At 36.7% G+C, this 72089-nt stretch overlaps 1 long non-coding RNA gene and 1 pseudogene across 2 annotated transcripts; one reads left to right on the top strand and one right to left on the bottom strand.

The window, feature by feature from the left end:
* Positions 1-15608: 15608 nt before the first annotated feature.
* On the top strand, positions 15609-17486 carry LOC105171271 (berberine bridge enzyme-like 8 pseudogene; annotated as a pseudogene).
* A 23472-nt stretch (positions 17487-40958) lies between these two features.
* On the bottom strand, positions 40959-42846 carry LOC148786907 (uncharacterized). Of its 2 annotated transcripts, XR_016067519.1 has the most exons (3): positions 42660-42814; positions 42079-42142; positions 40959-41194 (listed from the first exon to the last, which is right to left on the bottom strand). It is a non-coding gene; the product is annotated as an uncharacterized LOC148786907 (long non-coding RNA). The 2 variants fall into 2 exon arrangements; XR_016067518.1 differs by having other exon boundaries at positions 40959-42142; positions 42660-42846.
* Positions 42847-72089: the final 29243 nt, after the last annotated feature.

Below are 72089 nucleotides of genomic sequence, written 5' to 3'. Positions count from 1 at the left end.
CTATAGATGAATGCAAAAATCATATAATGTACGCAATAGCTACACCTCAAATGCTCAAATTATATTTTAGTTTATCTTACTAGAAAATATAAGTTTACATGGAAATAGTGATTTAATTGACTCTTATTTGTCGTTTGACCTGTTATACTCTTTAAAATAATATATTTAATTAATTTCATTTGTGATGTAATCTATTGTAATATGACAAGTAATCTAACTAGTTCTCATTTATATTTTGCTAGAAAAGTTTCTAAATGCATTAATCCTTTCAATTCTTGTGAATTTTTTTAGTTATTTTTTATTATATCATAAGTGAAGTCATAATATAGAAAAAGATTAATATGAGTAAATAAGTACGAGCAAAATGCTTCTTTAGTCCTATAAAAATAAGGATATAATTTAATTTGGTACGACAATTATATATAGCAGGTGTGATTTTTTGTCCCATTAAACTCATAATCATGTGCTTTTTATTCCAAAAAATCATGTAACTTGTGGTTTTGGTACTAAGAACGAGTTATAATTAATTTAGAAAATAAAAAATCCCAAAATCACAATTTCTAGGAGTAGAAAGACATGATTTTGAATTTTATGGGACTAAAAACGTCACCTATCAAGTTGTAGTACCCAAAAAATTTCACCCTTATTTTATGGGACTAAAAAAATACTTTGCCCTAATAAGTACAATATAAAAAGTAATTTATGAGAATAATTCTGAATAATATGAAAAGTAGATAATCGGAGTAAATAATGAATATAAAAAGTAATTTATAAGGATTAAAAATAAATTATTTTACATAATTATCTTTAGGAATAATATTAGTATAAGATTAATTTAGGGAAACCATAAAATGAAAGAAACTTTTTAGGACCAATTCATACTCTTATAGATAATATAATATAATGATATAACATAGATATAGAATAGAATATGGATAGAAGATCAATTTGTTCAATATATATATTTACTCCAATTTGTTGAATTAATAATTATAAGAGTAAAATTTCGCTCTTTCTTACTTATTCATCTCTTCAGCTCTTGGTTGTATTAGTTTATCTTGTCGTGTCACTATAAAAAAAAGGGAAAAGATAAAATTGGTCCTTTAAGTTTTCGTACGATTAATTTTAGTCCTCTAAGTTTGCGTATTTTCAATTTAATCCGATAAATTTCAAAATGGCTTAAATCGGGACCACAGACAGATGTTTGGATATTTTTACCCTTAAACAGTTTTAAAAAAGCTATTTTAGTCCATTTACATCAAAATTCTATTTTTCACCCATGCTCGCCTAGAATGTTATTAGAGCCTAGGTTTATTGAAGAAATATATGATTATATTATATTTTGATATTATTTATCCACTAATGGAGGAGACTCTTTGAGAGAAAATGGAACCGAACGAAAGTTCGAGTTACTCTGAAAATAGGGAATATTTTCAAATTCTGGAAATAAAGAGAAGAGAATTTCTTATGAAAATTCTTGACAAGTGTTACAACGGTCCCAAGAGGATTGATCCAAAACTTCTCACGCTAGATGTGGAAAAAGAATGGCTGAGAAAGTTTGGAGTCCGACAAGTGTTATCAGGGAATGCAGTGCGGCGTCTACACTCAACTGAAGTCCATGGTAGAATCCCAACCAGGAGAAGTGGAACGGGTAAATTCCTACATAATTTTAGTTCAAAAAATTATGACTGAATGGAAGGAACTCGAGCTGGATACATCAAAGATCTCCCAAGATCTGAGAGAGATACAAAAGACGGTTCAAGACTATGGACATAGGTTAATACATATACCTATGAAAATAGAATCTTTGACCCAAAAGGTGGACGAGGTCCTTAAAATCCTTTCAGATCTATACAAGGGTCTTACAAATCGGAAGGCAGAAATTACAGATCTGAAGAGAAATCAACGAGAGAGCTCTGAGACATCTAGATCCAAACAGGAGCGAATCAGGGACGCCCTTGGAATAGTACCTCTTCTACACCAGAAGGGGAAGGCCACGGAGATTCCAAAGCCGAAGTCAAGAGAAGATCTGATTATTGCTTCTATTAGATCTATAAAATAATGGAAGTAACAAGAGCGGATCTATCAGATCTACAAGAATTGGTGGAATCCTTTTTCCAACTTGGGATCGTGGATTTAATCAATATCCAAACAAATGAGATCACTCCAACACTACCACCGTCGGAGGGAAGTACATGCTCTAATGATCCTCCACAGGATCAACCGATGAGAGAAAGTACGGATTTCCATACTAATGCCACTCCAACATTTGTGGGAACTAGGCTAAAGGAAAATCCAGGAAGAAATCCAAAAAGAGTGCTGGAGAATACACCTTGGGCAAGGACCATGCTCCAGCCCTTACATCCATATGGTGCTATACTGAACCTGGATATTATACATACCGAGAAATTGATAGACGAATGGGTTGCAGCAATCAAGATAGCAGCAACTATCCTAGAGCTGGATAAAGAAAACTTCATAAAATTTGTGGAGTTGAGTTTGGAGGGATCTGTGAAGATCGGATGGGATAATACCCTAGATGATACCAAAGCCAGCATCCTTGCCGGACACTCGAAAGGCGCGATAGCAGACCGACTAGGAAGGCTTACCAAGATACACTTCATCAGAGATGGATACTTCAAAGGAAGCAGGGTAGAAAAGGCTAGAGAATATGCACAGACTCTCTTCAGCCTTGAACTTAGAAGTATTTGCGCAGTAGATGAATATATCTATTGGTTTCGCAAGTATTTCTTCTACAGTGGAGTAGCAACGGAAGTAGCAGCTCCAATGTTTTTCGCAAATATATGCAATCCATGGAGGGAAATGTTAATCCAGTCATACAAAGTACCTGAAGGACAACTAGATTCAGTGGCGCGCAAAATGTCTTTCCTTAAAGACAAACCGAAGGATTGGTGTTATCAAGCATCCATCCACAAGAATATGAAAAGACTGAGAGGTAAAGTTAAACGAACCCCTCTCTGTTGTGATAACAATAATTTTCTAGCTATTATAGGAGAATCAAGTGAGCCAAGGAAAAGGAGAAAGCAGAATAGTGACTCCTACCCTAGGAGTTCCAGAATAACCTTTTTCCGGCGGAGATCATGGTGGTCCAAATCCAAGGACAGAACATACAAATCTGGACAGAGAACAGGACCAACAAGGGCTTCATCCCAAGGATTCAGACGAACAGATGCAAGATCCACTGAAAGAACCCCTACAAGAAGCACTTTCAGACGAGCCCATACACGAGCCAATGAAAGTTTCAAAGACTGCAATTGCTGGAGTTGCGGAGCAAAAGGACATATATCTCCCGATTGCCCGCAGAAATGTGGTGAATTGAGAAAATTTGAAGCCACGGGTGATATCCTAGATGCAGTTTACTATGGCGATTTGGTACCCATTTACCAATTCGAAGATCTTCCTTTAGACGAAAGCGTCTATGAAGAGGAAATAGAGACTAATTGGGATGGATCTTCAACCGAGTCAGAGTAATTACAACGAGCGAGTAGGCTTCAAACTTCCGAAAGCCTATCAGGATTCTTTTCCAAAATGACGGTGTCAAACAAAACCATGGAGAGAATCATGCGAAAAGATTCCAACCTTAGCCCATACAATGCATTTATGATTGGAGGAATTGGGAAAGTCCTGAACCAGATAGGACCAAACCAAAGGAAGCATCGCATAATCTACAAAGTAAGTTTAGGTGAGTTTGTTATAACTATGGAACTTACTGGTAATGTGATGGTGATGCAATTAATTCCTAAAGAAAAAATTCTTGAAGAATTAAGTAAGCTTAGAGAAGAAGTAGCTGTTACTATGAAATGGATCCACATAGAAACTATTTGAAGTAGTAATAGAAGCAAATTTTAAGGAAGGAATTGATTCAGAAATACATTTATCGATAATGGATAGAAGAATCAATAACTTAAGAGATGGCAGTCTTGGAACAATGATAGGAAATTTGTATGCAGGAAAATTGATGTTTGACATTCATCCTAGGATTGCATACAACCTAGTAGACCAAGATTTTAGTAGAGCCTTAACCCTTCATCAAGATTTCAAAAGAAAAGATCTAATGAAAGAAGGTAATAGACCATATTATATAACCTATAGAATTGCATATGCCCTTTCCAATACCCATCATTCAGATTTGCTTCTTAGAAAAGAGTGTATTGAGAATCCTAGAATTTTCAAGGAGTTCGCAAAGGTAATGACACCAAATCCTATTAGGATACCTAGAATAGGTGGTGTTGATACTATTATAAAAGATCACCCAGTCTTAGATCGGACACTTACCTCTAGGACTGAGTTTAGTAGTCAGATGTTCTTTTCAAAAGATAGGATTATAGGCTACAAAGAAAAGGAGAAAGAGTTATTAAAAGCTTTGACTCCTCAAGAGATTAGGGTAGATAACGTAAAACTTAGATGCCCTGAAGGATGGAAAGAAATATAAGTTATATTTCACATCACAAAAAAAGAAAATTATTTCCCTTGTGATGACTTATATCATTTGCAGCAACTTGTTGTTGGAAAATATGAGGGCATGCTAGAAATAGCAGGCCATGAAATTTTAGTTGCAGGACGAGAAAATGAGAGTATGACTTCGGGGTTAAGTTTCTTCGAAAATCATAAACTATACATAAACTTCATGGGGAAGAAAAGGTAACGGAATGGAATTCAGTCTTTGATGGTGTTACTGTAATGATTGAATGACGAGTCCCTTTTCCATATACATATCTGTTGGTATGTTGTATGATCAATATAAGACAGAGTATTTTGCAGCTTATATTGATTCAGGATCAGGAATGTGCACGGCAAAACTTGGAGTTTTCCCTAAGGAAGCAAGGGAACCCTTACTCGTTATTGCAGGAAGGGATTTTTCACAAAAAATCCTGATACTTAATAAAGGAATACGAGAAGCCAAAATCATGATTGGAGGAGCATTTGGATCACCCTGGTTTAGGGTAAAAACACCTCCTATATACTTTCATGATACAGGTGCCGATATCTTGCTAAGTAACACTTTCATTCAAACATTTGCAAGATATATGCAGGATAATCAGAGGAATCTATTAATCTTTACTACCAACTGTGGTTAGTGAGATACAGGTGTTGCGAAGAGAGAAGGCATGTAACAGGATAATGCCGATAAATTTTCGCAGCAAACGTGGTGATTTTGATGCCAGATTAACTGATCCATAAATGCAGGATAAGAGAAAATTTGATAAGATCATTTTGTCTTTCAGGTAGCAGGGATTCATAGACAGCGATAGCTTATATAAGGAATCCGAGGAGAAAATTCTGAACCTTAAAGAAGCACTACTAGAAATGAAATCGCTAGATATCAGCGAAGAGAGCAGGCTTTCTCTTGAAAATGTTAAGAGGCTTATTCAGAGGAACTTTAATGAAAGTTCTCTGGCTTGGTGGGATAGGAACAAGATCGAAGCTACTCTGAAGGTCAAAGATGAGTGCAAATACGAGTATGTTCGATACAAACCTATCCAGATGAACATGGAGATTAAGAAGGATATGCAGATGATAATCAAATAGCATATCAATCTTGGACTCATTGAACCTGGAGTCTCTACCTACAATAGCCCTGGATTTCTGGTAAGAAACCATGGTGAGATTAAGAGAGGTAAACCCAGGAGGTTATTAACTATCAAGGTATTAATAAGATATTAGAATTTGATGGTTATTACATTTCTAGTAGAGAACACTTAATTGATTGCATTAAAGGAGAAAAAGTGTTTTCTAAATTCGATTGCAAATTTGGTTTCTATCAGATTAAGATGGAGAATGAATCAAAGAAATTTACTGCATTCTCCACAGCGCAGGGACAATATATCTGGAATGTGCTTCCAATGGGTTTAGCTAACGCACCCCAGATATTCCAAAGAGAAATGGATAATCTTTTTAAAGATTACATCGAATTCATGTTTGTCTATATTGACGACATATTAATTACATCAAAAAATATGAAGGAACATATTAAACATCTTGAAATATTTTCTGATATATGCCATAGGGAAGATTTAGTACTTTCTGAAAAGAAAGCTATTATTGCATTCAATAAGATTGAATTTCTAGGAATCCTTATTGACGAAACAAGAGTTGAGTTGCAGGACCATATTGTGGAGAAAATCCGTAATTTCCCTGATGTTCTCAAAGACAAGAAGCAATTGCAAAGCTTCTTGGGAGTTGTTAAATACTGCAGGAATTTTCATTAAGGATCTTGCAAAATACAGAAAGGATTTTCGACCACTTTTGAAAGAAACAGAGAGTTCAAAGTGGAAATGGGAAGAAATCCACACCAAAAGGGTTCGTGAGCTGAAACAAGTTTGCAGTAACCTTCCAAAGCTTGCTATACCGCAAGATGGGGATGAATTGGTAGTCTACACAGACGCCAATGATTACAGATGGGCGGCAGTGCTCACGAAGAAGACAACTACAGGGGAAGAACCCTGTAGATATATCAGAGGGTTGCTCTCAAAACAACAGGCCAAAGTTCGGCACATAAACGAGAAAGAATTCTTTGTGGTTTAGAAGGCTTTCAAAAAATGGACTTTCTTTTTACTTGCTGAAGGATTCACTTTAAAAGTTGATAATACTAATGTCAAAGCTGTCTTAAAGAATAAATTAGTATCAAAAATAGAGAAAGCTCGTATTATCAGATGGCAAGCAGAATGCCAATATTATTGTTACAATATTGTCGTTATAAAATCTCATGAAATCATTATTGCAGATTCTCATAAGAGATGGAGGCGTCTGAAGCAAACTCCATCATGTTGAGACTTAGGAACCTTCGGGAAAACCTCGAGCAGCTTCACAAAAAGTTCGGACAGCTAGCAGTTAATGCCCAAGTTGCCAGACAAATTCAAAGAGCCGATCTAGACATTGTCCAGGTTGCAATAAGGAGTTCCTTATTAGCATCCACTTCGCTATGGAATGACTTACAAGAACCAATTCGGAAGGCGTCACCTTTGGGGATGATTCACGAGTTGAGGGAGCATGACCCAAAACATATCTTTAGAGTACAGGGCTTTAGCCTCGTAGCATTGGATTCAAGTACCGATTGCACAAGATCATTAGCAGACTCTGGTGAAACGACAACAATTGAGTTTCAGGAAGTGCAAACTCCTGTTGATTCAAGTCAACCCAGTACCTCCAGGGTTAAAGAGGGATAGATTAGCCTTAGGCCAATGACAGACACCTCTAAGGTTAATACTAATGAGTTAATATCTTCTTCTGCTTGGCAGGAATACCAGCGTATGTGAGAAAAATTAATTTTCCGCAAAGGAGTAAACCCAGGCAAGATCATTATCTAAACGTCCAAAAACTATAACAGAGTTTGGATGTTAGAAGGGTCTAAACCAGAAGATGTCCGAGAATGGTATGATTTTGGAGCTCTTGCTTCATTCATACTATGTCACCGAGTTTTCCGAAAATCTCAAAACTTTCAGAGTGGATTAGTGGGGCAGTCTTTGATTCATGGCAAAACAACCCCCACTTAAAGAGAGGTGACATTTTGGAGATAAAATTCGTTTCAGTAACTCCATAAACTGCAGGAAAGGGGTCTCATTCATCATTCCATTTCATGAAGCTGTAGAGGCCATATATGGTAGCTTTCAATAAAATCAAAGTTGCCTCAGGCGAAGCTCCCCCGGTCTGTCTCACGGAGATGGACAAAGTCAAGTATCCGTCCAAATTTTTCTCAAACAAAGTGAATGGATCGTTCCTATTAAATTTCATGACAGGAAAAAGCATTGAGTTCGCAGAAAGCTTATTCGAGAAAAAGAGGATGTTAATTTGGGAAAATAAGCTGCCAACGACCGAATCCACAAGAATGAAGACATGCAACATGTTGCATGTTGGGCAATGGGATAACCATTTGTGCCCTTGTTGCGAGAATCAAGAAAAGCCCATGTTCGGAACAAAGATACGGGTCACAAAAAACAAAGCCGAACCGGACCAAGACAAGGGAAAGAGAAAAATTTTTACCAAAAGAAGTAAAAATTAAACGATGTAAAAATTCGAGAGGATAAGACTGTCAGCAGAAAACAACAAAAGCCAACAGTCAGCAAAGCAGCCAGCTGAAAATCATGTGACCGACAAACCATTATGACCGACAGCTGGAAATCACAAGGCGATGAAAAACGCAATGACGTCATCACAAAACAAGTTTGGAGTCCGAATTTCAAGTCCGCAGACGCCTATAAATAAAGATGCAATGAAGCAAAAGGGGGACATCAGAAAACTTCTCCTACTCTTCAAAGCATTAAAGTTCTATGTATTCTTCGAGCTTATGTAGTATTTTGAATTTTCAGTTTATGGGGGTTTCACCAATAACTCAACTCCTCAACACCATGAGAGGCTAAACCAGTTGTCTCCTCTAAACGGAGGAATAATATTTATATAATATTCTCTATATATTTTTTTAATAAAAGTTAGGCTTATGTTCAACCTGTTTATCCAAAATTCCATTAATTCCCTATATTGGAGTTCCTTTTACGCCCTAAGGTAGGAAATGAAATAGGGCTGTGCTGTTTTGTTACTGAAGGAGCCAAGATCCTGCAAACCATCTTCTGCGGTAGTGTGGTTGGAAGAAGCCCGTAAAAATTGGAATACCCGAAAACAGAGCGGTCAAAGCAAGATATGAATTTATGGGATCTTAATTTATTTTGGAAGCATGTTGGGCCATTTTAAGAGCATGAAAATGGATTATCTAGCTATTTCCTTTGAAAGGGCAAAATGGTCATAAAATAGGCTGAAGGACCTGATTTACACCAAATTGAAAGATAAAGGACTAAATCTAATATTGACAAAGTTAGAGGACCAAAATTAATCTGTGACAATGATAAAGGACTAAAGTTTTCTTTATCCCTATAAAATAATGCAATATTTAACTATAGTTAATTGTATCAATTTAAAATAAAATAGTCCTAGTAGTAAATAATCATTGACCATGATCATGCAATGATTGTTGTTTCTTCTATTTGCGAGGGTGGCTAAAATATTTGTCATGATACATACTTTTACCATGACTTTTAGTCATGGCAAATAACTAAGAAAACATAAACATGTTGAATATCTGACTCTTCTCTAGAGAAAAGCTATTATAAACTTCTTAAAGTAAGTTTTAGGATAAATTAAAACCACCTCTCTTGATATTGACATAATTACAAATATCTTCTTATTATTTGAAAAATTATAAATATCTCCTGATTTTAACGTCCGTCTAACAACAAGCCTATTCAATTATGATGTAAGATGAAGAGAAAAAAAAAATGTGATAAGAAAGAAAAGGGTCTGTGAAAAGAAAGAAACATGGGTGAGGTGACAGAGACAAAATATATTTTTAATTATAAGTTAATAAATAGGGGTAATTATTTTACTCCCCTCACCTATTGTCATTTTACACAAACCACCCTTGTCTTTTTGAAAATTGCAGAAACCACTCCTGACAGCCTTTAGAACTCCAAATTACCCCTGTTGACTTGGTCAAACTTTAATTTTCTCAATGACAGAAATGCCCTCAGGGGTGTTTTTTAATTACTAAAAGGTAGAAGGGGGGTGTCAAAGTAATGTTTATAGGGATGAATAATATGACTCCATATAGTTTTTTTTATTATTTATACTAATTTTTTAATTTAAATTTAAATTCTTTTATTATCTATTTTATGTTGAATCTGTATATAAAATTACACCTCTTAATGACTAAAATATTAAATTATTTAATTAATATTGATAGGCGCCCAAAAAGAAATTGGCCCAAAATAAAGTATCAAACCCAGGAGAAGGTTCATCAGCCCATGAAGAAGGCAGCCCGTTCGAATCATTACGCCCAGCCCAAAAAAGGGACTTCCTACGATCCCACTAGCCCATCGAAGAGGTCCATCTAGCTCAGCCCAAAGGGCCCCCTCCCTGCACCAAAGCCTAGTCGAAGAAGGAACCGAACCTTGTCATAGTTGACCCTAATAAAGAGCCCACTTTAGAGGCCACCAAAGTTAATCGATAGGGAGGTAGGTGCCCTCAGGGTAAGGGACTCTACCTCCTGAAGGACTCCTCACCAGATAGTAGAGTGTAGGAAGAAAGAGACCCCCTGCATTCGGAGACTTGATGCCCAAGCTACGGATAAGGAGGATCCTTATCTACAGGATTCCACCTTTCTTGCTAAAGTAGACGGATTCCCCTAGGCAGGACTCCTATTGTCGGGGAACTCTTCCTCTATAAGTAGAGGGGGTACCCTTCAAAAGCCCCCTCTGGCTGATAAATTCAAGAACTTTGTCTCTTGCTGCTATCCTATCATTCTAAAATAGTGCTCTTGCCTATTAAATTCTCATCTTTAACATAATTTCCCATTGTTATTCATTTTTATTTTTATGTGCTCTTAAATTCAGAACTAAGTTAAGCATCGGAGTGCTAACTCTTTGTTTTGTAGGTCCTTCTCAGGACTCTTTATTCCAGTGACCTAGATCCATCTCAAAGACCCAGTAACTCTGGATTCGTGCTAAAATCGCACGCATCAGATATATTAATAAAATTTAGTTACACGCTTATAAATTTAAAATAAAAAATTATCACACTTGTATAAATTATTTGAAGTACTTGAAATTAAATATTTATTTTTTATTTTTGTTTACAACTAAATGTTATTAAAATTTATAAGTTATACATATATGTATATATGTGTATACAATATAAATACATATATAATTGGACATATTAATATGTAGATGTTAATATATTTATATATTTATACATACATATTTTTATGACGAACGATGGCGAAGGAAGATGAAAGGCTAGGTACAAGTGGGACAATGTCGTAGGCCACAATAGGGAGGTGGAAACAAGGGCACAGGCAATAATTGAGAGTGGGTAAGGCGATAGGAGTGGATAGTACAAATAGTATAAATAACATTAATTATTTCATTTATCCAGTATTTCAAGTCAATATTGACGTAGAAAATCTATAATTTAATTACAAGGATCAGTGTAGGAGATTAGACTGATTGTCATCTAATTTCATTACAATTAAGCACAGAAAATTGATGAATTGTCCTCTCATCTGGTTGAAGAGTTTCGTTAACCAAAAACATGCGGTAACATCAATTAATGTATATAAAACAACCAAACGCGAATCATGCATGCATGCATATATATCAGTTAAGCGCACAAACAGAGGAACATTCGAATCGTATTTTTCATGTATTAAGTTGGTACTGTTATTATATCCAAATTTCTTGGAGGTATTTAAATGGATTGGTTAACGTAAACAGATTATGTAGAACCAATTTTGTCTTCTAATTCTGTTAACGGGGTAGAGGAATAATTTTCAAAGAAATGCGTGTGCAGCGTGTCTGGCTGTCGGAGCTAATTTCAATGAAAATGCATGTGCTGATGGTCTCGTCATTGAAATGAAAGTCCCGAGGTGTGCTGCATTCATCCTGAGGATATATGTAAGATTATCTTCATCATGATGTGCTTCTGCAGACTTCTACTACATGCTTTCTTCAGTTACTAGCTTATAAATTCATATTAAATCACATTTGTATAAATTATTTTAAATTCTAATTTGACTATTTATTTTTTATTTTTGTTTGCAAATAAATTTTATTAAATTAAATAAGTTATAAATATGTATATAAATGGACATATTTATATGTATATATTTATACATTCATATATTCATATGTTATGGAGAATGATGGCGAAGGAAAATGGGGAAAGGCTTAAGGCCGCAACAGGGAGGTGGGAATGAGGGCACAGACAAAATTAGTGGCCTAATTCCCACCCCACCAACAAAGAATGAAATAAAATAATTTATATATACAATAAACTTAATATAATAAAAGTAGAAAATTAAAAAAATTTAGAATTTAAAAAATAAAAAAACAATAAAATATCTTATATATGCTTTTCTAAAAAATACATAATTTTTATTTATTATTTATATAAGATAACTACAAACATGTTCTGACCCACCCAACAAAAACTGAAATAAATAATTTATATATCACCACAAAGAAATCAATTTATAGTAATAGCTTTCGTAACAGTCAAATTAATTATTTGGAACAGTTTTTTCAAATTGTAATAGCACCCCCTACTACGGCTTTTTTGGCCATTAGAAAATCTTTATAACGGATTGCTTGAAAGCCATTACAATTTGTAATGGCCTTATTAACGGCCATGAGAGGCCGTTATAATAGTTGTCCAATTGCAAAAAATGTATTTGGACCGACTTTTGGAATGTCTAAATTGATTTTGATTTAATTGTTATTGGAACAGCCTTTATAACACATATAGATATGGTTGTTTTTGAACTTTGGCACAGTTTCTGGAATAATCTTTGTAAAGGTTATGCATTATGTTGTAATAGTTATTGTATCGAACTTTATATTTCTTTTTCAACAGTTTTTTTAACGGCCTTCATAACTCCATATGCGTATGTTGGTCTTAGTTTTGTATCTCCCTTTGTTGTTGTTTTTTACACTGTTTTAGTAACGGCTTTTTTGACGGTATTTTTCAAAATTGATAACTAGTTTTTGCACGGTCTTTATAACGGCAACATGATTATATTAGAGTAATTTGTATTCTAAAATTCGTTACAAATGCAATGACAAAATAATTTTCATAATGTTTAATTGTATTTAATCTATTTTAATATTTACTTTGTAAAAATAAATTAATGTAGTTTTTGTTATATCTAGGTAGTTTTAATTTCTTAAATATGCAATATTATATAAAAAATGTATATAATGCAACAAGAAAATAAAAATAATTTAATTACAAAATAAAATATAATTTTTACATTATATTTTCAGAAATAAAAAAAATCTTAATCTAAATCAGCATCCCCTTCGGCTGCATGTTTGTTGCCGTCGAGTATCGGGGATCACCTGAAACCTGAGGTGCTGGAGGATCGGGCAAGGTGGGTTCCATCTGCCGCCTCCACTCGAGCCTCGCTACTCGATCATCAGGCCGGTGCACCACGGTTAGTGTGATGAGGGTGATGGAGTAGTAGAACTGTTCAGCTCTAATGATCCAACAATCGCGTGGTGGGTCTCGAAGCCAAAATCGAATACTCGGCTCCTCTTTTAGCTGCCCGTTGCTGACAGTCACACCTGTTGCTCATTCAAGTCCATCGAGCCTTCAGAGGACAATTGAGAGTATTGATTAGTTAAGCACGCAAACTGATTAAATATTCGGCCACTGTGTTTTGGACTTATTTAAATGGACTATACAATGCCAAATTTATCAAAGCTTGTCAAGTCGTACTGTTATTATATGCAAATTTTTTGGAGGTGTTTAAATGGATTGGTTAACGTAAACAGATAATGTAGAAATGAAAGTCACAAGGTGTGCTAACATTAAAATTATTGATGGTGTATTTTTATATATGTTTTATAATTTCTCTAAAATATTTTTATCAACTAATATTCTCTATTTATTATTTGTTATACCCATGCTCAATATATTTTTTTTTTTTGAAAAACAAGTGCGAAATAATAATGTCCACTTCACTATTTAGGGACTACATAAATATTTTTCCTTTTTAAGGAAGATATTTATAAATTTTTATTATTTTATTTATCGAGTATTTCAAGTCGACAATATTTACTTAGAAAATCTATAATTTGATTACAAGGATCAGCCTAGGAGATGGAGATGAGACTAATTGTCATCTAATTCCATTACAATTAACCAAACACATCAACATTAATTAATGTATATAAAACAACCAAACGTGAATCATGCATGCATGCATATATCTCAGTTAAGCACGCAAACGGATGGAATATTCAGCGGGTGCCTTTTGGACGGACGTAAATGGACTGTATAATGCCAAATTTAGCAAGCTTCCAATGAAATCGTATCTTCTCATGTATTAAGTTGGTTAAATTACATTTTTTGTTTTAGAAGTGGATCTATTTTTAATTTTAATTCCATATTCATGTTAATTCGCATATTTAATCTTATATGTGGATTGTTTTTTCAATTTTAAGACCAAAGAGGGGATTCCGTTAAAAACTTAACGGCAGTTTCAATTTTTTAACGGAATCCTCCCTTTGGTCCTGAAATTGAAAAAGAAATTCACATATGGGACAAAATGTACGAATTGGCCTAAATGTGAGACTAAAGGTCCACTTATGGGACCAAAAATATAATTTACCTCATTGTCAAATGTCCTATCCGTCGAGTATATGGATAACAATTAGTATATATTAGTATATGAAAATTATGATTTATTTATTATAGATTTTTTTAGAAAAAGGAACTAGAAATATCAATAAACAAAAGTGCGTAAAATAGGGGTAAATTACAAATTACCTTCAACGTTATTCAAAAAATATTCATATAAGTCCTAAATAATAAAATATCATTTTACCTTTTGTGTTTTTTTAAAAAGAGCACACTGTCTCTGGTGCATTGAATGTGAGTCTTACGGTATAATGATAAAAATGCCCCTTTTAAATCAACATATATATTTAATTTGATTTAAATGTATGACTCAGATCTAATCATGCTTATAGAAAATAAAAATATATTATTTTAATATATAAAAAAGTATATATTATTTTAATATATATATATATATATTTGTATCAATATGTATATTTCTAAATTTAGTTTCCCTCTTCTCCCATATCTCGATCATTCGATCACCTCTCGACGTCAACATACCACCATTGGAAAGCCCATCTAAGAACGAGTACCTTAAAACCCCACCCACCGCCAATCTCCAAAACATCGGCGAGTCATCTCTATTTTTTTTTGTTCAAAAAATTCTAACCAGCGCTTTGATCTTCTGTCTCCTTTTTCTCCACCGTCCGATCACCTCTCAACGTTATGACTATTGGAAAGTCCGTCTAATGACGAGTGTTTTAACAGCCCACCTACCACCATCTAGCCTTCAGCAAGTTCTCTTCATTTTCCTTTTCTAGTTCCTTTTTTTTAAAAAAAATCTATAATAAATAAATCATAATTTTCAATATTTAATTATATACTAATATATTTTTGCAGCTATCCAAAAATATCCATATACTCAACGGATAGGACATTTGAGAATGGGGTAAATTACATTTTTTGTCCCATAACTGGACCTTTAGTCCCACACTCAGGCCAATTCGTACACTTAGTCCCATATGTGGATTTTTTTTTTCAATTTCAGGACCAAAAAGGGAATTCCATTAAAAACTTAACGGCAGCGTTAAGTTTTTAACGGAATCCCCATTTTGGTCCCGAAATTGAAAAAAAATCCACATATGAGACTAAATGTGCAAATTGATTTGAGTATGGGACTAAAATCGAAAACAGGTCCACTTATGGGACAAAAAATTTAATTTACCCTATTAATTTCGTACTGTTATTATATGCAAATCTTTTGGAGGTATTTTAAATGGATTGGTTAAAGTAAACAGATAATGTAGAAATGAAAGTCACGAGGTGTGCTGACATTAAAATTATTGATGGTGTATTTTAATTCATCAGACTGCACGATGTTCAGATGGTAACATGCACGTAATTGCCCAGTTCCCGCTCACCGATCCACTAGCATTATAAATACCGCACATTTCTGCTCCCAAAACCACAAACTACAGCATCTCACAATCATGAAGACTCCAACCATTTCCACTCTCATATTCTTTCTTTTTATTGTCTTTTCTTGGTCGTGTGCCGATGCCAACGTCTATGGTTTTCTTGAATGTCTCAAGCAAGAATTCCAAAACTATTCCTCAATTTCTGACCTTGTTTATACCCCAATCAACGCTTCTTACCAGTCTGTCCTAGATTTTTCAATCCGAAACAAAAGATTCATGTCAGATTCCACCCCAAAACCGCAAGTGATAATAACCCCGGAGTACGAGGACCAAATCCCCCCTATCATTTACTGCGCCAAACAAAATCACTTGCAAATTAAAACTCGAAGTGGCGGCCATGACTTTGAGGGACGGTCTTATGTATCTGAAGTCCCATTTGTGATCCTTGATTTGCTCAACCTCAGTGAAATAACAGTTGATGTTGAGCAGAAAACTGCATGGGTTGGAGGTGGTGCAACCCTTGGCATGTTATATTATAATATTGCGATTAGAAGCCTAAGACTGGGGTTTCCAGCCGGTTTTTCCCCATCTGTTGGTGTTGGCGGGCACATCAGTGGGGGAGGTTGGGGCGTATTGCTCAGAAAATACGGCCTAGCTCCAGATAATGTTGTTGATGCTAGGATAGTAGACGTTAATGGTAGGATTCTCGACAGAAAGTCAATGGGTGAGGACTTATTTTGGGCCATTAGGGGTGGTGGAGGTTCCAGTTTTGGCGTCATTGTTGCATGGAAAGTACAATTGGTGGATGTTCCAGAAAAAGTCACTGTTTTCACAATCCATAGGGATTTGGGGCAACAAGCCACTCGACTCATTCACCGCTGGCAGTACGTCGCACCTAACTTCGATGAAGACTTATTCATGAGAGTCATCGCTATAAGAAACACCACCTCGGAAGGAATGATGACAATTCGTGCAACATTTAACTCGGTTTTCCTTGGTCGTATCGACAGACTACTTGCGGTGATGAAAGAACAATTCCCCGAATTGGGCTTAGTAAGAGAAGACTGCACAGAAATGAGCTGGATCCAATCCATCCTGTACAATACCGGATTGCCAATAGATTCACTTGAACCTCTGCTCGACAGGGTTCAACATGATGTAGGATACTTCAAAGGAAAATCAGATTATGTGCAGGAACCAATTCCCATAGAAGGGTTTGAAGGCGTATGGAGACACTTCTATCAACCAGAAGGCAAGTTGGCACAGTTATTGTTGACCCCATATGGTGGAAAAATGGCTGAAATTCCTGATAATGCAACCCCATTTCCTCATAGGGCTGGTTATCTTTACAAGATCCATCATATGGTGTACTGGGAAGCAAAAGATGCAGATAATGCCGACAAGTACATAAATTGGATTAGAAGACTTTACAATTACGTGACTCCTTATGTTACATCCAACCCACGGGGAGCTTTCTTATGTTATAGAGATCTTGACATTGGAGTGAATAACAATGAAGGGCCGATAAGTATTGAAACAGCAAGAGTTTGGGGTGCCAAGTACTTCAACAACAATTTTGATCGATTGGTTCAGGTGAAAACTAGAGTTGATCCAGAGAATTTCTTCAGAGAAGAACAAAGCATTCCCCCACAACCAAGCAGTCCTCCGCCACCACCACAGTCGACAGGAAAAGAGGACATATATATAAAATTATATTCATCATGAGGAACATGATGTGGTTCTGCAGACTTGTACGTACTACATGCTTTCTTTAGTTTGATTTCCTTACTGCTTTGTATGCGAATAAAACATTGTAGATTGTTAAAATACATGAACGGCTTGCCAATTAGTTGGCTCCTTGTAATCTATTTTGAACAATCTTTTCAGTTAGTTGGTTTCTCTTAATGTTTTGAACAATCTTTTTCAGTGTAATCTGTTTTGAACAATCTAAAATGTTCAAGTCAATAATTCTCAAGAAAATCCATTGGAAGGTTTTATAAAGACTTGCACTAAGTATTACATTCATATAATGATATCGTATTTTATCAACAACATATGTTTACGACGTCTATGCACTTTAGCAGGTGCTTGACATAGGTTGTCTAGTTGAACAAATTCGTAGGAGTTATCGTATGGAAGCCACATGATATAATCAATATAAATAGAACTCTTAGGGGTGTGATAGTATTGTAATTAGTCTTTTGACTTGAAAATCACAGTAGCCTTGTATATTGGTAGTTGTATCTTGATCTTGGCTGATATAGTTTCATTTATACATGGTTGTTAAAAAGCCCTCTATCCTTAGAGACATAACATGCGTGGAGGTTGGTTTGTTTTCAATAAAGGATATATCACCCATCATGAGATGACAACGGTATGCTATGTTGTCTAGGTTGTGTACTCTATAGAAGTTTGGGTTTACATTCGTTGATCAAACAGGACACGAGTTTTCTATGTTGGTCTAGGAGAGACACAAGAAAGTGAATTCATAGATATCAAAGTTTATGATGGGAATCGGTTTGAAATTTTATGTCCTAGACTTTGATAGGGAGATGACTTTATGAAAATACCATATCTACATGGTATGCATAGCTGTTAGGTTCACAGAATTAGTTTTTGGCTTGGTTTAATTAATAACTAGCCACCTTGGCACACATTGGAGAAAACAACTATTTAATTTGTTATTTGCATGAACAAAATAAATAAATTATTTTTAAATAATAACATGAATAAAATAATACTATAAAAAAAGCTGAAATTTGGCACGATCAGATCAAACATTCCAAAGCCCATTTCATCTTGCAACAGTTTTTGGAACACTTCAGAAACGGATATTAAAACATGACGTCAGGTGCAATATTTTTTTCGGGTTAGAAATTTGGACGTCAAGTGCAATATCTTTTTCGGGTTAGAAATTTGGAATGGTCCAGTTGTTCCAAGTTGAGTTCCAAAGTATCAATTACAAAACCCGCTCCCATGTCCGTGCCAAAATAATAATGAAAAATCGTTGAAAGTCAGTTTCGAAAACTATATCAGATTTAGGAACCATCACAGCAAAACCATTCATATATCTGCTGTAATATATGTAAAAAAAGTGACAGTTCGAAAATGTATTCCAAAATGAGGTACAATTTAAAAAGGTATTTGTACACACTTAGTAAAATATGCTAAAAATCATTCCAAAATATGAGTTTTATTAAAGAAACAATGGGTTTCTAAATCGTTCCAAAAATTGGTAGAAATTCAAACGGTTCTTTTAAATTATTTTTTAGGTGTTATTGAGTTCGCTGCAACTGATCATCAACGTCTATATTTGAACGGTCTAACTGACAGTTCCAAAAACCGTCTCAATGATCGTCCCAAAAGCATGAATTAACGGCTACTTTATAACAACTAGTTATATGTTCCTATCCCTGTTTCAAAGATTGTTCCAAATTTTTCTATATAAATGTACTCCCCTTTTTCATTTAATCTCACTATCTTCTTTCATTCTTCTTATTTTGCTCTATTTTCTCAATTGCTCTCGAATTTTTTTATACTCTCACTATCTTACTAATTTTTCTACTCTAAATTTGTTCGTTAATCTGTCTCGAATTTTCATTGGTATTTGGAGTTATTTTGATTAGGTAACAACTTTAACCTTTTATTTGTCAATTGATTATATATTTGTTGTAATTTTGTTCATTAATTAAATTTTATATTATAATAATATATATATATATGTGTGTGTGTGTGTGTGTGTCTGTAGGACTAATTATAATTTTACGAAGACAGTTGAGGAGATGGATGTACGAGAAGAAACCTTTCAAATAGGGCGTGTCTTATTCTGGAGTTTCAGGATGGTGTTGCTACATTATAGAATGAGCGAAGTCTCAACATGCATATATGGAAAGTGAGAAAATTAAATGTTCTTGTCGGAAGTGCAAAAATGAAGTTTTCAAAACTACGTACGAGGTAAATTTTCACCTATTTGTGAAAGATTTTATGCCAAAATATTATAATTAGACTTCTCATTCCAAGCAGAGGGTGCAGGAGTATTTTGAGGACGTCACGGTGGCCCCGTTACAAGAGGAGCAAACTCCCATTTCTCATGTTATGCAGGGGATGAGTACGTCATGTGGTGATGCAGCGTAGAGGATGGTTTTTTATGCCGCCGGGCCGGCTGTCCGGTCTTCTAATTATAACCAGGATGGTGTGCCAAATGATGGTACTAGGTCGTATTCTACTAATGTAGGGCTTTGTTCATATTACAGTGGGGGCCCTAAGATATGCATGTAGGCTGCAGATTGATTTCACGATGTAGTGCATGCTTTCAAGCAGTCGTTGTGGAATGGTTGCACCCAATCTCGATCGGGGGCTATAGTTGAGTTGGTGAATATCAAAGTCGATGGCCATATTTATCAGCATATATACGGTCGAATATCGTAGTGGGATGATCATAAATTGCCATGCGATCACACCCTGCCCTAGGATTACTATAGTACGAAGAAATTGATAAGAGACTTGGGTTTACCTGTTGAGAAGATTGATGCGTGTAAGAACAGTTGCATGTTGTACTAGAAGGACGACATTGATCCAGACTATTGCAAGTTTTTTGGAGAAGTTAGGTATAAGTTGACCAAGGAACAGAATCCTAATTGCAAGAAGACACTGTATGCCTTTCTTAGGTACTTGTTGATTACCCCTCGGCTGCAAAGGTTATATACTTCAGAAGTGATAGCTGATCCAATGACGTGGCATGCCAACTATCAGACGGAGGAGGGATGCATGTGTCATCCATCTAATACAAAGGCATGGAGCATTTTGAACGTTCTGCAGTTGAGCCCTCTAATATTAGACTGGGTTTGAGCACAGATTTGTTCGTACCGCACGGTTAGTATGGTCGTACAAATTCATGTTGGCTCGTTATACTTACACCGTACAATCTCTGCCTGAGAAGGTGCATGAGTTCTGATAATATGTTCCTGACGATGATGATTCCTGGTCCCTCCAATCCGAAACGTCTCATCGATGTTTATCTATAGTCGTTGGTCGAGGAGTTGCAGAATTGTGGCATGTGGGTGTACTGACACGTGACTGTGTGAATAACAAGACATTTCCAATGTGTGTCATGTTGATCTGGACTGTGAACGACCTACTCGCTTATGGATGGCGTCTAAAATCGAGTTTCGTTGGTGTTATGGGGTGTCCAATTTGTATGGAAGACACAAGTGCATCCTACCTACAGAATGGTAGGAAGGCGTGCTACTTTGATTGCCTCAAACGGTTCTTCACCCCGGACCATCCTTACTGTAGAATCAAGAAAGCATTCACTAAGAACTAAGTAGAAAGAAAGGTTGCATGGCCAAGATAGATGGGAGAACAGATCCACGAATGGGTTGAAGAGTTCAGTTCTGCGGTTGAGGCGTCGTTGTCATTCCTAGAAGGGTACAACATCGAAATTCACCTTATTTTTCTTTTTTTGATTTCACGTTCAAATATGAAGTTTGGTGTGTTTGATTTATTTAGGATTTACTGTAATTTACTCGTGTAATATTGTAAATTAATAAATTATTTTATATAAAAAAATACCAATTTACTTTCCTTCTTATTAAGGAGGTAAATTTTTTTATTTTAAAAAGAATATATAAATATTTTATTTAATTTTTTTTTTATAAAAATAATATACTCATATACAATATCATAAAAAAAATTGCATGTATTTTTTCTGATTTATTAGTAATAGGACTTGCTCTCTGAAGGAACAATTCCATAGTCGGAGATCTAGTTGCTGATGGAGATGGTGTATAATGAAGGGGCCGCCCCAGCGGTGTTCCAATCTCCAAATATGTGAGGATCTTCTAGAAAATTTAGCATTAGTTATTTTAATGGTAAATTAAAATAAAATTGTCTAAAATCTGATATAATTATGAATGTTCTCTCATTATTTAAAAAATTATAACTACCTCATTATATTTGATGAAATTATGTACTTTTTGAGTGGAGGCATAAAATTATAAACTTTGCCCTTATTGTAACTTTTTTAATTTTTAAAGAAACAATTATAAAAAAGTCCAATAAGGTGGATGAAAAAATTTGAAAACTTGTAAAAAAAATTATTCATTTAGTCCACAAAAAATTTCAGAAATTTTTTAAAAATAAGGAATTACAATTCATAGACCACAATAGGGCATTCTGATTAATTCTCCTTAAAAAATTAACGAAAATCTAACAGAAACTAATAACGGATTGAGTTGTTTGTTAGATGATCGTTGAAATAAAGAAAATATTAGTAATTTTTCAAACAATAAGAGAATATTTATAATCATGTCTAACTTGAGGGGAGCTTGTTGTAATCTCCCCTTATTTTAAAAACATATAAAAGTGCAAGTAATTTGCTAGCTACTCTATATGTTATCAAATGAAGTAAAGATATGATTTATTTAAATTCAAACCTACAATTCAATAAAGTAAACATAGGATTTATTTAAATTTCAACACCTACAATTCAATAAAGTAAACTATATATAATTAATTCATAATTTGGTTTTTTCTTTAACCACATATTTAAGAACAATTTATCTTATCACCTTATTAACTTATACATCAAAATAAACGCCACGTAATAAGATATACTGGATCCGGACTAACATTACTTAAAATAAGATTTATATTTTAAAATTAAAATATATTTCAAATTTATCATTTAAATAACATAATAATAACCCACCATTAGATTATTAATGTTATCCTACAATATACATATACACAATTTTAAAATATCAAATTACCTTAAAATTTCATGAGAGATCTCACGGGCGCCTATTTTCTTTCTTTTTTAAGGTCAAAGGGAGATTTTTCCAAAGACAGTCAAATTACGTATCAAAATATTGCATTTATCTCATGATCAGTTATTAATCCTATGACTTGTTCTAAAACCATGTTATTCACGTACATAGATATACAATTAGTGACACATCCGATAGGATAAATATATTGTAATAACAATGACTTGGTTATTGCCAATCAGATCTACTTCAATTGGCTAAGTTGAGACCGTATGATCTTATAGGTTATGGGCTCGAATCTTGTCTTATGTATGGGATGTTGTGTAGACTGAATAGTAGGTGCTGGTTATATCTAATTTATTTGATATTATTGATTAGAGTATAATTGTTGTAATGGTCTTTGTTTAATAGTTTTTTGTTAAATATTGATATTCGACATGAATGATTGTAATTGATTTATTTCAATTAATAATAATTTATTGCTCTTACATAAAAAAATATAGACTTGGTTATTAATTTTATCGGGAGTTTAATTTCTCTACAGAAGTTGGACGTTCTTAATGGACTGTATCATCCCAAATTATGCCACTTCCATTAGAAATAAACAAAAATTACTGTTAGTTATAATTAATGGCTTTGACTAAAAACAGTGGCAAATAACTATCATTAACTATCGATAAATAGAATTGATACAAAAAATAATAATTTTTTCAACATGAAAAAATAATTTGCTACAACTAAGAGCCATAGTAAAAAGAATTTTTACAGCTTTTAGCTATGGCAAATGTGTTAGTCAAAATCCAGAACAACAATCATTGCGTGGTCGTGATCATTAACGATTTCTTAACCCCTCTCAAAGTGCTATTGTTCCTGGTCGTTCTATTGGGACAATATTCTGCTAGCCCAGGAACTCTTCACGGGCCATAATCAGCAGCGGTTTCCACAAAGGTGTTCACTGAAGGTGGATCTGCGTAAGGCATACGACACTGTTGAATAGGATTTTTTATCAGCTTTGCTGCGGATGTTCGGATTTTCGCCCCTCTTTATCTAGTAGATTGTTGAGTGTCTCACTACCATGACTTTTTCAGTGGTACTTAATGGTCAACCGTATGGGTTTTTCACGGGTACAAGGGGCTTGCGTCAGGGTGATCCACTGTCCCCTTACTTATTTGTATTGGTCATTGAGGTGCTGAATTCGATCCTTAACAATGGATTGAGCAGGACTTGCGATTCACATTCCATTGAAAATGTGAATCCTTAGTAATATTTCAGTTGGGCTTTGATGATGACCTTTTATTATTTTGTAAACTGGATGGCCTCTGTTGGTTCTTTAAGTAGGAATTAGACTGCTTTGCTACGTTGTTTGGCCTTCGAGTTAGTGAGCAGAAGAGTCCCTTAATTATTTCCCGATCGGTGCAAGGGTATCGGAATCAGCTGCCTGAGGTGCTTGTGTTCCAAGAAGGGCATCTACCGATGAAATACTTGGGAGTTTCTTTTCTAGCGTCACGTTTGACAATTGCCGATTGTCACCCTCTGACTCTGAAAATTAAGAAGCGTATCAAGGGATGGGAGGGCATAGCGCTTTCATATGCCGGGGGCCTCTAGATCATTAAATCTATTCTTATGGCGTCGAGTGCTTCTGGGCAAGGACTTTGTGATCTTGCCACTCTTAACCGTGCATTGATATGCAAATGATTGTATGATCTTATTCAATGTGATCGGACTTCCATATGGGTGGAGTGGATTCGTCATGTTATGTTACGTGAGAATTCCATATGGACAGTTGCCGTGGGGGCTTGTGGGGTTGGCGGAAGCTTCTTCTCCTCTGTCCTTTTCTACGGCTTCTTTTTTAGTATCAGATTGGTGATGGTACTTCATTTTCTCTATGGCATGATCCATGGCATAGCCTAGGTCTACTTATTCTTTAATTCCCAAGGGGGTCTAGTCTTACTAACACGCTGCCTAGCGCTTCTCTTAACTCGATTATCGTGAATGGACAATGGTTTTGGCCGCTCACCACTGCATCCAGGAGGGGCGTGGAGATCCTAGAGATCCTTCACCAACTACCAATCATGCACGGTGACTCCAATCAAATTCTTTGGCGTGCTGGCGCAGGCGCGTCGAATGTAACTTCATTGGTTTGCCTATTATCCCCGCCAAGGCCTAAGGTAAGCTGGTCTTCATTACTCTTGGGGCCCTTCAAAATTTCTAGACATACCTTCGTACTTTGGTTGGCTATCCTCGACATGCTGTCCACATTGGATAAGTTGTGGCTTGCTCACTTGGGCACCTCCTGTATCTTGTGTGATGATGATTCACTGGAGACGCACAACCACCTATTCTTCCAATGTCACTATTCCCGACACTGCTTGGCTGAGATCTGATGTCATATTTGGGTTCCTTGACCTAACCGTTCTTGGTCTACAGATGTTACATGGGTTTCGGCGAGATGGAGAGGGAGACATGTCATTAATGCGGCCGACAGAGCATTACTTGCTTCTCTGGTCTACCACATTTAGATAGAGCACAATCAGCGTGGGTTCGAGAACGTGCGCTGCGATTCACGTACTCTTTCTAGTACTGTTCTTGATGATGTTCGACAGAGGATTATTAGTGATGAACTACCATTCTCTGTTAGCTCATGTGGTCTTTATCGCTTCTGGCGGATCCCTTGGCCACACAATGGCTCATGATTGTATTATACTCGTGTACTTCTTTTGTTTAATGCAATTTACATTTACCTAAAGAAATAACTATTTGTTAGGGCTATTTATTATTAACTATAACAGTTAATCATAATTAAACATTTTATTTCTGGTGGCGTTTGAAATAATCAAATTAACTTTTGTAGGTTATTTACTACTTTCATGAAAGAAACTTAGAGGCTTATCCAGTAAACAACATTCCGCGATGCATCTCATACACTACAAAAAAAATGAGAAAATCAGGGAAAAAAAAAGAAGTACCGAGTGATAATTTCCATATTATCATTAATTATATATATTGAGTGATAAAAATTTTTGTTTCATCATACTCATTTTAATAATTACTGTTATTTTATAAATTATTATTTGCAAAAATTAGTAGTAAAAGATAATGTATAAAATTATCACTAAATGCAATTAATGACATAACAACTTGAAGACTTAGTAATAACAAATAATTATTATCTATATTGTGTTGTTGCTAAGTTGTCATTATATATCACTAGAAAAAAATTACTATGGCTACAAGTTTAATAGCTATGAACTAAAAACCGTGGTAAATAATTTTTGTTGACTACGGTTAAATAAAAGCGTTTAAAAAACATAGATTTTCCCCCAAGAAAAAACCATGGCACATGTTTTAGCCACCCTCGCAGATACCATGGCTAACAACCATTGCATGGCCTTGGTTAATGACTATTTGCTATGCCTATTTCTTTTTAACCATGAAATTAGCTATTCTTAATGTTTTATTTTTGTGTAGTGCACGTATCACTAATTATATATATAGTAATAATTTTATATTCAATTCTTATCATCAATAATTATTTAATGACAAGATAAAAATTATTATCATTTAATATATCTTTTCAATGATGATTTAAAATTATCAATTGATATTTACTATTAATATTATATTTTCTAGTAGTGATATATATCTAGTAGCAAGAAATGAGCTAAAATGTGGAAAAATAAAATATTCCAGTAGCAGCACTGCCAAGATAACCCATGACCCACGGGTTATCAGACATGCGATAGGCGGATTTACCTAATTTGATGCTGATAGAAATTATATTTTGATTTGGATGGTATGTGGATTCTTTTCCTCCTCTACCATAATTAGAAACTAGTATAAAATGGAGAAGGAGAGAAAGGAAGAAAGATCTTTTGGTTGGAGAATTGAGTAATCAACATTGAAGCACGAAGAAGAAAATGAGTGGAGGAGTAAGATCCGATGTCGGGTGACGAACTGTCCATGCCCAACTGTCGACTCCATGAGTTCTTCTATATTTTTTTCCTTTGTGTTTGATCTTGGTAGGATGAACAAATTTAATTTTTGTTAAAGCTTTTGGGAAGCCTAATCGAGATAACATTCTAAGTATTTTTATTAGATTAATCTACAGCTTTGTTTTCAAGTGTCTGCAAATTATTGTACTTGTTCTTATAATTTGAGAGTCTGGTTATCTCTTAGAATGAATTAATTATATTGATGAACTAAAAGGGAATTCGGCATAGTGGATAGGGTAATTTGTAGTGTGAATTGAATGATATGTTGACACACATAGGCATGATTCATCTGGTTGCATAGGTTGTAAACAGATCTTAACGCATTGATCTCATGAGTTTTAGATTCGAGAGATCCATTATTTCTTTAATAATAATAGATTTGGTATACCTCAAGAGAGTGTATCGAAATAACTTGAGAAGAACCTCAACACCTAAAAATACTTACTTATTAAATCTTTCATTCGTTGGATCAATTAGGTAGAACTATAGCTTTAGCATCTTTCTCATTCCTAAATGTTCCCAACATGTTCGTTTGGTTTATTTAATTAGTAATTATTTTTCATAGTCATAATCCATCACTTAATTGTCGATCATCCCAAATAATCGCAATAGTTTTGGTACTTATTTTATTTAAATCCTCGTGGGATCGATATCTATTGTACTATCGATCATATGTTGAGCTATGCCAAGTTTGATAAGTTTAAGATGTTGAGCTATGCCAAGTTCTTGAAGGAGGTTATTTCAAACAAGAGAAAGTGGGAAGGAAGTGAAATGGTGAAGCTTAATGAGGAATGCTCGACAATCATACAAATCAAGCTCCTACCAAAACTCAGGGATCCAGGGTGTTTTGCTATCCCTTGCACTACAAAAAATACCGGTTTTGATAAAGTTTTATGTGATCCAAGTGCTAGCGTTAATTTGATGTGATATTCTATTTTTAAAAAACTTGGAATGCATGAGCTTACTCCAACTATAGTGACATTGCAATTGGCCGATAGAAGCATTAAGTATCCTAAAAGAATAGTGAAGGATGTGTTGGTTAAAGTAGGCAAATTTATCACCCTTGTTGATTTCATTGTGCTAGATATGGAAGAAGATAAGACTATGCCATTAATTCTAGGAAGACATTTTCTTGCAACGAATAGAGCATTGATTGATATGCAAAAAGGTCAACTCACTCTTAGAATTAATGATGAACATATAGTCTTTAATGTATTTATACTTATGAAATATCAGCACAAGAATGAGCTGATATATTTTCAATTGATAACATTTATATCCTTGGAACTGATGATGCGCACTTAGTAAAATATGATGATCCCAAAGAAAATTACATAAACAATTTTAATGGGGTTAAGTTTAAAGAAGAGCATGAGGAGATTACAAGTTTTGTAGAATCGGACAAGAAGAGAAGTCAAAATGGCAGAAGGTGTTGTTCTTTAATGGATCTACTTCCAATCCAAAAGTAAAACCACCAGTTGAAGCATCGTCTGATTTGAAAAAACAAGTGAGGACAAATGGCGTCAACATAATAGGATGAACAGATGGAGGAACCAGGTATACAAGAATGCTGAATTGTACAACGCACCAAGGCGTGGCATGAATCTCACATGAGAAAAAAAAAATAAATTCAAGGATGATGACTTGTGGAATCATAAAGACAAAGGTCCCATTAGAATGGATTTGCAAAGGATCAAGCACTATGTCGATCGAACATCACCACATCCTGTTGAGCCCCCTCCTCAACTTTCCACCAATTGAGAATTTCACCGTCGAGCTAATAACGTTAAACAAGCACTACGTGGGAGGCAACCCATGGGTGTTTTTTTAGAGCCACTTTTAAGCTCAGTCGAGTGAATTTGTAATAGTCGTGCCCACTATATAGAAGATACTTGCAGTCTTGCAAATCTTTGAGTCCGTGCCCATGGCTCACCACTAGCATGGTGGACCTAATGCTTAGTCCCTGATTATTTGCACTTTGATCTTTTTAGATATTTCTTTCCTTAGTTTACTTATCTCCTTTCCCCTTAGTTTCCTTTTCAAAAAAAAATAAAAAATAAAAAGAAAAGAAAAGAAAATCATAAAATTCCCAAATCAATTAAAGCATTTCAAGATTAGGGTTTTCACATGTTCAAAATTTGTAGGACCACCTTCATGCTGCCAAGCGACGCCGCTCACCACCGCATGACCTCACTGTCACCGGCATGCTCGTGCCTAGATTCGCACCTCCCTCCTCTTTCTATTCTTTTTCCTTTTTCATCTTTTCTCTCCAATTATATCTATCTGTTTTTATTTTTTTTCATTTATCTCAGAACGAAAACATAACTCTTAGACTTTTTTCTTCATTTTTTTTTCATCTCTTATTTATGATATCATCTACTGCTTTTAACAGGTTCAAGATGGACCCCCTAGGGCTTTCTCATTCAAGTCGTCGTCTCAGGAAAAACAACATCTATCTTGCTCGACTGACAGTGACCTCAGTGTGAACATCCACTTTCACTCTCAACCTCATTAGGGTAGTATTCCATCCTTTCTTTTTCTCATTCCTATCCTTGGGATATAAGACATTGAGGGCAATGTTGTTCTTAAGAGTGTGTGGGGGGGGGGGGGAATTTTATGCTTTCATGACATTCTTGATCGACAAGATGTGGTTTGATTTATTAACTGTTGAGTTGCATATTGAGTTTGTTCTGTCGAATCCCAAGAGAATTCGTACAGTGGCAGACTATGCAAGTACCATCACCTAGTTCTTTAAACAAAAAATCTTTTGCATTTTTATATTTTTTCTCTTCCAACCCATACCTAAAGGCCCATTACAAGCCAAAGAAGACTCTTTGATTCTTGCACCTAATTCACTATTGAGCAGTGGAGATGTGATATAATAGCAAGCATATGGTAAAATCTTGCCATGACATGACTTAAGAGTTGTTGATAACCCATAAACACTTTGAGCGTATTGCGTGAAACTTAAGCGAGGTGTTAACTTACTTTGCATTTTGATCCCGAAATGATTTTTGAGACAATCGATTCATTGTGTTCTTTGTGCGAATTTAGACTGTGAAATTTGTTGTTGCTTGCACCTTGAGAGTAAGTTCAGTTTGAAATGTTGACATGAGTTGAATTGGGGTGGGATAAAATGAAGGAATTTTCTTTTTGGAGGGGGGGGGGGTTGAATTGAATTATTATATGCTTTAGGACAAGCATGACTTAAGTTGGGGGTAATTTGATTAGGGCAAATTATATGACGTATTTTTTTGTTGATACCCATATATTCGTGTGATATGGTGCTTGATCTTATTACAATATTTTAAGTGCTTTTATGGAAGGAAGGAGAGCTGTAAGAACAGTGCTAAAATGTGGAAATAAGAAACATTCCAATAGCAACGCTGCTAAGATAACTCACGACCCATGAGTAATCAGAAATCCAAGTGACAGAAGCTGGCTTCACTATAACCCGTGACCCACAAGTTATTAGAGATGGGCCGATCTATCTAATTTGATTGCTGATGAAAATAATATTTTTGAGCATCTTATTTTCTTATAAATATTTTGAGAAGTTTGGTCGGAATATGATTAGGAAGAAAAACAAAAGACTTGGATGGTATATAGATTCTTTTCCTCTCCTGCCATAATTAAAAACTAGTATAAAAGGGAGAAGGTGAGGTAGGAAAAAGATCTTTTTGTTGGAGAATTGAGTAATCAACATTGAAGCACGAAGAAGAAAATGAGTAGAGGAGTAGGATCCAGAGTCGGAGTGTTAGACTGTTCATGCGCAACTTTCTACTCCATGAGTTCTTCTATATTTCTGTCATTTGTATTTGATATAGATTGGATGAACTAAATTGATTTTTACTAAGGCTTTTGGGAAGCCTAACTTAGATAATGTTCTAAGTATTTTTATCAGATTAATCTACAGCATTGTTTTCATGTGTCTGTAAATTATTGTGCTTGTTCTTATAATTTGAGAATCTAATCAAATCTTAGATTAAGTTAACTATGTTGATTAACTGGAAGGGAATTCGGCATAGTGGATAGGGTAATTTGTAGTGTGAATTGAATGATATGTTGACACACATAGGCATGATTAATCTGGTTGAACAGATTCTTCACAGATCTTAATACATTATTGTTACGAGTTTAGTGAAAGATCCACTATTTCTTTGATAATAATAGTTTTGGTATAGTTTAAGAGAGTATATTGAATTAACTTGGGAAAAACCTCAGTATATGAAAACACTTGCTTTTAGATTAATCTGTTAAATTTTGTATTCATTGAATCAATTAGGTTGACCTATAGCCTTAGCATCTTTCTCATTCCTAAATGATCTCCAACATGTTCGTTTGCTTTATTTTAATTAGTACGGTTAAAGACAAAAATAGTCCCCTAACTTTGGCCATTTCTCGTTTTAATCCTATAACTTTTGCGTTCTTATTTAAGCCCCGTAACTTCTCAGAAACACTCAATTTGGTCCTCCGACAGAATCTGAAAGGAATATGCGTGGAGCTGGGCTAAATTCTGGACCATTTTACCCCTGAACTACTTTCAAGCGCGAATTTTAGTCCATTTTCACTATTCTTGCAATTTTATGCATTTTTTCGCCCATTCTCGCCTAGAATGGTATTTGAGCCTAGGTTTATTGAAGAAATATATGATTATATTACATTTTGATATTATTTATCCACTAATGGAGGAGATTTTTCAAGATAAAATGGAACTGAACGAAAGTTCGAGTTACTCTGAAAACAGGGAATATTTCTAGATTCTGAAAATATAGAGAAGAGAATTTCTCATGAAAATTCTTGACAAATGTGACAACGGTCCCAAGAGGATTGATCCAAAACTTCTCATGCCGGAAGAAAAACAAGAGTGGCTGAGAAATTTGAAGTTCGACAAGTATTACCAGGAAATGCAGTGAGACGTCTACACTCCACTGAAGTCCATGGTAGAATCCCAAACAGGAGAAACGGAATGGGTAAATTCCTACATAATTTCAGTTCTAAAAATTATGACTGATTGGAAAGAACTCAAGCCGGATACATCAAAGATCTCCCAATATCTGAGGGAGATACAAAAGACGGTTCAAGACTATGGAAATAGGTTAATACATATACCTATGGAAATAGAATCTTTGAGCCAAAAGGTGGATGAGGTCCTTAAGATCCTTCCCGATCTACACAAAGGTCTTTCAGATCTGAAGAAAAACCAACGAGAGAGCCCTGAAACATCTGATCCAGAAAAGAGTGAATCAGGGACGCCCTTGGAACAGTACCTCTTCTACACCAGAAAGGGAAGGCCACGGAGATTCGAAAGCCGAAGTCCAGAGAAGAACTGATTATTGCATCTATCAGATCTATAAAATAATGGAGGTAACAAGGGCGGATCTATCAGATCTACAAGAATTGACAGTATCCTTTTCCCAACTTGGGATTGTGGATTTAGTCAATATCTAGACAAATGAAATCACTCCAGCACTACCACCGTCAGAGGTAAGTACATGTTCTAATGATCCACCACTGATCAACCGGTGAGAGAAAGTGCTGATTTCCACACTAATGCCATTCCAACGTTTGTGGGAACCAGGCTACAAGAAAATCCAGGGAGGATTGGAAAGAGGGTGCCTGAAAATACACCTTGGGCAAGGATCATGGTCCAGCCCTTATACCCATATGGCGCTATACTGAACCTGGATATTATCGATTTTCAAAATATCGAGAAATTAATAGACGAATGGGTTGCAGCAATCAAGATAGCAACAACTACTCTAGAGCTCGACAAAGAAAACTTCATAAAGCTTGTGGAGTTGAGCTTGGAGGGATCTATGAAGATCTGATGGGATAATACCCCAAAAGATACCAAAGCCAATATCCTTGCCGGAGATTCGAAAGGCGCGATAGCAGATCGGCTAGGAAGGCTTATCAAGATACACTTCATCGGAGATGGATACTTCGAAGGAAATAGAGCAGAAAAGGCTAGAAAATATGCACAGGCTCTCTTCAACCTTAAACTTAGGAGTATTTGCGCACTAGATGAATACATCTATTGGTTTCGTAAATATTTCTTCCAGAGTGGAGTAGCAACAGAAGTAGCAGCTCCAATTTTCTTCGCAAAGATACGCAGTCCATGGAGGAAAATGTTGATCCAATCATACAAAGTACCTGAAGGACAGCTAGATTCAGTAGTGCGAAGAATGTCTTTTCTTAAAGACAAACTGGAGGATTAGTGTTATCAAGCATCCATCTAGAAGAATATGAAAGATTGAGAGGTAAAATCAAACGAACCCTTCTCTGTTGTGATAACAATGATTTTCCAACTATTATAGGAGAATCAAGTGAGACAAGGAAAAGGAAGAAGCAGAATAGTGACTCCTACCCCAGGAGTTCCAGAAGAACCTTTTCCCGACGGGGATCATGGTGGTCTAAGTCCAAAGCTAGAGCATACAAAATTTGGACAGAGAACAGGACCAACAAGGGTTTCATCCCAAGGATCTAGACGAACAGATGCAAGATCCATCGGAAGAAACCCCACAAAAAGAACTATCAGACGAGCCCACGCTCGAGCCAACGAAAGTTTCAAAGACTGCAATTGTTGGACCTGCGGAGCAAAAGGACATATATCCCCCGACTCCTCGCAGAAACGTGGTGAATTACGAAAGTTTGAAGCCACAGGTGACATCTTAGATGTAGTCTACTATAGCGACTTGGTACTTATTTACCAATTTGAAGACCTTCCATCAAACGAAAGTGTCTATGAGAAATAGAAACTGATTCGGATGGATCATCAACCGAGTCAGAATAATTACAACGAGGGAGATAGGCTTCAAACAACAGAAAGTCTATCAGGATTCTTTTCCAGAATGACAGTGTCAAACAAAACTATGGAAAGAATAATGCGACAAGATTCCAACCTCAGCCCATACGATGGATTTAGGATTGGGAGAATTGAGAAAGTCCTGAACCAGATAGGACTGAACCAAAGAAAGCATCACATAATCTACAAAGTAAGTTCAAGTGAGTTTGGTATACCAATGGAACTTACGGGTAATGTGATGGAGATGCAGTTAATTCCTAAAGAAAAAATTCTTGAAATATTGAATAAGCTTAGAGAAAGTGTAGCTATTACTATGAAATGGATCTACATAGGGACTATTGAAGTAGTAATAAAAGCAACTTTTAAGGAAGGAATTGATTCAGAAATACATTTATCGATAATGGATAGAAGAATCAATAACTTAAGATATGGTTGTCTTGGAACAATGATAGGAAATTTGTATGCAGGAAAACTGATGTTTGACATTCATCCTAGAATTGCATACAACCTAGCAGACCAAGATTTCAGTAGAGTCTTAACCCTTTATCAAAATTTTAAAAGAAAAGATCTAATGGAAAAAGGAAATAGACCGTATTCTATAACTGATAGAATTGCATATGCCCTTTCCAATACCCATCATTCAGATTTGTTTCTCAGGAAAGAGTATCTTGAGATTCCTAAAATTTTCAAGGAATTCGCCAAGGTAATAACACCAGATCCTATCAGGATACCTAGAATAGGTGGTGTTGATATTATAAAAGATCATCTAGTCTTAGATCGGACACTTATCTCTAGGACTGAGTTTAGTAGTCGGATGTCCTTTTCAGAAGATAGGATTATAGGCTATAAAGGAAAGGAGAAAGAGTTATTTAAAACTCTAACTCCTCAAGAGATTAGGGTAGATAACGTAAAACTTAGATGCCCTGAAGGATGGAAAGAAATACAAGTTATATTTGACATCACTAAGAAAGAGAATTATTTTCCTTGTGATGACTTATATCATTTGCAGCAACCTGTTGTAGGAAAATATGAGGGCATGCTAGAAATAGCAGGCCATGAAATTTTAGTTGTAGGTGTTGCAGGACGAGAAAATGGGAGTATGACTTTGGGGTTAAGTTTCTTCGAAGATCATAAACCATGGGGAAGAAAAGGTAACAGAATGAAATTCAGTCTTGATGGTTTTACAATAAGGATTGAATAACGAGTCCCTTTTCCAGATACATATCTGTTAGTATGTTGTATGATCAATATAAGACAAATATTCTGCAGGTTATATTGATTCAGGATCAGGAATTTGCACGGGAAAGCCTAGAGTTTTTCCTAAGGAAGTAAGGAAAACCTTACCCATTATCGCAGGAAGGAATTTTTCGCAAAAAATCCTGATACTCAATAAGAGAATACGAGAAGCCAAAATCATGATTGGAGGAGCATTTAGATCACCCTGGTTTAGGGTAAAAAAACCTCCTATATATTTTCATGATACAGGTGCCGATATCTTTCTAGATAACAATTTTATTCAAACATTTGCAAGATATATGTAGGATAATCAAAGAAATCTGTCTACTAACTGTGGTAGTGAGATACAGGTGTTGCGAAGAGAAAAGGCATTCAACAGGATAATGCCATTATATTTAGCGAAGAGAGCAGGATAAGAGAAAATTAAGGTAAGGCTCTTTTTTCTTTCAGGCAACAGGGACTCATAGACAGCGATAGCTTTTATAAGGAATCCGAGAAAGAATTTTGAACCTTAAAGAAGCACTACTGGAAATAAAATCGCTAGCTATTAGTGAAGAGAGCAGGCTTTCTCTTGATAATGTCAAGAGGCTCATCCAGAGGAACTTCGATGAAAATCCTCTGGCTTGGTGGGATAGGAACAAGATCGAAGCTACTCGGATCAAAGATGAATGCAAATACGAGTATGTTCGATACAAACCCATCCAGATGAACATAGAGGATAAGAAGAATATGCAGATGATAATCAAAGAGCATATCAGTCTTGGACTCATTGAATCTGGAGTTTCTACCTACAGTAACCCTGGATTTCTGGTAAGAAACCATGGTGAGACTAAGAGAGGTAAACCCAGATTGGTAATTAACTATCAAGGTATTAATAAGATATTAGAATTTGATGGTTATTACATTCCTAGTAGAGAACACTTGATTGATTGCATTAAAGGAGCAAAAGTGTTTTCTAAATTCGATTGCAAGTCTGGTTTTTATCAGAATTAAATGAAAAATGAATCAAAGAAATTTATTGCATTCTCCATACCACAGGGACAATATATCTGGAATGTGCTTCCAATGGCTTTAGTTAACGCATCCTAGGTATTCCAAAGAAAAATGGATAATCTTTCTAAAGATTACTTCGAATTCATATTTGTCTATATTGACGACATATTAATTGCATCAAAAAATATGAAGGAACATATTAAACATCTTAAAATATTTTCTGAGGCATGTCATAGGGAAGGTTTAGTACTTTTTGAAAAGAAAGCTACTATTGCAGTCAATAAGATTGAATTTTTAGGAATCGTTGTTGACGAAATAGGGATTGAGTTGCAAGACCATATTATGGAGAAAATCTGCAATTTTCCAGATATACTCAAAGACAAGAAGCAATTGCAAAGCTTCTTGGGAGTTGTTAATTTTGCAGGAATCTTCATTGAGGACCTTGCAAAATACAGAAAGGATTTTCGACCACTTCTGAAAAAAACAGAGAGTATAAAGTGGAGATGGGAAGAAATTCACACCAAAAGGGTTCGTGAGCTGAAACAAGTTTGTAGTAACCCTGCAAAGCTTGCTATACCACAAGACGGGGATGAATTGGTAGTGTACACAAATGCCAATGATTACAGATGGGCGACAGTGATCATGAAGAAGACAACTACAGGGGAAGAACCCTGTAGATATACCGGAGGGTTGTTCTTAGAACAACAAGCCAAAGTTTGGCACATAAACGAGAATGAATTTTTTGCGATTTGGAATGCTTTCAAAAAATGGCCTTTAAAGAATAAATTAGAATAAAAAATAGAGAAAGCTCGTATTATCATATGGCAAGCTGAATGCCAGTATTATTTTTATAATATTGTCGTTATAAAATCTCATGAGAATGTTCTTGCAGATTTCCTAACAAGAGATGGAGGCGTCTAAAGCAAACTCCATCATGCTGAGATTTAGGCACTTCGGAAAAACCTCGAGGAGCTTGATAGAAAGTTCGGACAGCTAGCAGTTAATGCTCAAGTTGCCGGAAAAATCCAAAGAGCTGATCTAGACACTCTCCAGGTCGTAATAAGGAGTTCCTTATTAGCATCCACCTCGCTATGGAACGACTTAAAAGAATCAATTTGGAAGGCGTCACCTTCGGGGATGACTCACGACTTGAGGGAGCATGACCCAAAACATGCCTTTAAAGTACAGGGCTCTAGACCTGTAGCGTCGGATTCAAGTACCGATTGCACAAGGCCATCATCAAACTCTGGTGAAACGGCAAAAATTGAGCCAAAGGAAGTGTAAACTCCTCTTGATTCAAGTCAACCCAGCACCTCAGGGGTTAAAGAGGGAGAGATTAGCCTTAGGCCGATGACAGACACCTCTAAGGTTAATACTAACGAGTCAATATCTTCTTCTGCTTGGCAGGATTATCAGCGTATGTGGGAAAAATTAATTTCCCGCAAAGGAGTAAATTCAAGCAAGACCATTACCGAAACATCCGAAAGATACAATAGAGTCTGGATGTTAGAAAGGTCTAAACACGAAGATGTTCGAGAATGGTATGATTTTGGAGCTCTTGCTTCAGTTCATACTATGTCACCATGTTTTTCGAAAATCTCAAAACTTCCGGAGTGGATTAGTGGGGCAGTCTTTGATTCATGGCAAAACAATCGCCACTTAAAGAGAGGCGACATTCTTGAGATAAAATTCGTTTCAAGTTGCTCCAGAAACAGCAGGAAAAGGGTCTCATCCAGCATTTCATTTCATGAAGTTGCAGAGGCCAGACATGGTGGCGTTTAATAAAATCAAAGCCGCCTTAGGAGAAGCTCCCTTGGTATCAGCTATTAGTGAAAATAGTATTTCTACCAGGAGAGCTTGGGGATTATGGGCCTATCTCACAGACATGGACAAAGTCAAGTATCCATTTAAGATTTTCTCAAATAAAGTGAATGGATCGTTCCTGTTAAACTCTATGACAGGAAAAAGTACTGAGTTCGCAGAAGGCTTATTTGAAAAGAAAAGGATGTTAATATGGGAAAATAAGCTGCCGGCGACCGAAGCAACAAGGATGAAGTCGTGCAACATGTTGCATGTTGGGGAATGGCATAATCATCTGTGCGTTAGCTGTGAAAAATAAGAAAAGCCCCTGTTCGGGACAAAAATCCAGGTCACACAAAATAAACCCGAAACCAGACCAGGACAAGGGAAAGAGAAAACTTTTTATCAAAAGAAGTAAAGAGATGTAAAAAATCGAGGAAATAAGGCTGTCGGTAGAAGATGAAAAAAGCCAACAGTCAAGAAGACAGTTGGAAGTCACATGGCCGATAAACCATAATGACCAACAACTGAAAAAGCAAGACAATGACGAACGTAGTGACGTCATTCGAAAAAGACAAGGTAATGACGAACGCAAAGACGTCATCATAAAGCAAGTTTGAAGTCCGAATTTGAAGTCCGCGGACGCCTATAAATAAAGATGCAAGGAAGTAGAAGGGGATCATCAGAAAAACTTCTCCTACTCTTCAAAGCATTATTCTGAGTGTTTTCAATCTTTCTAGTATTTTAATCTTTCAATTTATGGGGGTTTCCCCAACGAGTCTAGTCCTCTATCCTATGAGAGGCTAAACAATTGTCTCCTCCATCGGAGGGATAGTATCTATGTAATATTCTCGATATTTCTTCGATAAAAAAGGGCTTCTGTTCTACTTGTTTATCCAAAATATTATCAAGTCTCTGTTTTGAAATGCCTTTTACACCCTAAGGTAGGAAACGAAATAGGGTTGTGCTGTTTTGTTATTGAAGGAGCCAAGTTTCTGCGAACCATCTGCTGCGGTAGTGTGGTTGGAGGAAGTCCGTAAAACCGAGGACTTGGAATACCCAGAAGCAAGGTGGTCAAACCAAGGTATGAATTTATAGAGGCTTAGTTATATTTCGAAAGCATGATGGGCCAAACTAGGCATGTGTATGGACTATATTCAATTTTCCTAAGAAGGGCAAAATGGTCACTATTTTGGCTAGAGGACGAAAATGAGAAAATTTAAAAAGATACGGGACTAAATTGAGAAACCAAAAATTAGGGGACCAAAATGAGAAATCGCTAAAGTTACGGGACTAAAATTGTTTTAAACTCTAATTAGTAATTATTTTTCATAGTTATAATCCTTCACTTGATTCTCGATCATCCAAATAATTGCAAATTAGTCATAGTAGTTTTGGTACTTTTTTCAATTAAATCCTCGTGAAATCGATATTTATTATACTAGTTCATAGTTAGTACACTTGCTAGTGATCTATACATATTTTAGCAATCAATTATTATATAAAATGGTTATTATTGGAATCATAAGAAAAAGAAGAAACATAAAACATGCCAAATTATTCACACTTTTTTATAATACTAGGAAACATGACGTGCTATGCACATGTAAAAATATATTTCTAGAGGTAAATATATTGTTTATAGTTAGTTATTCAAATATTAAGTTCATGATATTATTTATATTTTTGTAATTGAAGCATTAGCATTATATAATTATACTTTCAAAACAAATTGATAATAATTATTTTAATTGATAAGAAAATAATTTACTTCTATTATTTGTAATTCACTTTTTAAAGTTATTGGTATTATTAAATAAATAATATTCCCAAAAGTTAAATTTTTGTATTCACACTCACTAATGATTATATTTCATTATCTTTTATTAAATTAATTAATATAAAAATAAAAACAATAATATTTGAAAAGTCAATACTAAAATAAAAATATTTAGACAAAGGCCCCTTGTTTTGAATTGTTTTCATAAGAAATTTTATTAATAAATAATTAACAATACCCCTTTAAGGGTATAATCTAAAAGTATACCCCAATAAGGGTATAAATGTTTTCTTATAAAACAAATAAAAATTCAAGAGATTTTCACTATTTTATATTTAATAATAAGTTTTACTTATTAATATTATTAAAATGATATGTGTTTTGATGTTTGTTTTGATAGAAGTCTTGGTGGATTAATTGTTGGACTATTGATGTCTTGGAAAGAATGAACTCTTTTTGACATCTTGAAAAATAATTTTTTTTATTGATGCTTGCTACCCTCTCCATGTTTGTTGAGTGATTATGAGAACCCAATTTCTTTTTGTCCTTATGCTATCTTTATGATCAAAGACTTAGGCTAACCAGACAATAATTTGGTGATGTGTGTGATAAGAGTACATCTAATGATTTTTGACAACTTATGGTTAAGATATTGTTTCTACAAAATTGTGATTTAATTTGAAACTTAAATGTGGAAATTGGTGGACATAACCTACCTAAAGAGGAATTTTGAGCCTATATACTTATGAAAAGCTACAATTTTTCTTATCTTGAGAGACAATGCTTCATGATTTTGTCTTCCTAGAACTTGCTTTGGACCATATCAAGGCCACATCTCTATACATACACTTGAAAATGATAAAGGCACTAGGATAAAACCCTTTTGGCTTAAAGACTACCCACATGCAATTCCTTATAAGCCTTAATTCTTTATTATAAAACCTCAAGTATAAACAAACTCTACCATCTTTTTATTACCCTTGTTTGGCCCTTCCAAGGATTGGTAGAGTATCAAGAAAAAAAAGATGTATTCTAAGTTTGCATTTTGACATTTAAGTGTGGGAATATCTCAATTATTGTAAAATAGGTTTATTAGCTAACATGTCAAGGGAAAATCTTATTCTATGCCTTAATGCAAAATAGACAAAGAAAGAGAGAAAAACATGGCAAAAAGAAAAGAAAGACAAAAATGCCTTCGGAAAAAAAAAAAGCAAAAACAAAAAAAAAAGAAAAAAAATCGAGAAAGGCAAGAAAAAAAGAAGAAAAAGAATACTCTTCTTTAAAAGAAATGTATAGCTCAAGACAAGAAAAGTGGGATATGAAATTAGAGCATGAGATAAATTAATTTTGAGAAGCTTAGATTCCTTACATCTATTACTTGGTGCTCTAATTTAGTGTCTTGGATTTTCACCTCATTTTTCATAATTCTTCCTACCCCTAAACGAAAGCTCCATTACAACCAAAATATAAGAACTCTTGATTCGAAGTGTGTGTATATTTATAAGTGGTCGAGATTTTAGTGTATAATCAAGCCTATGGTGAAGCAATTTTCATAACAAGCATTTGAGTGGAACACTCGACCAAAAATACTTGAGAGATTGGGAGATATGAGAGCATAGTCCACTTATTTTCATACTTAATTTTTTATGAAAATCATCTTGTGAAAACTTGTTGAGTTGTCTTTTATCATGTGGTGTACCATTCTTTGAACACTTAACTCGATTTTTGCTTGGGTATTTTCATCTGCGATCCATAAAGTTTGGAATGAAATTTTTGAACCTTTTTCATCTCTATTTGTTTGCATCGAGGGCGAGCAAATGGTTAAGTGGGCGTATATTTGATAGGATAGCATTTTGTTCTTATCTCATGTGATATTTTGATCTATTTTGTGATCAAATTCTCCTAATTAAATGTAGCGCCCCCTACTCGCTACATCTAATTATTACTATTTCATCCTTTCTTTAATCAACATTCATTCTATAAGTAATTCTCTTTCAATCAGTAAAATAAATTCTAATTTATCAGCAATATATATATCACAAAAGGTATTAGATATCACCCAAAGTAATATTTACCCTCACTACATGTTCTCGTGTACATAACCTCAAGAAAAATCATACCACAACTTTTAAATACAAATCCCGATAAAAGACCAGAATATTTAACAACCCACAATCAAAAACTTTGACTTCAGAAGTCACGGCTGACCCACCTAATAAAGACGACGGCACCGCTCAAAGTCAATGTGGGTAGTCAGTGTGACCTATCTCCTGAAAAGTACGTGGCAAGGAATGAGCTGCCTACTCAATAAGTACAGCTGATCAGTTTATATATACATACAGGCAACAATTTCACGTACATGCAGTCACATTGACTAACAGTCATTGTCAATAGCAACAACAAATATAAGCAGTAATACCTATTCACAATTATAAATCAAGCTATGACACAATATTCAACATTATCGTTTATTAGTTAAGGGCCCCACTTACTCTAATTGGTATATATCAGTCAATGGTTTCGCCGGCCATCATCATATCATATACAACACAGGATACCCGTTGTGTGATATCCCCACACTCTTTTACTTCAGCTGTGTAGCAATATAGCACAGGACATCACAACAAACATGGTACCCCCACACCACCCCAGTGTGTAGCTAACAAGCACAGGATATTCCCTGCTGCCCCGGAATACCCCGGTACCCTACGCGCCATGGTACCTAGCTTAATTCACATATTTTTCATATCTCAATATCAATCACATTTTCATAAACCATTGACTATGTTTCCAACTAGGTAAGCATCATCTTTTATTTCCATTCACAATCGTCATTCTATTCTTTATAATAATCACTTCCTCTATAACAACTCACAATTAGATTTCATCAACAATCAATTATATGATTATCACATAATCATATCCCGCATATCTCTACATTACCATTACATATCACATAGTAACAATTTCACCAATATTATGATAATCTAGCAAATAATCCACAACTAATTATATAAACAATCAATATACGAAAGCCACGCATAATAATATAAAGCCAAATCCACGTTCGCGTCCAAGAAATCAACATATATAATATATACAATACTACACATATAGATATATATTATATATAAATCCAATTAGCTATACTTACCTTATATCCCAAAATGCTTCTATTTTACGAGGGACTGCTCAACCCTCTACCTTGTCGTCACGTCCTATAATAAATTATAATACATATAATCAATATATTTAATTTACCAAATAATTCATAAGAATTCACTTAATCAAACCCCTTATATATTTATAACTATCATTTTTAATAACATTCGTAAATTATATTACCATTGAAACCTCATTTTCCTCCTTAATAACATAATATTTCTAAAATATAACTTCCGAAGTATTTCTATGAATTTCCTGTCAATTTACCGTTGCTATACAATTTAATTAAGCAACAATACATAGAATTACATATTTGGTTAACCATTCCGATGGAATTGTATAAATTAACTATAAGGATAACTAAATCTAACAAATCAAATAATTTAATTGCCTAACTATATCATTTTTATAGCAATTGTGATATTTAATACGACACTAATTTAAATAGCCAAAATTATAAAATACTCCGATTAAATAGTTCACCGCTTAATATAATTAATATTTAATAAACGGACTAATTAAATAATATAATTATATAAATTAATAAAAATTAAATTACAATTTCCGTACCTCTGTTTTTCCGAAATGGGTGTGTGCGTCTAGTGTGTGTTAAATGTGAGTGTGTGTGTTTTGTGAGTGTGAGTGTGTGTGTGTGCAATTAATATACATATATATATGTTTAATGGTTGGTGAGGCGGTGGCAGCACATGCCACGGCCCACCCCCTTTTTTTCTTTTTTTTTTAAATTCTTTTTAACAATTATTATTACGTCCTTCTTAATTTTCTTAATTAATATAATTTGTTTTCAAATATTATTACGAACTCCAATTTAATCCATTCAAGTTTTATTATATCCCAAATTCAATCTATAATTTATTTATTAATAAAATTTAAATTTCTAATAATTACCAATTAGTCTCTCTATTACGTGAAAAATTCTACGGACGTCACATTAAATATTATTTTACAGCATTAGTCTATTAAGAAAAAATGGAATGAAAAATGAATAAAAGAACCAAGATGAAAATTTGGACAGATTTGAAGAAACGACTAGGCATGTCTACGCTAAAGCTTATAAGGCTCAAATGGACTTACGAAGGGGAATTGCATGTGGATGATCTTTTCAGCCAAAAGGGATTTTATCCTAGTGCCTATAGCATTTTCAAGTGTATGTATAGAGATGTGGCCTCATATGGTTCAAAGCAAGTTTAAAGAAGATAAAATCATGAAGCATTGTCTCTCAAGACAAGAAAAATTGTAGATTTTCATGAGTTTATAGGCTCAAAATTCCTGTCTAGATAGGTTATGTCCACCAATTTCCACATTCAATTTTCAAATCAAATCACCATTTTGCAAAAACAATTTCTTAACTATGAGTTGTCAAAAATCATTACATGTATTTTTATCACACATCACCAAATTATTACTTGATTTGCCTAAGTTTTGATTATAAAGATAGCATGTGGACAAAAAGAAAAGGAGCTCATTGTTTCCGTGACGTCAATAGTCCAGAAATTAATCCACCAAGACTCATTTTTTATCAAAACAAGCATCAAAACACCGTCCCCTCACTTAATTCCACATTGTCCCCAATGTGGCAAGCATGTATATCTAGAACGATAAAATAAGAGAAAAGGAGAAAGAGACCGTCCTTTAGTGATACAGGGGTAAGTGGTGGAACTGCGGGAGCTCGAATGAGAGGGAGAGTCCCTTGTGGCTGCTCATACCTAACTATAGGGTTGATGTATGTTCACCTTCACTTGAAAAAATCAACATTTGATATTACAACACTCACAAGAAGCTAAATGAGAGGAAAAAAAATTGACAAAAAGAAAAAAACATGGGTTGCCTCCCAAGAAGTGTCTTTTTTTAATGTCTTTAGCTAGATATTGTTGTGCCTCAACTTAAATGAGTTGGACAATCTAAATCCACTTCTTCTATGTAATGCACCCGGTGATGGTGTGGATTTAGGAGAACTTGGTGGTTCATGGATAACTTCCCCTCATACTTATTTTGTCATAAAAGACTTTGTTATTGTAAGTTCTTGGACTTGACGTAAGGCTTTTGTTGATTACCATCTTAAATGCTTCCTCACCATCAAACATAGCATTTTCTTGAACCAAAGGGTCAATAAAATCAAGGCAAAATTGCATTTTTGGTCTCGTTAGATAAGACCGTTATCACTTCTAGTCCCACGCTTTTCATGGTCGACATTTATGGTCCCCTGGTTTCCAGATTTTAACACTATTGATCCTATAATCAACTCTCTTTGCAATTTTTAGTGAATCTTCACCTCATGCTTAGAAATAGGCCCAACATGCTTCCGTAATAAATTAAGACCCCATAAATTCATACCTTGCTTTTGACTGTTCTTGTTTCCGGGTATTCCAAGTCCTTGGTTTTACGGACTTCTTCCAACCACACTACCGTAGCAGATGGTTCACAGGAACTTGGCTCCTTCAGCAACAAACAACACCGCCCTATTTCGTTTCCTACCTTGGGGCGTAAAAGGGATTCTAATATAGGGAATTAATAGAATTTTGGTCAAACAGGTTGAACAGAAGCTTAACTTTTATTGAAGAAATATAGGAAATATTACATAGATATCATTCCTCGTTGAAGGAAACAACTGTTTTAGCCTCTCATGGTGTAGAGGACTTGACTTGTTGGGGAAACCCCCATAAACTAAAAAATTAAAATATTACAGGAAATTAAGAAGACTCAGAATTCTAATGCTTTGAAGAGTAGGAGAAGTTTTCTAATGTCCCCCTTCTGCTTCATTATATCTTTATTTATAGGCGTCCACGGACTTGAAATTCGGCCTCCAAACTTATTTTGTGATGACGTCATTGTGTTCGTCATCGCCTTGTGATTTCCAGTTGTCGGTCACATGGTTTGTCGGTTACATGATTTCCAGCTGGCTGCTTTGCTGACTGTTGGTTTTTGCTGTTATCTGCCGACAGTCTTATCCTCTCGATTTTTACATTGTTTAACTTTTACTTTTCTTGGTAAAAATTTTTCTCTTTCCCTTGTCTTGCTCCTGTTCGGGTTTATTTTTTGTGACCCGAATCTTTGTCCCGAACAGGGGCTTTTCTTGTTTCTCGCAGCAAGGGCATATATGGTTATGCCATTGCCCAACATACAACATGTTGCACGTCTTCAACCTTGTGGCTTCGGTTGCTGGCAGCTTATTTTTCAAAATTATATCATCCTCTTTTTCTCCAATAAGCTTTCAGCAAACTCCGTGCTTTTTCCTGTCATAGAATTTAACAGGAATGATCCATTCACTTTGTTTGAGAAGATCTTGAATGGATATTTGACTTTTTTCATCTCTGTGAGACAGACCCATAATCCCCAAGCTCTCCTGGTAGAGATACTATCTTCACTAATGGCTGATACCAAGGGAGCTTCTCCTGCAGCTTTGATTTTGTTGAAATCTACCATATCTGGCCTCTACAGCTTCATAAAATGGAATGCTGGATGAGAACCCTTTCCTGCAGTTTTTGGAGCTACTGAAACAAATTTTATCTCCAGAACATCGCCTCTCTTTAAGTGGGGATTGTTTTGCCATGAATCAAAAACCGCCTCACTAATCCACTCCGGAAGCTTTGAGATTTTCGGAAAACTTGGTGACAAGCAAGAGCTCCAAAATCATACCATTCTCAGACATCTTCTGATTTAGACGCTGATAATCCTGCCAAGCAGAAGAAGATATCAATTCATTAGTATTAACCTTAGAGGTGCCTGCCATTGGCCTAAGGCTAATCTCTCCCTCTTTAACCCCAAAGGTGCTGGGTTGACTTCAACCTACAAGAGTTTGCACTTCCTGTTATTCAATTGTTGTCGTTCCACCAGAGTCTGGTGATGGCCTTGTGCAATCGATACTTGAATCCGACGCTACAGGTGTAGAGCCCTGTACTCTAAATGCATGTTTTGGGTCATGCTCCCTCAACTCGTGAGTTATCCCCGAAGGTGACGCCTTCGGAATTGGTTCTCTTAAGTCGTTCCATAGCGAGGTGGATGCTAGTAAGGAACTCCTTATTGCGACCTGGACAGTGTCTAGATCGACTCTTTGAATTTGTCCGGCAACTTGGGCGTTCACCGCTAGCTGTCCGAACTTTCTGTCAAGCTCCTCGAGTTTTCCCGAAGGTGCCTGAGTCTCAATATGATGGAGTTTGCTTTAGATGCCTCCATCTCTCGTCAGGAAATCTGCAAGAATGTTTTCATGAGATTTTATTAAGACAATATTATAACAATAATATTGGCATTCAGCTTGCCATCTGATAATACGAGCTTTCTCTAATTTTGATTCTAATTTATTCTTTAAGAAAGCTTTGACATTAGTATTATCAACCTTTAAAGTGAATTCTTTACCAAGTATAAATAAAGGCCATTTCTTGAAAGCCTTCCAAACCGCAAAGAATTCTTTCTCGTTTATGTGCCAAACTTTGGCTTGTTGTTCTGAGAACAACCCTCCAGTATATCTACAGGGTTCTTCCCCTGTAGTTGTCTTCTTCATGAGCACCGCCGCCCATCTGTAGTCATTGGCGTCTGTGTAGACTACCAATTCATCCCCATCTTGTGGTATAGCAAGCTTTGGAAGGTTACTGCAAACTTGTTTCAGCTCACGAACCCTTTTGGTGTGGATTTCTTCCCATTTCCACTTTGAACTCTCCGTTTCTTTCAGAAGTGGTCGGAAATCTTTTCTTTATCTTGCGAGATCTTTAATGAAGATTCCTGCAAAATTAACAACTCCCAAGAAGCTTTGCAATTGCTTCTTATCTTTGAGTACATTTGAAAAATTGCGGATTTTCTCCACAATATGTTCCTGCAACTCAATCCCAATTTCCTCAATAAGGATTCCTAAAAATTCAATCTTATTGACAACAATAGTGGCTTTTTTTTCAGAAAGTACTAATCCTTCTCTATAGCATGCATCGAAAAATATTTCGAGATGTTTAATATGTTCTTTCATATTTTTAGATGCAATTAGTATGTCGTCAATATAAACAAACATGAACTCAAAATAATCTTTGACAAGATTATCCATTTTTCTTTGAAATATCTGGGGTGCATTAGCTAAACCCATTGGAAGCACATCTCAGATATGCTGTCCCTGTGGTGTGGAGAATGCGGTAAATTTCTTTGATTCATTCTCCATTTTAATCTGAAAAAAAAGCCACTATTGTTGTCAATAAGATTGAATTTTTAGGAATCCTTATTGAGGAAATTGGGATTGAGTTGCAGGAACATATTGTGGAGAAAATCCGCAATTTTTCAAATGTACTCAAAGATAAGAAGCAATTGCAAAGCTTCTTGGGAGTTGTTAATTTTGCAGAATCTTCTTTAAGGATCTCGCAAGATAAAGAAAAGATTTCCGACCACTTCTGAAAGAAACGGAGAGTTCAAAGTGGAAATGGGAAGAAATCCACACCAAAAGGGTTCGTGAGCTGAAACAAGTTTGCAGTAACCTTCCAAAGCTTGCTATACCACAAGATGGGGATGAATTGGTAGTCTACACAGACGCCAATGACTACAGATAATATTTCGAGATGTTTAATATGTTCTTTCATATTTTTGGATGCAATTAGTATGTCGTCAATATAAACAAACATGAACTCAAAATAATCTTTGACAAGATTATCCATTTTTCTTTGAAATATCTGGGGTGCATTAGCTAAACCCATTGGAAGCACATCCCAGATATGCTGTCCCTGTGGTGTGGAGAATGCGGTAAATTTCTTTGATTCATTCTCCATTTTAATCTGAAAAAATCCAGATTTGCAATCGAATTTAGAAAACACTTTTTCCTCCTTTAATGCAATCAATTAAGTGTTCTCTATTAGGAATGTAATAACCATCAAATTCTAATACTTTATTAATACATTGATAGTTAATAACCAACCTGGGTTTACCTCTCTTTATTTCACCATGGTTTCTTACCAAAAATCCAGGGCTACTGTAGGTAGAGACTTCGGGTGCAATGAGTCCAAGACTGATATGCTCTTTGATTATCATCTGCATATCCTTCTTATCCTCCATGTTCATCTGGATAGGTTTGTATCAAACATACTCGTATTTGCACTCATCATTGATCTTCAGAGTAGCTTCGATTTTGTTCCTATCCCACCAAGCCAAAGGATTTTCACTAAAGTTCCTCTGAATATGTCTCTTGACATTCTCAAGAGAAAGCCTGCTTTCTTCGCAGATGTCTAGCGAATTTATTTTCAGTAATGCTTCTTTAAGGTTCAGAATTTCCTCATCGGATTTCTTATAGAAGCTATCGCTGTCTATGAGTCCCTGCTGCCTGGAAGACAAAAGGACCTTACCAAATTTTCTCTTATCCTGCATTTTTGGATGTGTAAATCTGGCATCAAGATTACCACTTTTGCTGCGAAATTTTATTGGCATAATCCTATTAAATGCCTTTTCTCTTTGCAACACCTGTATCTCACTACCACAGTTAGTAGTAAAGATGAACAGATACTTCTGATTATCCTGCTTATATCTTGCAAATGTTTGAATGAGATTGTTACCTAACAAGATATCGGTACCTGTATCATGAAAATATATAGGAGTTGTTTTTACCCTAAACTAGGGTGATCCAAATGCTTCTCCAATCATGATTTTGGCTTCTCGTATTCCCTTATTGAGTATCAGAATTTTTTGCGAAAATCCCTTCCTGTGATAACGGGTAAGGTCTCCCTTACTTCCTTACGGAAAGCTCCAGGTTTTTCCGTGCAAATTCCTGATCCTGAATCAATATAAGCAACAAAATATTCTGTCTTATATTGATCATACAAAATACCAACAGATATGTATATGGAAAAGGGACTCGTCATTCAATCCTTATGGTAACACCATCAAGACTGAATTCCATTCCATTACCTTTTCTTCCCCATGGTTTATGATTTTCGAGAAAACTTAACCCCAAAGTCATACTCCCATTTTCTCGTCTTGCAACACCTGCAACTAAAATTTCATGGCCTGTTATTTCTAGAATGCCCTCATATTTTCCAACAACAGGTTGCTGCAAATGATATAAGTCATCACAAGGAAAATAATTCTCTTTCTTAGTGATGTCAAATATAACTTGTATTTCTTTCCATCCTTCAGGGCATCTAAGTTTTACGTTATCTACCCTAATCTCTTGAGGAGTTAAAGCTTTTAATAACTCTTTCTCATTTCCTTTGTAGCCTATAATCCTATCTTCTGAAAAGGACATCCGACTACTAAACTCAGTCCTAGAGTTAAGTATCCGATCTAAGACTGGGTGATCTTTTATAATAATATCAACACCACCTATTCTAGGTATCGTAATAGGGTCTGGTGTCATTACCTTAGCGAACTTCTTGAAAATTCTAGGAATCTTAATATACTCTTTTCTAAGAAACAAATCTGAATGATGGGTATTGAAAGGGCATATGCAATTGTATAGGTTATAGAATACGGTCTATTTCCCTCTTTCATTAGATCTTTTATTTTAAAATCTTGATGAAGGGTTAAGACTCTACTAAAATCTTGGTCTGTTAGGTTGTATGCAATCCTAGGATGAATGTCAAACATCAATTTTCCTGCATACAAATTTCCTATCGTTGTTCCAAGACAACCATCTCTTAAGTTATTGATTCTTCTATCCATTAACGATAAATGTATTTCTGAATCAATTCTTTCTTTAAAAGTTTCTTTTATTACTACTTCAATAGTCCCTATATGGATCCATTTCATAGTAACAGCTACTTCTTCTCTAAGCTTACTCAATTCTTCAAGAATTTCTTCTTTAGGAATTAACTGCATTTCCATCACATTACCAGTAAGTTCCATAGGTATAGCAAACTCACCTGAACTTACTTTGTAGATTATGTGATGCTTCCTTTGGTTCAGTCCTATCTGGTTCAGGACTTTCCCAATTCCTCCAATCCCAAATCCATCGTATGGGCTAAGGTTGGAATCTTGCCGCATGATTCTTTCCATGGTTTTTTTTGACACCATCATTCTGGAAAAGAACCCTGATAGGCTTTCAGAAGATTGAAGCCTATCTCCCTCGTTGTAATTATTCTGACTCGGTTGAAGATCCATCTAAATCAGTCTCTATTTCCTCTTCATAAACGCTTTCATCTGAAGGAAGATCTTTGAATTGATAGATAGGTACCAAATCGCCATAGTATACTGCATCTAGGATATCATCCGTGGCTTCAAATTTTCTCAATTCACCACGTTTCTGCGAGCAGTCGGGAGATATATGTCATTTTGCTCCGCAAGTCCAGCAATTGATGTCTTTGAAACTTTCATTGGTTCGGGTATGGGCCCGTCTGAAAGTTCTTCTTGTAGGGGTTCTTCCAGTGGATCTTGCATCTGTTCGTCTAGATCCTTGAGATAAAACCCTTGCTGGTCCTGTTCTTTGTCCAGATTTATATGTTCTGGCTTTGGACTTGGACCACCGTGATCTCCGTCGGGAAAAGGTTCTTCTGGAACTCCTAGGGTAGGAGTCACTATTCTGCTTTCTCCTTTTCCTTGGCTTACTTGATTCTCCTTTAATAGTTGGAAAATCATTGTTATCACAACAGAGAGGGGTTCGTCTGATTTTACCTCTCAGTCCTTTCATATTCTTCTGGATGGATGCTTCATAACACCAATCCTTCAGTTTGTCTTTAAGGAAAGACATTCTTCGCGCCACTGAATCTAGTTGTCCTTCAGGTACTTTGTATGACTGGATCAACATTTCCCTCCATGGACTGCATGTGACGCCCCAAAAATTATAATATATAATTGGGGGATTAATTGGTAAATTTTTATGAAAGTTAGTTAATTGGTAAATAAATTATGGGCCATAATTAGAATATAATAAAACTTGAACGGGTTAAATTGGAGGTCGTTATAATATTTGAGAGCAAATTATATTAATTAAGAAATTAGGAGGGACGTAATGGGTATTTTGGGAAAAGTCTAATTAAATAAATAAAGTAATAATAATATCATATATATAATATATATATTACTAAATAATATATATATATATATGTAAATGATGTACACATACTAGTAAATAATATATTTACATACATATATAGATAGGACTGGTTATTTGCTTACTGAGTGGCAGGCTCACTCCCTTGCTGATATTTTCTTTCAGGAGTAGACTTTGGGGTGTCTCACTGTTGAAGAATAGGTCCACGCGCTATACTCAGGCAGGTCGGGCCAGTATGCAGTTTTCTCCTCTTTTTCAGTTAGAGTACAAACCACATTTTGTTTGTATAGAGAGAACACAAGCGTACGGATTGCTTGTGACGAATCACCTTGTGGTGTGTGATATGTATATATATATAATGTTGTGGGTTGATAATACCTACTATGACGTGTTGGGATTACGTATGCAAATTGATTAGATGATTATGTGCAAATGTATATGTATGAACACAGGGATTACTATAAGTATGACGTTAAGGTAAATATAGCCCTTGTAGTGAAGGGGGTGCTACACTGCATATCTTTGCGAAGAACATTGGAGCTGCTACTTCCGTTGCTACTCCACTCTGGAAAAAGTACTTGCGAAACCAATAGATGTATTCATCTATTGCGCAAATACTTCTAAGTTCAAGGCTGAAGAGAGCCTGGGCATATTCTCTAGCCTTTTCTGCTCTACTTCCTTCGAAATATCCATCTCCGATGAAGTGTATCTTGATAAGTGTTCCTAGCCGGTCCGGTATTGCGCCTTTTGAGTCTCCGGCAAGAATGCTGGCTTTGGTATCTTCTGGGGTATTATCCCATCCGATCTTTACCGATCCCTCTAAGCTCAACTCCACAAGCTTTATGAAGTTTTCTTTGTCGAGCTCTAGGGTAGTTGTTGCTATCTTGATTGCTGCAACCCATTCATCTATCAATTTCTCAGTATTTCGAAAATCGATAATATCCAGGTTCAGTATAGCGCTATATTGATGTAAGGGCTAGAGCATGGTCCTTCCCTAAGGTGTATTCTCCGGCACTCTTTTTGGATTTCTTCTTGAATTTTTCGTTAGCCTGATTCCCACAAACATTGGAGTGGCATTACTGTGGAAGTCCGCACTTTCTCTCATCGGTTGATCCTGTGGAGGATCATTAGAGCATGTACTTCCCTCCGGCGGTGGTAATGCTGGAGTGATCTCATTTGTTTGGATATTGACTAAATCCACGATCCCGAGTTGGGAAAAGGATTCAGTCAATTCTTGTAGATCTGATAGATTCGCTCTTGTTACTTCCATTATTTTATAGATCTAATAGAAGTAATAATCAGATCTTCTCTTGAATTCGGCTTTGGAATCTCCTTGGCCTCCCCTTCTGTTGTACAAGCGGTACTGTTCCAAGAGCGTCCCTAATTCGCTCCTGTCTGGATCTAGATGTCTCAGGGCTCTCTCATTGATTTCTCTTCAGATCTGTAATTTCTGCCTATAGATCTGTAAGACCCTTGTGTAGATCAGGAAGGATCTTAAGGACCTCGTTCACCTTTTGGCTCAATGATTCTATTTTCATAGGTATATGTATTTACCTATGTCCATAGCTTTGAACCGTCTTTTGTATCTCTCAGATCTTGGGAGATCTTTGATGTATCCGGCTCGAGTTCTTTCCAATTAGTCATAATTTTTAGAAATGAAATTATGTAGGAATTTACCCGTTCCGTTTCTCCTGGCTGGGATTCTACCATGGACTTCAGTTGAATGTATACGTCTCACTGCATTTCCTGGTAGTACTTGTCGGACTTCAAAATTTCTCAGCCACTCTTGTTTTTCTTGTGGCATGAGAAGTTTTGGATCAATCCTCTTGGGACCGTTGTCACATTTGTCAAGAATTTCCATGAGAAATTCTCTTCTTTATTTTTCCAGAATCTGAAAATATTCCCTGTTTTCATAATAACTCGAATTTTCGTTCGGTTCCATTCTCTCTTGGGGAAGTCTCCTCCATTAGTGGATAAATAATATCAAAATGTAATATAATCATATATTTCTTCGATAAACCTAGGCTCTCATACCATTTTCGCAAGCAGGGTTTTTTTATGCTATTTAGAGATGAAATGGGACTAAATGTGTTAATTTCATAAAACTAATGGACTAAAACTGTTGACCCTGAAAAGCAAGGGACCAAAAGTGAGAACTACCCTATCCTACGGGACTAAATCTGTCATTTTCCCTAAAATCAATGAGAAAAACAGAATGCACATCATTATAATATTGCATAGCACCACCAATGCTAAAACTCATAACCTCATTATCAAATTCCATAGAGAGAATTCCGCATCAACATCAATTTTGGTTTTTGAGGTTTTAAGGAATGGTCTTCCTAGCAAGATGGATGTGGAATTGGGAGAATTATCTCCCGTCATATCGAGCACATAAAAATCAACTAAGAAAACCAATTCATTAATTTGCACAAGTACATCCTCAAGAACTCTTTCAGGGTAAAATATGTCCATTATATTATTAAAAAATTTATAATCTAAAAATAATTATCGAATGTTAATATAAAAATAAAATCAATTAGTCAAAAAGCCACCTGATTTAAGTTTTTCAACGAAACTTTTAATTTCATAAAATTAAGGATATTCATTCGATATTATATATTTATTTTTTTAAAGTTTGGATTAGTATTTACATGTTACTCATATGCTATTCTTTTTATATTTTACTCTGCCCTAGTAATTTTTTTGATAAATATTTAAGATCTTTTATAGCAAATTAAACATGTTCAATATTATTTGTCTATTTATCTTTTGGATTAAAGGCAAGAATAGTCCCCAACTTGGGTCATTTTCTATTTCAGTCCTTTAACTTTTTACAATCCCATTTTAGTCCCGTAACTTTTCAAAACCGCTCAATTTTGGTCCTCCGATAGGATCTGACAGAATCTGAAAGGAATCTGCGCAGAGTTGGGCTAAATTCTGGACCATTTTACCCCTAACTACTTTTTTAGTCCATTTTTCACTATTCTTGCATTTTTATGCATATTTTCGCCCATGATCGCCTAGAATGGTATCAGAGCCTAGATTTATTGAAGAAATATATGATTATATTACATTCAGATATTATTTATCCACTAATGGAGGAGACTCTTTAAGAGAAAATGGAACCAAACGAAAGTTCGAGTTACTCTGAAAACAGGGAATATTTCCAGATTTTGTAAATACAGAGAAGAGAATTTCTTGTGGAAATTCTTGACAAGTGTTACAACGGTCCCAAGAGGACTGATCCAAGACTTCTCATGCTGGAAGAGGAGAAAGAATGGCTGAGAAATTTTAAAGTTCGACAAGTGCTACCAGGGAATGCAGTGAGGCGTCTACACTCCACTGAAGTCCATGGTAGAATCCCAACTAGGAGAAGCTGAACGGGTAAATTCCTACATAATTTCAGTTCTAAAAATTATGACTGATTGGAAGGAACTCGAGCCGGATACATCTAAGATCTCTCAAGATCTGATAGAGATACAAAAGACGGTTCAAAACTATGGATATAGGTTAATCCATATACCTATAAAAATAGAATCTTTGAGCCAAAAGGTGGACGAGATCCTTAAGATCCATCCTGATCTACACAAGGATCTTACAGATATGAAGACAAGAAATTACAGATCTAAAGAGAAACCAACGAGAGAGCCCTGAGACATCTAAATCCAGACAAGAGCGAATCAGGGACCCCCTTGGAACAGTACCTCTTCTATACCAGAAAGGGAAGGCCACGGAGATTCCAAAGCCAAAGTCTGGAGAAGATTTGATTATCGCATCTATCAGGTCTATAAAATAATGGAGGTAATGAAAGCAGATCTATCAGATCTACAAGAATTGTCGGAATCCTTTTCCCAACTCCGGATCGTGGATTTAGTCAATATCCAAATAAATGAGATCACTCCAGCACTACCACCGCCGGAGGGAAGTACATGTTCTAATGATCCTCCACAGGATCAACCGATGAGAGAAAGTGCGGATTTTCACACTAATTCCACTCCAACGTTTGTAGGAACCAAGCTAAAAGAAAATCCAGGAAGAAATCCAAAAAGAGTACCGGAGAATACACCTTGGGCAAGGACCATGCTCCAGCCCTTACATCCATATGGCGCTATACTAAACCTATACATTATCGATTTCCGAAATACCGAGAAATTGATAGACAAATGGATTGCAGCAATCAAGATAGCAGAAACTACCCTAGAGCTCGACAAAGAAAACTTCATAAAGCTTGTGGAGTTGAGCTTGGAGGGATCTATGAAAATCGGATGGGATAATACCCCAGAAGATACCAAAGCCAACGTCCTTGCCGGAGACTTAAAAGGAGCGATAGCGGACCGGCTAGGAAGACTTATCAAGATACACTTCATCGGAGATGGATCCTTCAGAGGAAGTAGAACAGAAAAAGCTAGAGAATATCCATAGGCTCTCTTTAGCCTTAAACTTAGGAGTATTTGCACACTAGATTAATACATCTATTGGTTTCATAAATATTTCTTCTAGAGTGGAGTAGCAACGGAAGTAGCAGTAGGGAAATGTTTATCCAATCATACAAAGTACCTGAAGGACAGCTGGATTCAGTGGCGGGAAGAATGTCTTTCCTTAAAGACAAACTGAAGGATTGGTGTTATCAAGCATCCATCCAGAAGAATATGAAAAGACTGAGAGGTAAAATCAAACGAACACCTCTCTGTTGTGATAACAACGATTTTTCGACTATTATAGGAGAATCAAGCGAGCCGAGGAAAAGGAGGAAGCAAAATAGTGACTCCTACCCCAGGAGTTCCAGAAGAACCTTTTCCCGATGGATATCATGGTGGTCCAAGTCCAAAGCCAGAACATACAAATCGGCACAAAGAACAGGACCAACAAGGGCCTCATCCCAAGGATCCATACGAACAGATGCAAGATCCACAGGAAGAACCCTTACAAGAAGAACTTTCAGACGGGCCCATACCCAAGCGAATGAAAGTTTCAAAGACTGCAATTGCTGGACTTCGGAGAAAAAGGACATATATCTCCCGATTGCCCACAGAAACATGGTGAATCGAGAAAATTTGAGCCACGGATGACATCCTAGATGCAGTTTACTATGGCGACTTGGTACCCATCTACCAATTCAAAGATCTTCCTTTAGACGAAAGCGTCTATGAGGAGGAAATAGAGACTGAATCGGATGGATCTTCAACCGAGTCAGAATAATTACAACGAGGGAGATAGGCTTTAAACTTCTAAAAACCTATCAGGATTCTTTTCCAGAATGGCGGTGTCAAACAATACCATGAAAAGAATCCTGCAACAAGATTCCAACCTCAGCCTATACGATGATTTTAGGATTGGAGGGATTGGGAAAGTCCTGAACCAGATAGGACTGAACCAAAGGAAGCATCACATAATCTATAAAGTAAGTTCAGGTGAGTTTGCTATACCTATGGAACTTACTGATAACGTGATGGAGATACAATGGATTCTAAAGAAGAAATTCTTGAAGAATTAAGTAAGCTTAGAGAAGAAGTAGCTAATACTATGAAATGGATTCACATAGAAACTGTTGAAGTAGTAATAAAAGCAACTTTTAAGGAGGAAATTGATTCAGAAATATATTTATTGATAATGGATAGAAGAATCAATAACTTGAGAGATGATTGTCTTGGAACAATGATAGGAAATTTGTATGCAGGAAAATTGATGTTTGACATTCATTCTAGGATTGCATACAACCTAGCAAACCAAGATTGTAGTAGAGTCTTAACCTTTCATAGATTTCAAAAGAAAAGATCTAATGAAAGAAGGAAATAGACCATATTCTATAACTTATATAATAGCTTATGCCCTTTCCAATATGCATCATTCAGACTTATTTCTTAGGAAAGAGTATATTGAGATTCCTAGAATTTTCGAGGAATTCGCCAAGGTGATAACACCAGATCCTATTAGAATACCTAGAATAGGTGGTGTTGATATTGTTATAAAAGATCACCCAGTTTTAGATGGAACACTTAGCCCTAAGACTGAGTTTAGTAGTCGGATGTCCTTTTCAGAATATAGGATTATAGGCTACAATGGAAAGGAGAAAGAATTCTTAAAAGATTTAACTCCTCAAGAGATTAGGGTACATAACGTAAAACTTAGATGCCTTGAAGATGGAAAGAAATACAAATATTTGACATTACTAAGAAAGAGAATTATTTCCCTTGTGATGACTTATATCACTTGCAGCAACCTGTTGTTGGAAAATATGAAGGCAAGCTAGAAATAGCAGGCCATGAAATTTTAGTTACAGGACGAGAAAATGGGAGTATGACTTTGGGGTTAAGTTTCTTCGAAGATCATAAACCGTGGGGAAGCAAAGGTAAGGTCCTTTTGTCTTTCAGGCAACAGGGGCTCATAGACAGCGATAGCTTCTATAAGGAATCCGAGGAGGAAATTTTGAACCTTAACGAAGCACTACTGGAAATGAAATCGCTGGACATCAGTGAAGAGAGCAGGCTTTCTCTTGAGAATCCAAAAGGCTTATCCAGAGGAACTTCAGTGAAAATCCTGTAGCTTGGTGGGATAGGAATAAGATCGAAGTTACTCTGAAGGTCAAAGATGAATGCAAATATGAGTATATTCGATACAAACCTATCCAAATGAACATGGAGGATAAGAAGGATATGCAGATGATAATCAAAAAGCATATCAGTCTTGGACTCATTTAACCAGGAGTCTCTACCTACAGTAGCCCTGGATTTCTAGTAAGAAACCATAGTGAGATAAGAGAGGTAAACCCAGGTTGGTTATTAACTATCAAGGTATTAATAAGATATCAGAATTTGATGGTTATTAAATTCCTAGTAGAGAACACTTAATTGATTGCATTAAAGGGGCAAAAGTGTTCTCTAAATTCGATTGCAAATTTGGTTTTTATCAGATTAAGATGGAGAATGAATCAAAGAAATTTATTGCATTCTCCACACCACAGGTACAGTATATCTGGAATGTGCTTCCAATGGGTTTAGCTAATGCACCTCAGATATTTCAAAGAAAAATGGATAATCTTTTCAAAGATTATTTTGAGTTAATGTTTGTCTATATTCACGACATACTAATTGCATCCAAAAATATGAAAGAATATATTAAACATCTTGAAATATTTTTCGATGCATGCCATAGAGAAGGATTAGTACTTTCTGTAAAGAAAGCTACTATTGCTGTCAATAAAATTGAGTTTCTAGGAATTCTTATTGACGAAACAGGGATTGAGTTACAGGAGCATATTGTGGAGAAAATTCGCAATTTTCCGGACGTGCTCAAAGACAAGAAGCATCTACAGAGCTTCTTGATTGTTGTTAATTTTACAGGAATCTTCATTAAGGATCTTGCAAGATATAGAAAGGATTTCCAAACACTCTTGAAAGAAACGGAGAGTTCAAAGTGGAAATGGGAAGAAATCCACACAAAAAGGTTTCGTGAGCTGAAACAGATTTGCAGTAACCAGCCAAAACTTGCTATACCGTAGGACGTGGATGAATTGGTAGTCTATACATATGCCAATGATTACAGATGGACAGCAGTGCTCATGAAGAAGACAACTATAGGAGAAGAACCTTGTAGATATACAGGAGGGTTGTTCTCATAACAATAAGCCAAAGTTTGGCACATCAACGAGAAAGAATTCTTTGCTGTTTGGAAGGCTTTTAAAAAATGGCCTTTATTTTTACTTGCTAAAAAATTTACTTTAAAGGTTGATAATACTAATTTCAAAACTTTCTTAAAGAATAAATTAGAATAAAAAATAGAGAAAGCTCGTATTATCAGATGGCAAGCTGAATGCCAATATTATTGTTAAAATATTATCGTTATAAAATCTCAAGAAAATATTCTTGCAAATTTCCTGACGAGAGATGAAGGCATCTGAAGCAAACTCCATCAAGTTGAGACTCAGGCACCTTCGGGAAAACCTCGAAGAGCTTGACAAAAAGTTCGGACAGCTAGCAGTTAATGCCCAAGTTGCCGAACAAATTCAAAGAGCCGATCTAGACACTGTCCAGGTCGCAATAAGGAGTTTCTTATTAGCATCCACCTCGCTATGGAACGACCTACGAGAACCAATTCGGAAGGCGTCACCTTCGGGGATGACTCACGAGTTGAGGGAGCATGGCCCAAAATATGCCTTTAGAGTACAGGACTCTAGACCTGTAGCGTCGGATCCAAGTACCGATTGCACAAGGCCATCACCAGACTCTGGTGAAATGGCAACAATTGAGTCTTAGGAAGTGCAAATTCCTGTTGATTCAAGTTAACCCAGCACCTCTGGGGTTAAGGAGGGAGAGATTAGTCTTAGGCCGATGACAGGCATCTCTAAGGCTAATACTAACGAATTGATATCTTCTTCTGCTTGGCAGGATTATTAGCGTATGTGGGAAAAATTAATTTTTCGCAAAGGAGTGAACCTAGGCAAGACCATTATCAAAACGTCCAAAAAATATAACAGCGTCTATATGTTAGAAGGGTCTAAACCAGAAGATGTCAGAGAATGGTATGATTTTGGAGCCCTTGCTTTAGTTCATACTATGTCACCGCGTTTTTCGAAAATCTTAAAACTTTCGAAGTGGATTAGTGGGCGGTCTTTGATTCATGGCAAAACAACCCCCACGTGAAGAGAGGCTATATTTTGGAGATAAAATTTGTTTCAGTAGCTCCAGGAACTGCAGGAAAGGGGTCTCATCCAGCATTCCATTTCATGAAGCTGCAAAGGCCAGATATGGTAGCTTTCAACAAAATCAAAGTTGCCTCAGGAGAAGCTCCCTTGGTATCAGCCATTAGTGAAGATAGTATCTCTACCAGGAGAGCTTGGGGATTATGGGTCTGTCTCATAGAGATGGACAAAGTCAAGTATCCATTCAAGATTTTCTCAAATAAAGTGAATGGATCACTCCTGTTAAATTCCATGACAGGAAAAAGCACGGAGTTCGCTGAAAGCTTATTCGAGAAAAAGAGGATGTTAATCTGGGAAAATAAGCTGCCAGCAACCGAAACCACAAGGATGAAGACATGCAATGTTGGGTAATGGCATAACCATTTGTGCCCTTGCTGCGAGAAATAAGGAAAGCCCCTATTCGGGACAAAGATTCGGATCACAAAAAACAAACCCGAACCGGACCAAGACAAGGGAAAGGGAAAAATTTTTACCAAAAGAAGTAAAAATTAAACGATGTAAAAAATCGAGAGTATAAGACTATCGGCAGAAAACAACAAAGGCCAACAGTCAGCAAAGCAGCCAGCTGGAAATCATGTGACCGACAAATCATTATGACCGACAGCTGGAAATCACAAGGCGATGACGAATGGAATGACGTCATCACAAAACAAGTCTGGAGTCCGAATTTCAAGTCCGCGGACGCCTATAAATAAAGATGCAATGAAGCAGAAGGGGATCATCAGAAAAAATCTCTCCTACTCTTCAAAGCATTATAGTTCTGAGTGTTTTCAATCTTTCTAGGATTCTAATCTTTCAGTTCATGGGGGTTTCCCCAATGAGTCTAGTCCTCTATCCTATGAGAGGCTAAACAGTTGTCTCATCCAAAGGAGAAATAGTATCTATGTAATATTTCATATATTTCTTCAATAAAGAAAGACTTCTATTCCACTTGTTTATCCAAAAATATTATTAAGTCCCTCTTTTGAAACATCTTTTACGCTCTAAGTTAGGAAACGAAATAGGGCTGTGCTGTTTTGTTATTGAAGGAGCCAAGTTCTGCGAACCATTAGCTGCGGTTGTATGGTTGGAAGAAGTCCGTAAAATCGAGGACTTGGAATACCTGGAAGCAAGGTGGTCAAACCAAGATATGAATTTAGGGAGGCTTAATTTTATTTCGAAAGCATGATGGGCCAAACTAAGACATGTGTATGGACTATATTCAATTTTCTTAAGAAGGGCAAAATGGTTACAAATTGACTGAAGGACCAAAACAGAACAGATTTGAAAGATACAGGACCAAAATAGGAAACCGAAAACTTAAAGGACCAAAACGGGAAAACCCTAAAGCTATGGGACCAAAATTATTTTAAAGCCTTATCTTTTAGTTAGATATATCATTCAGCGTTTAAGTAGTTTAGAGGAATTAGAAATAGTATATATATATATTTTCTTTGTTAGAATTAATTATTACAGTTGATCTCTTAATTTTTGATATAGAATCACTTCATTTCTTGTAAGATTATTACAAAATCTTGTGCAGCACAGCACTAATACTACAATTTCTTCATGAATTTTTTATTTTGAATTATGTTCTATCTTTATATATATATATATATTACATGCATAAAGTTTTTTATTGAATAAAATAAATAATATGATTTTTGTATACATAATGTGTATATATTACATGAAATGAAAGAATTAGCATAATTTAGAATAAAAATTCCAATCCAATACAATCCACTCTGTGGGATGGTTAACATGTAATAGTTAGTTGCTACTTAAGTCCAATCAACAATATTTATTGGATATCTTACAAAAAATAAAGAAAGGTAATAGGAAAGAGAGGCACAAATATAACTGCCGGGCAACGCCAACCTGAAGTCCCTCGCCTTATCTTATCCCATCAACAAACTCCAAGCAAACAGCCATTAGTGATCATGGGAACGAAGAACGCTGAATTGATATTCGTCCCCTCTCCGGGGCTGAGCCACCTCGTCTCCACCGTGGAGATGGCCAAGCTCCTCCTTGACCGCGACGGCCGCCTCTCCATCACCGTACTCATCATGATGCTTCCAACAGACCGTGCTGTCGACAGTTACACGAAAAACATCTCCTCAGATTCGCGTTTACGGTTCATAAACCTCCCAACTCTAGACGATACCTCTTTGTCCAAAATGTTTGATTTCATCGATAATCAAATTACACATATTAGAAACATAGTCTCGAATCTAATCAAATAGCCATGTTTGTCCGGTTCTCAGGTGGCAGGCCTTGTGCTCGACATGTTCTGCACTAAATTAATAGAAGTCGCAGACGAATTAAACCTCCCGGCTTACGCTTTCTTCACTTCTGGTGCCGCTGCACTTGGCCTGGCTTACCATCTCGTCTCGCTTGTGTTCGAGCAGAATGAAGATCTAACAAAGTACAAATCCTCCGACGTTGAATCCTATGCGATTGAATCTCTACTAGCTGACAGTAAGAATAGTTTATCCTGTTGGCCGATTTTGAAATCGATTTCTTATCAGTCGATTATGAAGATATCTACCCAACAAGATACTTATACATTACATCCATCTCCTGAATCAGCTTCCTTCGTTCCTGAACATGTTCTTACTCCTGCACAACCTCTTTGGCGTTCATGTAGAGCCTCTCACCCCCCTACTTGGTTGAACGATTTCGTTTGCTCTGCCCATCATCCTCAGGTCCTGCATTCTCATGATTCCACATATGTGTCTTTTGTAGCTTCTCTATCTGTGTTGCAGGAGCCCACTTCTTTTTCAGAGGCCGTGCGGTATCGGAGTGGAGAGACGCCATGGATGTAGAACTACAGGCCCCAGAATCAAACAACACTTGGAGGCTTTCTGTTTTGCCATCTGGTAAACGTGCTATAGGCTGCAAATGGGTCTTTAAGACCAAGCTTAGAGCAGATGGGACTGTGGAGAGGTATATGGCGCGTTTGGTGGCAAAGGGGTTCAATCAGATCGAAGGGATTGATTACACAGACAGCTTCTCGCCTGTTGCGAAATCGGTGACAGTTCGCATTTTTCTCGCCATTGCTACTGCTCATGCTTGGCCCATCCAGCAGCTTGACATCAACAATGCATTTCTCCACGGATATCTTGAGGAGGACATCTATATGCTGCCCCCTGAAGGCTATGAGGTACCTCTAATATGGTATGTAAGTTGCAGCATTCGTTATACGGCTTAAAACAGGCTTCACGGCAATGGAATGCCGAGTTCACCTTGAAGCTTACCACTTATGGCTTCACTCAATCCGTTCATGACCACTGTTTGTTTGTGAAGCAATCTTCTTCCGGACTGATGGCGTTGCTTGTATACGTGGATGACATTTTAATCACGGGACCATCTCTTGATGACATTGCTCAGGTGAAATCATACCTTCATCAATTGTTCACTATTAAGGACTTGGGAGATGCGAGATATTTTCTTGGCCTCGAAATAGCACGAGGATCTTCAAGTCTGTACATTGCTCAGACTAAGTACATTTTAGACATTGTAAAAGATACTGGTTTGCTTAAAGCAAAGCCTGCATAGAGCCCTTTTCCTGCTGGTTTGAAATTGGCTGCAGGTTCAGGTTCTCCCTTCTCTCGGCCTGATTCATATAGGCGACTTGTTGGTAGATTGCTTTATTTGGGTTTTTCACGTCCGGACATTTCGTATCCTGTACAACAGCTCAGTCAATATCTCAATCATCCCCTTGATTCTCACTGGAAAGCAGCCTTACATGTGGTGCGATATTTGAAAGGAAGTCCGTCGAAAGGTCTTTATTTTCCTGCTGCAAATACTTTTAATCTTCGTGCGTTCTGTGATGCAGATTGGGCCTCGTGTTTGGATTCTAGGCGCTCCCTCACGGGTTATTGCATCTTCTTGGGTGATGCATTGGTGTCTTGGAAGACTAAGAAACAATCCACTATTTCTCGATCGACTGCAGAATTTGAGTATCGAAGCTTGGCGTCAACTGTTTGTGAGCTTCGCTGGGTTTCTTACATATTATCTAATTTCGATATTCCTGTTACGCTTCCGATTGATTTGTTCTGTGATAATAAAGCAGCTCTGCACATCCTGGCAAATCCGGTTTTCCATGAGCAGACGAAACACATTGAGTTAGATTGTCATCTTGTCTGAGATGCTTATAAGGACGGGTTTATTTCCCCTTCTTTCATTCCTGGTTCTCAGCAACTGGCCGATGTTTTTACTAAGTCTATACCACTGAAACCATTTTTATCCCTTATTTCCAAGTTGGGACTTGTCTCGTTTGATCCCAGTCCCACTTGTGGGGGGGCTATTGGAGTTCATCATCCTCAGCATTCTGAGTTGCAGCAACAACAGACTGTGAAACAGGGGCAGCAACTTGAACAGGGGCAGCAGCTTGATATTGAGGAAGAAGACATCGGGCTTCTGGACAAAGGTTGAAGATAGTCACATTACTTAAATGCGTTTCTTTTACTGTTGTTTAAATTGCTTACGCGGATGCTGCGTCATCATTTATTCGTTTTTTCATTGGGCCAAGTAGTTACACGTGCTATTAGTTTGTTATTCTGTTATTGGTAGTTGGTTGACTTGTCCAGTGTATATATATTGTAAGTATCGTCTTCTTCCTTGAGTTAACAGTTTTGCTGAGATATTCTTTCACAGAAATGGAGATCACCTTTTCCTCCCAATTGCTGTTTTTGTTTTCTCTTGCTTTGAATATGAATTTCTACACGATTAGCCCGAAAACTCAGTTGTATTCTTGTGCTTTGGGACTATAGGGAGTTTTGAGGAAGCCCATGTGAAAGAAATCGCGTTGGCACTGGAGCACAGTAGTAGCCGTTTCTTGTGGTCCTTAAGAAAGCCAGGACAGAAGGGAGTGATGCAATTGCTGACCGAATATGAAGATTTTAATGAAATGCTACCAGAAGGGTTCTTGGAGAGGACTGAAGGGGTTGGGAAAGTGATTGAATGGTCCCCGCAGGTGGCACTGCTGTCCCACCAAGCTGTGGCGGGTTTTGTGTCGCATTGTGGCTGGAACTCGACATTGGAGAGCGTGTGTTTTGGCGTGCCAATGGCTACGTTTCCACCGTATGCTGAGCAGCAGCTGAATGCTTTTCAGTTGGTTAAGGAGCTGGGGATGGCCGAGGCGATCAGGATAGACTACAAGAAGGACTTTCGGGGAGAGAACCCGCCGGAAATTGTGTGGGCGGAGGGGATAGAGGCAGCGATAAGGGGGCTGATGGCGGCAGAGAGTGGAAGTGGGGTGAGGCAGAAGGTGAAGGAGATGAAGAACAAAAGCAGGATGACTTTAATGGAAGGTGGATCTTCTTATAATGCTCAGAATGTCTTCATTGAAGATGTTATCAGAAACATTGCATAGGAATTTAAACTTGCTCTCAAAAAATTCAATTGCATCTTTCAATTCATTCAACATACACGTGGATATATATATATGTTGAATCAAGTATAAAATGGATAAAAGTTTGTAACAGGAAATTTACTTGCATTTTTTGTAATTCAAATCTAAAATTTGCTTGAACAACTGCCTGGAGACGGAGTTGAGAGACTAAAACGGAGCTGAGGGAGGAGGGAGACTGAGCCGAGAGACTGAGCTGGGAGATCTTCCACCTCGCCGTCGACGCTTGCCACCGTATCCGCCGCGGCTCCGCCGCGCGGCCGGCCGACCGTCAGAATTTCTCCGGCACATTTCCGGCCATGCGCAATAGATCCCGAATCGCCGTCCGACGATCTATCCAGCCGTGCTGCGCGTGCCCGGAACCTAGCCCTGACGCGCCGCCAATCGCCAGCCGAAGGACACGATTTTCGCCCCTTTTTCGACTCACCACCGTCTTTCTCAAATTCCGGCGCCGTCCCGACGATCACGAAATTCCCAAACGCCGCCTGTTGCGCATCCCTTCTCCGCCATCCGACGAGCGCTGGCTGACGGAGAACACCAGTGGACTTGCCTTCGCATGGCTGACCAGCCCCTCCGATCAGCTTCCACCAACGGAACCTCGACGCCTATGGAGGCCTTGGTTGCCAATTCGGACGAGTCCAGTTCCAACTTCGACGAGTCAACTCAGAAATTGCCCCCTATTATGCAGAAACAGATCGAGCAGCAGAAATCAATTCCTCTTTTTAAATCATTTGCTGAAATTGTTGCCAATTCGGCATGAAATTTTTTCAAAAAAATTTTTCAGAAAACATCCCTCTGATCTCAGAAAATTTTTTCTGGCCGATCATAACCCCCAACCACTCGGTATCAAGTCCGTTAACCAAGGCCGGCCAACTCTCTCATTCAAAGATGCTGAGATGGAGGAGCTCGCGACGCCTTATCGATTTTTCCTTGTTGGAAAATTTTCACATAGAGCACCCCCTTACAGTCAAATGCATCAGCTTATTGCTAGATGGGCATTCAAGGCGCGTTTACAGTCAGCATGATCAACTCCAAACACACTCTTATCTCCCTTTCAAGCGAGTCTGACTACTCTCGTCTGTGGCTACGGCGCATTTGGTTTCTTCAAGGCTTCCCAAAGAGAATTTTCAAATGGACACCTACATTTACTCCGACGCAAGAATCATCTGTCTTTCCTATTTTGGGTTTGCTTTTCTGAACTCCCTGCTCATTTATTTCGTAAGGAAGCTCTTTTTTCTGTTGCTAGCATGGTTGGTTCACCTTTACAAATTGATGCTTTAACTCTTAACAAGTCTAAACTTTCACAAGCCAGGGTCTGTGTGGAAATAGACCTGTTAAAATCTATTATTGAAGAATTTGACTTGCATATTAATGGTGTAACCATAGTACAGAAAGTTGTTTTTGAATATCTACTTGAATATTGTTCTCTGTGCAAGCATGTGGGACATAAGGATTTTGATTGTTTTTCGAAAGGTAATGCCCCTAAACCCCACCTCGTTATAAGATCAACCCTAAGCATCAACAATTTGCAGCAACTAAGACAAAACAAGCCCGTGATAGAGGTAAAAAGATGACTATGTCAGTAGGCCGTCTTACTGCCGAGCAAAATTCGGAAGGAAGCAAAGCACCACTTCTCGCTGAAGAAGCGGAACGTTCAATAGCTGACGAGCCAGAAAAGGGGAACAAAGATCAACACGAGAATGACAATCAAGCGGAACAAATTCAGAGCCATGGAAAATAGGAAAACTTAAAGATGGACAACACAGGAACTCCAAACACTGAAACTTATCAGGGAGCTGCCATACAGGGACGCACCTCCCACACTACTTTGACGCCTCAAGGAGAAAACGGCATAGACAACATGGACAACTTCAACTTGCAGGATGCCTTAGTTGCAGAATTATTGGACAGGGAGTGGAATACTGAAAGCCATGAACTAAGTTCCACAAGCAAGCTGAAATCCAGAGGAAAAGCTAAGAAGACACCAAAAAGTGATGACAAGGGTTGCACATCAACAAAGGTAACAGGAACTAGAATCCTTTTAAGAGGAGAATGTAGCAACCATAAACAAAGAAATAAGTTTCTTTCTGAGATGGATATCATTGATATTCAAGCTACCCAAAAAACTAGCGAAAGTGAGGCTCAGGACACCAAAGAAAGTAGTGACAAAGAGGAGGCAGTCACACCAATCTACAACAGATTTCAAAGCCTGGATGACAGTAACTCACTTCTGGAGCTTGACACTGAGCCCCAGCCACAAGTACAAGCAAGAGAATAGGAGATCTATCAAATGGCCAATGACATAGCACTGGAATCTAACCTCTAGGAGCCCATTTTGGAAGACTCTACTATGTGTAACAAGTTAAAGAGAAACAATTCCATTGAAAATAGCTCTCTTAAAATAGGAAAAGGTGGAGGCAAAAGTAAAAACAACAAAGGTAACAGTACTACTAGGACCCTCCCTAAAAGGCACACCAGGTCTGTTTCCCCTTCCTCTTTACAATTTTAAATGACCAAAATTATGATTTGGAACGTTCGTGGTATTGGTAAGATAGATAAACAGAAAGTTCTCTTTGACATGCTTTTAACTCATAGAACTCATATTTTGGTTTTAATGGAACCTTTTATTCACATTCAAGACGTTTCTTTCATTCACAGGTTTCGTTTTCATTCCGTTTTTTCTAACATTTCTAACAAAATCTGGTGTCTCGCTCAGGTTGGTTTTGATGTTCAGGTGGTACAGAACACTAATCAATTACTTCATGTTAAAATATGTTTTATACTTCTTCAAAAGGACATTTTTTGTAGTTTTGTATATGCCAAATGTTAACAGGAATCCTAGGAGAGCCTTGTGGGAAGAGCTTAAAAGACTGTCCCCAACAAGGTACCTTGTATTGTTGGAGAAGATTTCAACACTATGCTTCATACCCATGAAAATCCAGGGGCACTATTAGTAGCTTGGGCTCTATTGAGGACTTTAATGATATGGTCTGGGATAGTGGTTTAACTGATGCAGGATTTGAAGGAGAGCCTTTCACGTCGACTAACAAAAGGGTTTGGAGGCGCTTAGATAGAGTCTTATATTCTCAAGAATGGGCTGAACTATTCAATTCCACCAAAGTTTCACATCTCCCTCGAAGACTATCAGCTTATCAACCTCTGTTAATTACTGCCACTAGAACAGAGGACAAAGTTCCCTCTTCTTTCAGGTTTCAGCATATGTGGATTATGCACCACGACTTCCAAAACATGGTTAAACAATCCTGGGGTGCCTCGATCTAGGGATATGGTATGTATAGGTTGCAACAAAAGCTATATAGGCTGAAGGATCACCTAAAGCAGTGGAACAAGGATTATTTTGGCAATATCTTCTCTCTAGTTGACCAAGCCAAGGCTGCTGCTAATGAAGCAGAGAAGCAGTTTGATAGCTTGCCTTCCGAAGCAAATTTGACCAACCTAAACAAACATAATGCTACTTTGGTCCATGCACTTAAACTTGAATCTGAGTTCTGGAGGCAGAAAAGCCATTGCAAATGGCTTGAAGCAGGAGAAAGAAACACGAAATTCTTTCACGCCTCTGTCAAGAAGAAAATGTTGAAATCCAGAATCTCCAAAGTGATGGATAATCAACATGAAATCACTGACTCTGCTCAAATTAAGGAGTTTGTTGTTCACTTCTTTGAAAGTCTCTTAAGTGATACCCCTGCCACCTCTCTTCCTCATGATTTTTCATTCCAATTTCCTCGAATTCATCAAGATATCCTCCTTAACCTCTGTCAACCACCCTCCCAAGATGATATCAAAGAGGTTGTCTTTTGTATTAATAAAGATAGTGTTGCTGGGCCTAATGGATTCTCTTCAGCATTCTTCCAAGCGTGCTGGAATACTATCGCAGAGGATGTCAATGCAGCTGTTGTGGATTTTTTTAGGGGCACCCCTATGCCCAGAAGCTTCTCTTCCACATCTATCATTCTTATCCCTAAGAATGACTCATCCCAGTTCTGGTCCGAGTTCAGACCTATCTCCCTCTGCAATGTTACCAATAAGATCTTGTCCAAGCTTCTTTATACTAAAATCTCCCAAGCTCTTCCTGACCCCATTTCCCCATCTCAGAGTAGCTTTGTGCCTGGTAAGCTCATTGCCGACAATATCCTTCTAGCCCACGAAATGACACATCATCTTGACATGAGTCATAGCAAAGCGAATCTTATTTTAAAATTGGATATGACTAAGGCTTATGACAGGGTGAACTGGAAATTTCTCTATGTGATTCTAGAGAAGATGGGTTTTCCTTTCAGATTTATTGTCCTCATCAAGCATGCTATTGAACATTGCTGGTTCACCATTCTGGTTAATGGAGAACCATCTGGTTTCTTCAGATCATCTCAAGGCCTTAGACAAGGTGATCCAATTTCCCCTGCTTTATTTATCCTTGCTGCAGAGGCTCTTTCCAGACGGCTTAATCACCTTTTCACTCAAAATCCTGATATGTTCTATCAGACGGGCTATAAAGCTAGAGTGTCTCACCTGGCCTATGCGGATGACATCATCATTTTCACCAGATGTGAAGAACATTCTCTGACCAAACTGATGCAATTCCATGAGCTATATGAGGACTAATCTGGCCAAAAAATCAATCACTCCAAGAGCTTCTTTATCCCTAGTAAGAAACCTAATAACATTTCCCACATAATCAAATCCATTACTGGTTTCAACCTCAAATGTCTTCCTATCACATATCTTAGAGCTCCACTGCATAAAGGTCATAAGAAGAAAATTCTTTTGAACCTCTTACTGAGAAAATCAGAAACAGGATCAGTGGATGGGATCATAACCATCTTCCACAAGGGGGCAGGCTTCAACTTATTAAAAATGTCCTGTCCTCTATGCCTGTTTATCTTCTTCAAGTTTTGAGTCCTCCTATTGGCACTCTGCAGAAAATCGAACAACTTTTTGCCAAATTCTTTTAGGGATCCACTACTGACCACACGAAAATTCATTCGACTAAATGGGCTTTCATATGCTATCCTTGTGAAGAAGGGGGCTTGGGTATCAGAAACATTAGGGATACCGTCACAGCCTTTACCCATAAACTCTGGTGGCGGCTGAGACAAAACAATTCTCTATGGGCCAACTTTACTATCAGTAGATATTGTAAAAAGTCTACTCCTGCCTCTACTAAAGCTAAACCGAAGGACTCTAACATTTGGAGAAGAATTTGTAGCATTAAATCTATCTCTCAGGAGAACAGTTTTTGGAGCCTTGGAGCTGGTAATGTATCTTTCTGGTATGATTGTTGGCTCCCTGCTGGCACCCTTCATTCCCTCATACACCCCAACAGAGCATCCAATGCCTTGGTCAATAACTTCTGGAACAACCACACATGGGATATTGGTAAATTGAAGGAGGCTATTCCTCAGCATATCATAGAGCTTATTTTGTAGATCCCCATTAATCCTCAACATCAAGATTTTATGCATTAGGAAACCATCCCCACACGATTCCTTTTCTACCAAATCAGCTCGGGAGATGAGTAGAGATCACAAACCTTCCCTTCCCATTTTCAAAAATCTCTGGTCTCCCCTTGTCAGGCCTACTATTTCTATCTTCATTTGGAAAGTCCTCCATAACTGGATTTCAGTCGACAGTAGACTCAAACAAAAGGGCATCTCTCTGGCTTCTAGATGCGTTTGTTGTTTGAAGGAGGAGGAGACTATCCCTCATCTTCTCCTTCATAACAAGGTCTCCCTTGAAGTTTGGAGCTTCTTTGCCTCCAAATTTCAACTCAATATTCCTGTCACGGATAATTTTTTCATGATCCTTCAAGCCTGGAGAAGTAATATTTCTAATCAGCTTCACATCAGTGATATTCTTCCCCCGCTTATCATGTGGAACATTTGGACTTGTAGGAATGCTGCCATATTTGAGGGGGCTCCTTTCAAAGCTTATCGTATTATCTCTCAAACCCTCAATTATCTTCATCTGCTTGGTAAAACCAACCTCATGAGAGCTAGACACTGGAAAGGGGACAGATCTTTTGCCTCTCTTTTTAAAATTTCACTTTCCCCTCAAAAGATATCATCCAGAATCTCTATTGTTAAGTGGATTAAGCCAGATAGGGGATGGTTCAAATTGAACACGGATGGGGCCTCAAAAGGAAATCCAAGCATTGCAGGAGCAGGCGGCATCATCAGAAATCATCTTGGTCAGACTGTCTTTGCATTCCAAGAACATCTTGGCCTCATGTCCAACACAGCAGTAGAACTAAATGCTATACATAGAGGTGTTAAATTGTGCATTGATAACAACATTAGAAAAATATGGGTAGAAACAGATGCCAGCATCGCCATCAAGCTTATTTCCTCTCCCCCCCAAGGGCCATGGCACCTTCAAAACTTGCTGCAACAAATTAGAGATCTTCTATCCCAAACTGAGTTCAAGATATCACACATCTTTAGAGAGGGTAACCAAGTGGCCGATTATTTTGCTAACCAAGCCTGTTTCAGCCAATATCTCACCATTTTATCTCTTGATAATATCACTGGTATTCCTAAAGGTTTGATTAGACTTGACGCCTGCTCCTTACCTGCTATTAGAATCAGAAGTACTAAATACCTTTAATTTCAGCTAAATATATTTTTTCATGAAATTAGGTTATTTCATTACTGACTAGTTCTTAGCTGTTATTTGTTGCCCTATCTGAGCTTTTCTGTGTTATTTTTTATTTGTTCCTATATGGGGTCCTAGGAGGTTACTCATCCATATTGGTTGACGTTGGGACCAATATTTCTCTAGTTACCTTTTGGATTTGTCACTTCTGTTGATCTCCTTTATCTGGTTGTTTGTTATTTATCTTTTGCAGGTCTTATGAGCCCCTCCCAGAGGTTTAAAGGTTGTTAGCCATACAAACATGTTCTCCACGGTTATACTTATGTT

This window comes from Sesamum indicum, linkage group LG9 (assembly GCF_026168435.1).
Source record: "Sesamum indicum cultivar Baizhima isolate 11 linkage group LG9, ASM2616843v1, whole genome shotgun sequence".
Taxonomy (NCBI): Eukaryota; Viridiplantae; Streptophyta; class Magnoliopsida; order Lamiales; family Pedaliaceae; genus Sesamum; species Sesamum indicum.
This window is presented reverse-complemented; position numbering and strand designations above follow the sequence as displayed.